The sequence below is a fragment of the Rutidosis leptorrhynchoides genome, chromosome 7 (genome assembly GCF_046630445.1).
Source record: "Rutidosis leptorrhynchoides isolate AG116_Rl617_1_P2 chromosome 7, CSIRO_AGI_Rlap_v1, whole genome shotgun sequence".
In the NCBI taxonomy this organism is placed as follows: Eukaryota; Viridiplantae; Streptophyta; class Magnoliopsida; order Asterales; family Asteraceae; genus Rutidosis; species Rutidosis leptorrhynchoides.
Window position 1 is genome coordinate 364756120 of NC_092339.1, and position 72089 is coordinate 364828208.

Consider the following 72089-nt stretch of genomic DNA (forward strand, 5'->3'; position numbering starts at 1 on the left):
TATATATATATATATATATATATATATATATATATATATATATATATAATATATATCTTACGTATGAATGAAGAAGAAAAAGATGTAAATAATCCGTCGAATTGCATGGCCTTTTATAGGAAGATTACTGTTTTTGTGTGCTCCGCGAGTGCGGTGGGTTTTGCCTTTATAAGCTCCGCGAGTGCGGAGCTGTGAAATCCAGCTCACACAAGTTTGGCTCCTAGCTTGCCGACGGATTTTATTATATAAATATAATATAAATATATAATTTATATAATTAATTATATATTATATTATATTTATATACATAATTAATTTGTAACTTTCGGTCCGTTGCGTCGTACGTTGAAAGCTGGTTCATGTCTCGGTTTCGGATTTTCGAACGTCCTTTCCTTTAATTTAATATCTTGTACTTTGCATTTTGCGTCTTGTACTCTTGTAATTTTGAGACGTTTCTCATCAATAATTTGAACCACTTTGATTGTACTTTGTACTTTTGAGCTTTTTGGTCGTTTGCGTCTTCAATTCGTCGAATCTGTCTTTTGTCTTCACCTTTTAATTTTTAAACAAATATTCCTTGTAAATAGGACAACTGCAACTAAAAGCTTGTCTTTCTTGAGGGATAATGCGATGAAATATATGTTCGTTTTTAGCATTATCAAATATTCCCACACTTGAGCGTTGCTTGTCCTCAAGCAATATAGTCTTGAATAAAAACATACTAGAATCACTTCTTTATTCTTCACACTTTGTACATCAGTGATTTCATTACGGCGGTATGAACAATGATAGTAACGTTGTGGTTTACAGCCCCACATGACTATAACAATTTAGATCCTTTAAGGAAATTGGATCTTTATGAAAACATTTGATCTTTTTGAAAATTCAATCTAGTTTTTACCCAAGATAAGTTTTCCGGAATAACCCTTCACCAGTGTTTGCAAATTGTTTTTGTGGGTTTGGTGGGTTTCAGATTTGAAAATTTTAGCTCAAAACTTATGGTTTTATGTCACCCACTTGCTAACCTTGTATTGGGAAAGTAACACGTCCAGTATACTTGCTCCGTATATTACCTTTCGGTAAACTACCGTCCGGTTGTAAAGGAAAGCGTTGAACAAGCAACTGTTAAGGCAATGTCCCGTGACATGCTTTTGATTATGGTCTATATCGTGTCGGATGCAATTACTATCCTTTGTAGGAGCATTAGTAAAGCTCACCCTATAATTTTTAGGTCTGGCACAAGGTCCTGTCTTCGACCATGCTATTCAACCACCGTTCTTACGGTTGACACCCGATTTAGTTCAGGTGACCTAATGAATTCCAGGTGAATTCCTAGGATTTTACGTTCAATGGTAATGAACGTATTGAAAATGGGTTTTCAGAAAACAAATCGGTTTGTAATTTTGATCAAAATATTTTCTCGTTCAAGCTCGAGTTTAGATATCATCGAATTTCATGAGTTTGTAATTCTCAATCTTTAAGGTCAATCTCAAGGATTGAGTAATATCAGTCTTAAAAGCTGATTTTTGATCTTTAAGGAGATTATCCTTTCTGGGGATCTGATTCATTAGTCTTATCCAGCTAATTTGCACGGCGTCCTCCCCATTTTACGAGATAGATCCTCTCATGGTTAGGAAAAGTCTGACCACTTGGCGACCCTGTTTGATGCTGAGGTCCGTGGATTTCCTGCTGATTTTAGAGATGACTTTTCTAAATTTTTTGTCAACCTACAGCTGGTCTGGACGAAAACTTCATGACCTAAATCATGAAGTGCGTTTCTTTTTCGGAAGACTTTACTTCCTTTTAATGATGGAATTGATTCATCGTGTAGATCCATCTATTCTTTCAAAATAAATTGGGTAAAACTGATTATTATCGTCTAAAACAAAAGTATCTTCAATTATTTATACAAAAATATGTGATATATGTTTTAAATAACTTGGTAAATTTTCCACACTTGGCTTTTATTTTCTTTTATTTGCCTTTTTATTGTCCTCTATTCCATTTTAAATGAATTCTAACATTTTGGTTTGTTTCTCAATTTATGTCCTTTTCGAGGTAACAATAATTTCGGTGTTAACACCTAGTTTTATCGTTCATAAATATGTATAAACATGATTTTGAATTCATTTAATTGAAAATTTTGAAAATTTTACTAGAAATGGGTAGACAGTATATATGTGATGACCCGAAAATTTTTGACTTATTTAAACCAATTCTCTATACGATTTATTATTTTAACACGTTAAACAAAGTCTGTTAGATTGAGTCTCAAAATTTTAGAACTGTTTCATATATACAATTACCTATGACTACTCTCGACGATTCATGAATAATTATATGTATGTATATATATATATACAAGTAAAAACGACTTTCCTACAGTAAAACCCTATTTGCTACAGTAAAAATTACTTTGCTACAGTAAAACACAATTTGCTACAGTAAAACACTATTTGCTACAGTGAAACCGTATTTTGCTACAGTGCTACAGTGAAAACGAGTTTGCTACATTGATTTGCTACAGTAAACACTATTTGCTACAGTAAAACACTATTTGCTACAGTAAAATACTATTTGCTACAGTACACTATTTGCTACAGTAAACACTATTTGATATCGACGAACTAGCAAACAGAAACAGAAAAGGCGGCCATGCGATCGCATGGCAAAAACACTGAAAACTCATGCGATCGCATGAGCTACAGTAAATCGAAAAGTACTATAAAAGGTCAGTTTTGCTCGACGAAATTTTTCATAAATTATATCTGTACGTAAATTTTATAATTATAATTATAATTATAATTTTAATTTTAAGTTTAATAATAATAAAATATATTCGAGGGTATTTTTAATTCGGGTTTCAAACCGTTTTAAAATAAGGAAATATTGTGTATTGTTCGGGGTATTGTTCTTGAATCCAAGACCAACCATACAGTCGTCTACCATCATTACGTCTACGCAATTTGCCTACAATATTGAATCGCAATATTGAACTGTGAGTTATAGTCTCCCTTTTTAAATACTTTAAATATTTTTGGGCTGAGAATACATGCAATTTATTTTAAACGCGATAAGACACAAGTACATACTAAATTTTACACTGAGTTAAACCAAAAATCCCTTAGCTTTGGTAACTAGTAGCTACCAGTACATCGGATATGGACTGGTGGGCGCGAATAATTGTATATGGATCCATAGGGCTTGACATCCCCGTCCGAGCTAGAGCGCTAGCCTTTTAACGGACGTATGTTATTTGAGTTTAAGACACGTTGGTTTGCGTGTATTAAAACGAATGGGGTAATTATCACTATAGCGTTAAGTTTAGTTACCAGGGTGCTCTGTTACGTAGAATCTATTGATAAACTTTTGATAAAATTTTGTGGTCTATCTTTATATATGTTTATGACTCGAGCAATTAAACCTATAACTCACCAACATTCGTGTTGACTTTTTAGCATGTTTTATTCTCAGGTCCTTAGAATGCTTCCGCTGTGATGTGCTTGTTGCCTGCATGGAGTCTCTCATGCTTTGTACAAAGTTTATTGCATTCAAAATAAAACTGCGTTGTGTAATAAATAATTGGACTGTGATGTCAACCTGTAAATTAAAGACTTATGTATTTCGGGGTTTTGCTTATACCTAAGCACTTGCCCACATGTTTATAACTTTCTATGTTTAGAAAGTCACTTATTTTAATGAATGCAATATTTTATCAAAACGTATCATATAGAGGTCAAAACCTCACTGTGGAATCAATGATTAACGTGCCGCGTCAATAGCGATTTTGACGGGTCGTTACAGTTGGTATCCGAGCTTGAGGTCATAGGGAACCAGAAATTACATTAGTGTGTTTAACTGGTAATTGTTAGGATGCATTAGTGAGTCTGGACTATGACCATATCTGTTTTTACTGATTTTTGCTTATTATTAGGTCAAAAACATTATATGTGATATATTTATATGCTAACGTAATTGTTGTTTCAATTATGTGATAGATGACTTCCTCTAATCCTATCATTTTGTACGACTCGGAATCGGACACTGAATCTATTATATCCACAACTGAAAAGGGCGTTCCAATACCTATTAAAGAAGAAATTGTGTTAGCCGGGGAATCTCAACTCCCGGTAAACCCAGAGGAGGTTCCAGCTCCACCCAGCTTTAGTTTTCCGGAGCCACAGTATCGTTGGCATGGACCCATGATCCCTGGAGTAAACGAGGATCGTCTATTTCTAAACAAATATGGACATTGGTCCAGATATACCGCCGATGGGTGGGTTGTGCCGATTACGCCTGGCAGATTTCGGTTCATGACCACCGGTACATATTCTTGCAGTTCGTCATCATATTCTCCTACACATGACTCAGACAGTTCGTCATCAGACGAGATCAGTAAGGAGGAGGATTTCGCTAATGAAATAAAAGAGATCACTAAGGAGAAATTCCAACTTGCTATAGATAATAAAAACAACCACAATAATAAAAAGTCCTTAATTATTAAAAAGGAACATGACCATTCGATCCGTAACCACCCTTATTGTATTAAACCCACTGAGGTAACGGGTACCTCAAAACCCCAACCAAAAATAAAATACACTGCCAGAATGTCTGTCGGACCATGTGCACACAAACAATTGGCAGAGAGAACCAAATGGGAAGAAGTTTCTGATAGTTCTGAATAAACGACCTCGCAACCATAAATCTTCCATGCGCTATTTTATTGCTTATGTGTGCTACTCTATCTTGTTATGTAAAATAAGCATATGTAAAATATCAGTATTGTATGGTATTGTATTATTTTGGTTTATTAATAATAAATGCATGGAATGATTATTTGTATTATTACTACTTCTTATTATTATTATTACATAATAATGTAGTAACTCGCTATAATTTTTTATAGTGGAATATTATTAGGATTTTAGTAGTTAATTCCTTGTACTAGCTATTATGTATGAACTTAACGGGTAGGTAATACCCTAGAAATAATTATAAAATGCTAATAAGAAGAAAAGGCTTTTATAATAATCGGTTCATATTATTAATATGCTACGATTAACTATTGACAACTCATTTTACCTATAATATTCTATATGATTAAATTATATCTGTTGTGTTTATTGAAGAAACATGTCTCAAATGTCGGATGCTGAGTTTGAGCAACTAGTCGAGAAACGTGTGAATGAAAGAATTGCTGCAACCGAAGCAGCAAAAGCAACAGCTGAAGCAGCAGCCAAAGCAGCAGCCGTAAACACAAATTCACGAAACAGATGCTCATACAAAACTTTTCAAGGATGCAAACCACAGACGTTTAGTGGAACTGAGGGACCAGTCGGCCTAACCCGATGGTTTGAAAAGATGGAGTCCGTTTTCAAAATCAGTAATTGTGCGAACGGAGACAAGTCAAAGTATGCTTCGTGCACGTTGCAAGATGGTGCACTTACTTGGTGGAACAATTATGCTAAAGCAGAAGGAATAGATACGGCATATGATATCTCTTGGGAAGAACTGAAAAAGATGCTAATCGAGGAGTACTGTCCTCGAAACGAGATCAGAAAAATGGAATCTGAGTTACGTAATCTGAAGGTTATCGGCGCGAATCTCAATAACTATGAAAAGCGTTTCATGGAACTAGCCTTGTTGTGTCCCGAATTGGTGCCAAATGAGAAACGAAAGATAGAAATGTATATTGACGGTTTATCGATCAATATCAAAGGAAATGTTACATCGTCCAAACCGAATACGATGCAGGAAGCCATGACAATGGCACACCAACTCATGGACCAGATCACAGAGAGTTCGATTAAGGCACCAATTACCGAAGTCAAGACAACTGAAGGAAAGAGGAAATGGGAAGACTATAAGGGCAAAAGTACTCACCTGAAGAAACAAGAAACTTTTAAAGGTAAACAAGATGGGGCAACTGCAAGTCCAAACTATAAGGGACCCCATCCGTTCTGCAAAATATGTTACACACATCATGCAGGTTATTGTCAAGTGGTCTGTGATAAGTGCAACAAGAAAGGACATGTGGCGAAAGATTGTTATGCCACCGTTTCTGAAGTAAAGACAAAACTGACTGATGTCAAGAAATGTTTTGGATGCGGGAAGTCTGGTCACTTTATAAATCAATGCCCTGATAAGGAGAAGAACAAAGAACCCGCACGTGGGAGGGCATTTAATGTTAGTGCCAGTAAAGCACGTGAGGATCCTAATCTTGTCACGGGTACGTTTACCGTTAATAATCAACTAGCTTCTATTATGTTTGATACGGGTGCTGATAGAAGTTATATGTGTAAAGACTTTAGTTTTAAACTAAAATGTGCATCATTACCTCTAGACGATAAATATACTATTGAATTAGCTAATGGTAAACTGATAAAAGCCGATAAAATTTGCCATGGTTGCGAAATGAATCTCGCTGGTGAAACCTTCAAAATTGATTTGATACCCGTAGAACTAGGAAGTTTTGACGTAATTGTTGGCATGGACTGGATGTCCAAAACAAGAGCGGAAGTTGTTTGCGCTGAGAAAGCAATCCGCATCCCTCGTAAGGATGAAACGTCATTAATGATTTATGGGGAGAAGAGCAACTCAAAGCTGAACTTTATCAGCTGTATGAAGGCCCAGAAACTTATAAGAAAAGGTTGTTATGCTATTCTGGCACACGTAAAGAAGATCGATACTGAAGAAAGAAGCATTAATGACATGCCGGTTGTAAGAGAATATCCCGGAGTATTTCCAGAAGAATTACCGGGGCTACCTCCACACAGATGTGTAGAATTCCAGATTGATCTCATACCAGGAGCTGCACCTGTAGCCCGATCTCCATATAGACTTGCACCTTCAGAAATGCAAGAATTACAAGACCAGTTGCAAGAATTATCGGACCGTGGATTTATTCGTCCTAGTTTTTCACCTTGGGGTGCTCCTATTCTGTTCGTCAAGAAGAAGGATGGATCTATGAGAATGTGCATAGATTACCGAGAATTAAATAAATTAACGATCAAGAATCGGTACCCATTACCGAGGATTGATGATTTGTTTGATCAATTGCAAGGATCAAGTGTTTATTCTAAGATTGATCTACGCTCCGGATATCATCAACTGAGAGTGAAGGAAGAAGATGTTCCTAAAACCGCGTTCAGAACCCGTTACGGTCACTATGAGTTTCTAGTCATGCCTTTTGGATTAACTAATGCTCCAGCAGTATTCATGGATCTAATGAATCGCATCTGTAGACCGTATTTAGACAAATTTGTCATTGTTTTTATCGACGACATATTGATTTACTCGAAGAACAAGGAAGAACATGAGCAACACTTAAGACTGGTACTGGAGATACTCAAGAAAGAAGAATTGTACGCAAAATTTTCGAAGTGTGATTTCTGGTTACAAGAAGTACAATTTTTGGGCCATGTTGTCAGTAAACATGGAATTAAAGTTGACCCCGCCAAGATCGAAGCCATTAGTAAATGGGAAACCCCGAAGACTCCAACACAAATTCGCCAATTCTTAGGTCTTGCTGGTTACTACCGAAGATTCATTCAAGATTTCTCTAGGATCGCAAAACCCTTAACTGCATTGACTCAAAAGGGAAAGAAGTATGATTGGTCCACGGAACAGGAATCCTCATTCCAGTTATTAAAGACGAAGTTAACGTCTGCACCCATTTTGTCATTACCGGAAGGAAATGATGATTTCGTGATCTATTGTGATGCTTCACGCCAAGGTTTAGGATGTGTATTAATGCAACGCACAAAAGTCATCGCATATGCCTCACGACAACTAAAAATTCATGAAAAGAACTATACGACGCACGATTTGGAACTTGGAGCAGTAGTTTTTGCACTCAAAATATGGAGACACTATCTATATGGCACCAAGTGTATAGTGTACACCGACCATAAGAGTCTTCAGCATATTTTTGATCAAAAACAACTCAATATGAGGCAACGTCGCTGGGTAGAGTTGTTAAACGATTACGATTGTGAAATTCGTTACCACCCCGGAAAAGCTAATGTTGTAGCTGATGCCCTAAGTCGAAAAGAAAGAGTAAAACCTCTTAGGGTCCGAGCTTTGAATATTACAATTCATACTGATCTCACAAAGCAAATTCAAGCAGCACAGTTAGAAGCTTTAAAAGAAGAAAACGAAAAAGGTGAAATGAGCAAAGGGTTAGAAAAACAACTTGAAGTAAAAGCCGATGAAACCCTGTATTTTGCTGGTAGGATATGGGTACCAAGACATGGTAACCTAAGGCAACTAGTACTAGATGAAGCACACAAAACGAGGTACTCAATTCACCCAGGAAATGGGAAAATGTACCACGATCTCAAGAAGTTCTATTGGTGGCCTAATATGAAGACAGAAATTGCTACTTATGTAAGCAAATGTTTGACGTGTGCAAAGGTTAAAGCTGAGCACCAAAAGCCATCAGGATTACTGCAACAACCAGAAATTCCGCAGTGGAAATGGGAAAGAATAACCATGGATTTCATTACGAAATTGCCAAGGACTGCAAGTAGTCATGATACTATTTGGGTGATAGTTGATCGTCTAACTAAATCAGCTCACTTCCTACCAATAAAGGAGACAGAAAGTATGGAGAAATTAGCACGCCTATATTTGAAGGAAGTAGTTTCTAGGCATGGTGTACCCATCTCCATCATATCTGATCGCGACACCCGATTCACATCACGTTTTTGGCAATCATTACAAAAAGCATTGAGAACTCGATTAGATATGAGCACCGCTTATCACCCACAGACAGATGGTCAAAGTGAAAGAACAATACAAACATTGGAAGACATGTTACGGGCATGCGTGATTGACTTTGGAACCAGTTGGGATCGACACTTACCGTTGGCAGAATTTTCATACAATAACAGCTATCATACGAGCATCAACGCAGCACCATTTGAAGCACTTTACGGTAGAAAGTGCAGATCTCCTATCTGTTGGAGTGAAGTAGGAGAAAGACAACTTACTGGACCAGAAATTATTCACGAAACCACCGAAAATATCATTCAAATACAACAGCGATTGAAAACGGCCATGAGTCGCCAAAAGAGTTATGCTGATGTAAGAAGAAAACCGCTAGAATTTCAAGTGGGCGACAAAGTCATGTTGAAAGTGTCACCCTGGAAAGGCGTTGTACGATTCGGTAAACGAGGAAAGCTAAGTCCTAGGTATGTAGGACCCTTTGAAATCACCGAAAGAATTGGAGCAGTTGCTTATCGATTAAAGCTACCGCAAGAACTTAGTAGTGTTCACGACACATTTCACGTGTCAAATTTGAAGAAATGTTTAGCTGAAGAGGATGTCGTAATTCCTCTTGACGAAATACGAATTAATGATAAACTCCATTTTGTCGAAGAACCTGTTGAAATCATGGACCGTGAGGTCAAACAATTAAAACAAAGCAAAATACCGATAGTTAGAGTTCGTTGGAACGCAAGACGAGGACCCGAGTTTACTTGGGAACGTGAAGATCAAATGAAGCAAAAGTATCCACATTTGTTCACTGATATCGCTCATGAAACAGGTACTACTCAAAATTTCGGGACGAAATTTTCTTTAACGGGGAGGTACTGTGATGACCCGAAAATTTTTGACTTATTTAAACCAATTCTCTATACGATTTATTATTTTAACACGTTAAATAAAGTCTGTTAGATTGAGTCTCAAAATTTTAGAACTGTTTCATATATACAATTATCTATGACTACTCTCGACGATTCATGAACAATTATATGTATGTACATATATATATACAAGTAAAAACGACTTTCCTACAGTAAAACCCTATTTGCTACAGTAAAAATTACTTTGCTACAGTAAAACACAATTTGCTACAGTAAAACACTATTTGCTACATTGAAACCGTATTTTGCTACAGTGCTACAGTGAAAACGAGTTTGCTACATTGATTTGCTACAGTAAAACACTATTTGCTACAGTACACTATTTGCTACAGTAACACTATTTGATGTCGACGAACTAGCAAACAGAAACAGAAAAGGCGGCCATGCGATCGCATGGCAAAAACACTGAAAACTCATGCGATCGCATGAGCTACAGTAAATCGAAAAGTACTATAAAAGGTCAGTTTTGCTCGACGAAATTTTTCATAAATTATATCTGTACGTAAATTTTATAATTATAATTATAATTATAATTTTAATTTTAAGTTTAATAATAATAAAATATATTCGAGGGTATTTTTAATTCGGGTTTCAAACCGTTTTAAAATAAGGAAATATTGTGTATTGTTCGGGGTATTGTTCTTGAATCCAAGACCAACCATACAGTCGTCTACCATCATTACGTCTACGCAATTTGCCTACAATATTGAATCGCAATATTGAACTGTGAGTTATAGTCTCCCTTTTTAAATACTTTAAATATTTTTGGGCTGAGAATACATGCAATTTATTTTAAACGCGATAAGACACAAGTACATACTAAATTCTACACTGAGTTAAACCAAAAATCCCTTAGCTTTGGTAACTAGTAGCTGCCAGTACATAGGATATGGACTGGTGGGCGCGAATAATTGTATATGGATCCATAGGGCTTGACATCCCCGTCCGAGCTAGAGCGCTAGCCTTTTAACGGACGTATGTTATTTGAGTTTAAGACACGTTGGTTTGCGTGTATTAAAACGAATGGGGTAATTATCACTATAGCGTTAAGTTTAGTTACCAGGGTGCTCTGTTACGTAGAATCTATTGATAAACTTTTGATGAAATTTTGTGGTCTATCTTTATATATGTTTATGACTCGAGCAATTAAACCTATAACTCACCAACATTCGTGTTGACTTTTTAGCATGTTTTATTCTCAGGTCCTTAGAATGCTTCCGCTGTGATGTGCTTGTTGCATGCATGGAGTCTCTCATGCTTTGTACAAAGTTTATTGCATTCAAAATAAAACTGCGTTGTGTAATAAATAATTGGACTGTGATGTCAACCTGTAAATTAAAGACTTATGTATTTCGGGGTTTTGCTTATACCTAAGCACTTGCCCACATGTTTATAACTTTCTATGTTTAGAAAGTCACTTATTTTAATGAATGCAATATTTTATCAAAACGTATCATATAGAGGTCAAAACCTCACTGTGGAATCAATGATTAACGTGCCGCGTCAATAGCGATTTTGACGGGTCGTTACAATATAAGACTAGGGTTGTTCTTTATTATCAGAGAGCACTAGATTCTAATACAACTACTGCGTTACTAGTATTTTTAATGGTAACCAAGTGTATAAGTTAAAAATTTTAAAAATCCGAAAGAATTTAACCCTTCCCACACTTAAGATCTTGCAATGCCCTCATTTGCAAGAAATCAGTAACAATTTAAATTATTGAGGGTGATTAGCGTAGAAAAATAATTAAATTTTACCAAAGTTTCCAAACATATTGGCGTTTGTTTTTTTTATAAAAAGGTTATAATTTCTAAAACATAAATTAATAAAATTTTAAAAATTTGTTTCTTTTTAGAAGCGAGGGCGTTTCGGATTGTTGTCCTAGTCTGTCCCTCGACAAAATTTTAAAATTCGTCAATTCAAAGCGCGGTTTTTAAAAGTAAAGAATTTTTTTTTTTTTTGGGTTTTTTAATGTTTTTGGCATACTTTAATTCAATAAGATTAAAAATAATGATAATAAAAGTTCTCGTCCCTCCCTCGAGTAAAGCAATTTCGGTTCAAAGACCTAGTCTTCAACTCACGACGAATTTTAAAAATCATATTTTTAACTTAATGAAATAAAGTAAATTTTTGTTTTTAAATTCACATCAAACTTTAATTAAAAATGCATAAAATTAATAATTCATATTTTTAAAAATTAAAAATTCACACCAAACTTATATTATATTTTTGTTTTTATACATACAAACTTATATTAAAAATATTAATTTTTCAAATATTTACAATTTTAAATATATTAATTTAAAAATTTTACAATATTATTTTAATATTAATTTTAAAAATAAAGTAAAAATAAAATTAAAAATCTTTTTGGTCTTTTATCCCACTTTACTCAATCAAATATTATCAAAAATATACGCCCCTCTTTTCAGTAAAGTAATTTCAGTTTTATAACCTAGTTTAACTCATGACGAATTTTTGAAATATTTTGGGTTGATTGATTAAAGATATTTATACCTTAAGAATAAACGGTAAATTTCGCAGTGATGTAATAAATTTTTGTATGATATCAATAATTTCAGTTGCAAGACCTAATTTTATCGAATACCACTTTAATACTTTATAGCGAAAAAATTAGCGTTTATTATCAAAAGGTTAAAAATAAAAATAAAAACTGTACAAACTTACCTGTGAGATAGTATTCTTGGTGATATGCTCTAGCCCACTCATAAGATAGTCGGACTAATTAGTTTTCCATAGCTACATAGGCGTAACCTCGAGCATTCAACGTTTTTTCTTCTAAACATATGAACGGTCCATCTCTGCATAAAGTAACAAATTCGGTCTTTGAATAGGTTTGATTATTTGAACATTTTCCTTCGTGTGACCATTTTCCGCATTTGTGACATCTTTCAAGGTGTCGTGCTCTTCTTTTCGCTGCGGATTTTGATTTTCCTTTACCAAATTGTAACTTATTATTTTCGCATCTGGATTCTTTTCTTACTCCGTCCAATTTACCTCTGATTAATGATACTATTTCACTTGGAAGGGTGTCATTATTACGTTTAGTGATCAAAGCGTGTAGCATTAGACCATGGTTTAGTTCACAGGAAGTCTTCATCTCGTAAAATCTAAAAAAATAAAAATTCAGAATGGGGGGAGAAGACTAGTTCTTTAGGGTCTACTAGGGAAAGACCATTCGGATTCCATTCTCGAGAACTACACGAAAACAAAAAATCTAACTCTAACAGAAATACATATTATCCTTTAAAGACTTGATTCTCCCCACACTTAGTTAGCTGTGGTCTCGAAATTGTGATTAACTTCGTTGTCGACTTCCATTGGACTATCTATGTAATGTTTAACTCTGTGACCATTAACCTTAAATTCAATTCCATTTGAATTTATTAATTCTATTGTTCCGTATGGAAAAACTCTTTTAACTATAAATGGTCCAGACCATCTTGATTTCAATTTTCCAGAAAATAGCTTGAATCGTGAATTGAAAAGAAGAACTCTGTCTCCTTCTTTAAATTCTTTTGAACTTCTGATTCTTTTATCATGCCATTTCTTCGTTCTTTCCTTATAGATCAACGAATTTTCGTATGCTTCATGTCTTAATTCTTCTAATTCGTTTAGTTGACTTAACCGTAGACGTCCCGCTTCATGTAAATCAAGATTACATATCTTCAAAGCCCAAAATGCTTTGTGTTCAATTTCTACTGGAAGATGACATGCTTTTCCGTAAACTAGTCTAAAAGGTGTGGTTCCAATTGGAGTTTTGTAGGCTGTTCTAAAAGCCCAGAGTGCATCCTCCAATTTCATGGACCATTCCTTCAGATTTGATCCTACGGTTTTCTCTAGAATACGTTTTAAAGCTCGGTTGGTATTTTCAACTTGTCCACTTATTTGTGGATGATAAGCGGTGGAGATTTTATGAGTTACTCCATATCTTTTGAGAACTTTCTCAAGTTGATTATTACAGAAATGAGTTCCCCGATCACTTATTAAAGCTTTCGGTGTTCCAAACCTTGCAAAAAGACGTTTTAAAAAGTTGACTACAACTCGTGCATCGTTAGTTGGGAGAGCTTGTGCTTCCGCCCATTTAGATACATAATCAATGGCAACGAGAATGTATAGATTATTATGAGATTTTTGAAATGGACCCATAAAGTCAATACCCCAAATGTCAAATACTTCACATACTTGAATGACATTTTGTGGCATTTCATCACGTTGACTTATTTTTCCGGCCCTTTGACAAGCATCACAGGATTTGCAAAGAAGGTGTGTGTCTTTGAAAATTGTAGGCCAATAGAATCCAGCATCATAAACTTTTCTTGCTGTGAGCTGAGGCCCATAATGCCCTCCTGTTGGTCTTGTGTGACAATGGTTTAAGATTTGACTGGCTTCATCTCCAAATACACATCGGCGTATTATTCCATCGGGACAACTTTTAAACAAATGTGGATCTTCCCAGAAATATTGTTTTATATCACTAAAGAATTTCTTTCGTTTTTGGTACGACAACCCTTTTTCAAGGAATCCACATACTAAGTAGTTTGCATAGTCTGCAAACCATGAAATTTCATTATAATCTATCTTCAATAGATATTCATCAGGAAAGTTGTCTTGTATGGCTGATTCATTTAGAACTTCTAATTCAGGATTTTCAAGACGAGAAAGATGATCAGCGGAGAGATTTTCTGCTCCCTTTTTGTCTCGGATTTCAATATCGAACTCTTGTAAGAGTAAGATCCAACAGATTAATCTTGGTTTGGCATCTTGTTTCGAAAATAGGTATCTAAGAGCAGAATGGTCGGTATAGACCACCGTTTTAGCTAGAACTAGAACGAGATATGAACGAAATTTGTCAAAAGCAAAGACAATAGAAAGGAGTTCTTTTTCAGTAGTTGTGTAATTTGTTTGTGCTCCTTGTAATGTCTTACTAGCATAATAAATAGGTTGAAATCGTTTTTCAATCCTTTGTTCTAAAACGGCTCCCATTGCAAAATCACTTGCATCGCACATAAGTTCAAACGGTAAATTCCAATTTGGTGTTATCATGATCGGCGCATTAGTGAGTTTTTCTTTAAGAATATTAAAAGATTTGATACATTCATCTGAAAAGATGAATGGAGCATCCTTTTCTAGGAGTTTATTCATAGGAGTGGCAATTTTAGAAAAATCTTTTATGAAACGTCGGTAAAAACCGGCATGCCCTAGAAAATTCTTAACTCCTCTAACATTGGTGGGATGTGGAAGTTTAGCAATTACATCTACTTTAGCTCTATCCACTTCAATTCCTTCCTTTGAAATTTAAGTCCAAGAACAACGCCTTCTTTAACCATGAAATGGCATTTCTCCCAATTAAGAACTAGATTTGATTGTTCACATCTAATAAGCATTCGTTCAAGATTAACTAAACATGATTCAAAAGTATCACCGAAGACTGAAAAGTCATCCATGAAAACTTCCATGCATTCTTCTATCATGTTGTGAAAAATCGCCATCATGCACCTTTGAAAGGTTGCAGGGGCGTTGCAAAGTCCAAATGGTATGCGTTTGTAAGTAAAAGTACCATAAGGGCACGTGAATGTGGTTTTCTCTTGATCCTCGGGTGCTATTGGAATTTGAAAATATCCGGAAAAACCATCAAGAAAACAATAGTAACTATTTCCGGCTAATCTTTCCAACATTTGATCAATAAAAGGTAAGGGAAAGTGATCTTTTCTGGTGGCGTCATTTAATTTTCTATAATCAATACAAACACGCCATCCTGTTACAGTCCCAGTAGGAATAAGCTCATTTTTCTCATTTGTAATGACAGTCATGCCACCCTTTTTAGGCACGCATTGAACTGGGCTTACCCATGGACTATCAGAAATTGGATAAATTAAACCTGCATCTAGCAGTTTAATAATTTCTTTCTTAACAACATCTTGCATATTAGGATTTAGTTTTCTTTGGCATTGCACATACGTTTTATGACCTTCTTCCATAAGGATTTTATGTGTGCAATACGAAGGACTTATTCCTTTAATATCATGAATCTTCCATGCAATGGCTGGTTTATGAGCTTTTAACACAGAAATGAGTTGAGATTTTTCATTTTCAGTAAGAGAAGACGATATTATTACAGGTAATTCAGATTCACCATGTAAATAATCATATTCCAAATGGTTTGGAAGTGGCTTTAACTCTAATGTCGGTGGTTCTTCTATCGATGATTTATATCGATATCTGTCTTCTTCTTTTAGCATTTGAATTTCTTCTGTTGTTGGTTCATATCCATTAGCCATAAGTGTAGCTAACATTTCAGTTTCATCACTTGGTTCAGTACTTTCTCCTAAAGAATATTCTCCTGTTCCTTGTAATTCTGGAAATTCTTCTAACAAATCTGCATGTGTATCTATAGTTTGAATATAATAACATGTATCATCTGCAGATTGCGGTTGTTGCATTGCTCTATCAACTGAAAAGGTAACACTATCATCCTCTATACTTAGGGTCAGTTTCTTACCAAACACGTCTATTATTACTTTAGCCGTGTTTAAGAATTGTCTTTCTAATATGAGAGGTACTCGAGAATCTTCTTCCATGTCCAGAACAACAAAATCTACTGGAAATACTAAAGTACCAACTTTAACTAGCATGTTCTCCATTATCCCTCTAGGATATTTTATTGATCTATCGGCTAGTTGTATGCTTATTCGTGTTGGTTTCAATTCTCCAAGGTCTAGTTTAGCGTATAGTGAATACGGCATTAAATTTATACTAGCACCTAAGTCTGCCAATGCTTCTATTGAACTAAGACTACCCAGAAAACATGGAATTGTGAAACTTCCTGGATCAGATAGTTTTTCTGGTATCTTATTCAACAACACTGCTGAACAATTAGCATTCATAGTAACAGCCGAGAGTTCTTCCATTTTCTTTCTATTTGAGATTAGATCTTTCTGAAATTTAGCATATCTAGGCATTCCTAAAATTACATCAATGAAAGGAAGATTTACATTTATTTGTTTAAACATATCCAAGAATTTGGATTGCTCGGTTTCAAGTCTCTCTTTTTTCATTTTACTCGGGTAAGGAAGTGGTGGTTGGTATGGTTTAACATAAGGTTTAGCCTTAACTGTGTTATCTTCATTAACCTTTTCAACTACCGGTTCTTTTTCCTTATCTTGTTCAGGTTGTGGTTCTTGTGGAGTAGGAATAGCTTCATCAGAAATTACAGGTATTTCAGGTGGTTTAAGTGTCATACCACTTCTTGTGGTAATGGTTTTAGCTGTTTCATTTCGGGGGTTAGCATTTGTATCACTAGGTAGACTTCCCGGTTTTCTTTCACCTATTAACCTTCCTAGGTTGCTCACTTCTTGTTTCAGATTTTGAATAGAAGCTTGTTGATTTCTAAATGCTTGAGCATTTTGTTCATTGTTTTGTTTCTGAGATGTGAAAAATTGAGTTTGAGATTCAACTAGCTTCATCATCATATCTTCTAAATTCGGCTTTTTATCATCGGTTTGTGGTGGTTTGTTTTGAAAATTAGGTCTTTGCTGATTGTAAGTATTATTGGATACTTGTTGATTACTAGGACCTTGTTGGTTGTTGTATGGAACATTACGGTTATAATTCTGATTTTGATTATAAATTGGTCTTGGCGGTTGATAATTATTCTGATAATTATTTCCAGGCCTTTGGTTTATATATGAAACATTCTCTCTTTGTTCCATTGTTAGTTCAATACTGAGACAATCTTTTGTCAAATGTGGTCCTCCACACTGCTCACAACTAATTCGTATTGAGTGTATATCCTTAGTCATCTTTTTCATTCGTCTCTCGACAGCATCTATCTTTGCAGAAATGGAATCTAAGTCATGGCTAGAATCGGCTCTAGCTGCTTTAGATGATCTAACGATATCTTTTTCTTGGTGCCACTCATGTGAGTGGGAAGCAGTGTTATCAATAATTTTATAAGCATCAGCTTCTGTTTTCTTCATAATGGAACCACCAGCTGCTATGTCTATGTCTTTCCTTGTAGTGATGTCGCATCCTTGGTAGAATATTTGTACTATTTGACAAGTGTCTAAACCATGTTGCGGACATCCTCTCAATAACTTTCCAAATCTTGTCCACGCCTCATATAGAGTTTCATTTGGCTTCTGTGCGAACGTAACAAGTGTCTAAACCATGTATCAATCGCCCCTTCAGGTAATGATTCTAACCAATCTTTGGCTTCTCCCTTTAAAGTCCAGGGAAATAACATGAGATATATCTGTTCATCTTCAACTTCTCTTATTTTAAATAGAGTGCAGATCCTATTAAAGGTACGAAGATGTTCATTTGGATCTTCCTTCAGCGCACCACTAAATTGGCATTGATTAGTCACCATATGTAGAATTTGTCCTTTGATTTCATAATCTGGCGCATTAATGTCAGGTTGAGTAATTGCGTGACCTTGGCCAGTGCGTTTAGCTCTCATTCGGTCTTCCATACTTAGAGGTTCCAGATTCTCCATTATCGAATTTGTTGAATCTGAATCACTAGAGGATTCTGATTTAATGGTTGGTTCCTCAACAATCTCCGTTTGAATGATTGGTGGTTCCGGAGGAAAGATTAGTGGTTCAGGATCTATGCATTGTCCCTGAATATTCTCCGGATTCTCAATTGTGAGGTCGGGTTCAAAAAATGGATTATCGAAAATTTGAATTGGAGTACTTGGTCGACTGGATGACGATTCTAAAGAAAAATCAACGGCGAAAATATTTGCTAGATGTCTTGATCGAGTTACAGGTGGTGAACGTACAAAAGGTGGTGAACGTTTTGCTCGGTGCATTCACTGAATATCCTATTAGTTTTTAAAAAGAAAGAAAAATTATATAAGTTATCCAATTAATAGACTTTTATGATTTTGCCCACGTTTCGAATAGCCAAAAGATGCAGCAGAGGGGCAGGATTCGTTTGGTCTCAATATAATTGAGTACTGTTTGGCTCCAATAACCCGGTCCACGTACAAATCCAACTATTACTACGAACCAGAAAATTTTGATGTCTATCAATTTAACCGTTTAAAATAATTTTTCGTTTGAAATTTAAAGAAATATTAGATAAGAAATAGAGAAAATTCTAAGTCCTAAAAACTAGAATGGCGAGAAATAAGAGAGAAAAAGAGCGCGTCGAAAAACGTCGAAAAATAAAAAGGCGAAAAATAATAGGCGTCGAAAAATAAAAATAAGAAAGTAGCGCGTCTAAACTTAAAAAGGCACTAAAAACTAAAAATTAAAAGTTGAGTCTAAAAATATTAAAGCTTAAAAGAAATACTATATCCCAAATGGCAATATCTTAAAAAGGTACTAAAAACTTAGAGCAGCGTCACAAAATTCTAAAGCACCTAAATCTTAGTCTAAAGAAAAAGCACTTAAGGGATTTTACAGCAAAGCCTAAAAATCTAGAAGTAAAAATAACTATGGCAAAAACTATGACTTAAAACTAAATACGAGCGAAAAATACAAAAAAGTACGCTAAAACGAATAAAAAGATACAAAATATAAAAAATAATATACTAAAAGTTGTAAAAAGTACAATTTTTATAAAAATATTATTTTTATATAAAACTATTAATTTTATATATTTAATAAAACTTAATATAACTTAAAAATACAAATTAAATAAAAACTAAAACTAATTAATTTAAAATTAAAACCTAATTAATATTAATATTAATATAATTAAACCCTAATTTCGCATTAAATGAGTACCAGGTTTGACCTGTCAGAGGACCTCCGCGAGTGCGGTATGGTCCAGTTCAAATTCTCCGCGAGTCGCGGAGGGTTCAATTTCAGCTCAGAAGGGTTCGATTTCTATAGGTTCAGTTTTTTTTTTTTTTTTTTAAAAACTTATATTTTTATAAAAAGAACTTGATAAATTTTTTTTTTTTTTAAATATAGCGTTGCGCTTTCGGCGTTTATGTTCCCCGGCAGCGGCGCCAAAAATACTTGATGTTATGCGAGGCGTATATGAAATAGCTTATATTTTACTAGGAAATACTATTAAATATGATACAATTTTACACAAGATATTTATTTATTTATAGAATGGATATACCTAAATCTTGCTACAACACTTAAAGGCAGTGTACCTAATCGTACAGTAGTGTAGTTTTTAGTAAGTCCGGTTCGTTCCACAGGGAAATCTTTTAAACAAAGGTTAACGCTATATTAGTTTAAATTATAAAAATACAAATATATATATAAGTAATATTATTATTATAAAAGGGGGTTTTTACCGTTTAATGACCGGTTTGTCGATTTTTAAAACTTTAGTCGCAGTTAAAACCGAACGTAAAATATTAAATAAATAAAAGACTTAATTTAAAGCGTTAAGTAAATAACGATAATGAAATTGCGATAAATAAAAGTGCGAGAAAATAAAATTGCGATAATTAAAAAGTACGATAATTAAAAGTGCAATTAAATACAATGACAATAAAAGTGCGATAATTAGAAGTGCAATTAAATATGAAATAAAGGAATTATGCTTATTTAAACTTCCGTAATCATGATGTTTGACGTGTTGATTTTAGTTTATTCCCATGGGTTAATTGTTCTTTGTCCTGGATTATTTAATATGTCCGTCTGGTTTTTGTCCACAACAGTCCATCAGTCATAAATATAAAGTGCGAGTGTCCTCGTCAAATTATCCTTATATCCGAAGTGAAATATTCCAACTAATTGGGGACTTAAACTGTAACAAGGTCTTAATACTTTGTTTAATAATTACATCAGGATATCGACTGTGTGTAACCCAAGGTTTTAATACTTTGGTAACAATTATGCCAAGTATCCTTGTACATAATTTCACCCTTGTTTTAATAAGTTTATTAACTATTAATCCATTCATGTGTCCGGTTAAATGAACGATTATTCGTACATATAAATATCCTGCCCATCGTGTCCGATCGAGTGTATGTGGTTATTTATAGGTACGTCCAATTATAAATCTTTATATTAAAATTAACAAACTATCATTTAGTTAAACAAATATAAAGCCCATTAATAGCCCATAGTCTAATTTCCACAAGTGTCGTTCTTTTGTCCAAACCCCAATTATGGTACAAAGCCCAATTACCCAAATTTAAATATTTAGCCCAACATCATGATTACTTCGTTTTAAATAATCATAATAATAACTTAGCTACGAGACATTAAATTAAAAAGGTTGAACATAACTTACAATGATTAAAAAATAGCGTAGCGTTACACGGACAGAATTTCGATTTACACCCTTACAACATTCGCTAACATACCCTTATTATTAGAAATTAAAATTAAAATTAAAATAAAAATATAAATATATATATATATATATATATATATATATATATATATATATATATATATATATATATATATATATATATATCTTACGTATGAATGAAGAAGAAAAAGATGTAAATAATCCGTCGAATTGCGTGGCCTTTTATAGGCAGATTACTGTTTTTGTGTGCTCCGCGAGTGTGGTGGGTTTTGCCTTTATAAGCTCCGCGAGTGCGGAGCTGTGGAATCCAGCTCACACAAGTTTGGCTCCTAGCTTGTCGACGGATTTTATTATATAAATATAATATAAATATATAATTTATATAATTAATTATATATTATATTATATTTATATACATAATTAATTTGTAACTTTCGGTCCGTTTCGTCGTACGTTGAAAGTTGGTTCATGTCTCGGTTCCGGATTTTCGAACGTCCTTTCGTATAATTTAATATCTTGTACTTTGCGTTTTGCGTCTTGTACTCTTGTAATTTTGAGACGTTTCTCATCAATAATTTGAACCACTTTGATTGTACTTTGTACTTTTGAGCTTTTTGGTCGTTTGCGTCTTCAATTCGTCGAATCTGTCTTTTGTCTTCTCCTTTTAATTTTTAAACAAATATTCCTTATAAATAGGACAACTGCAACTAAAAGCTTGTCTTTCTTGAGGGATAATGCGATGAAATATATGTTCATTTTTAGCATTATCAATACCGTCATCGATGGTCTTTGTAGCGACGCGGGGGTAGTGAATACGATAGATGACGCTTTAAAGCTCTTAAAAGAAATGGTTTCTCTTAAAGGTATACGTCCTGATGCGGATACGTACGACTCGTTGATTTACGCCTTTTCTAAGTTAGGTCGATGGGATGAGGTGTGTAAGATGCTAAAAAAATGGAGGAGGATGAAAGTATCTCTTTAGATACGGGAATATTCAATATAATAGTTCATGCCCTTTGCAAACAAGGTAAGTTAAAAGAGGCATTAGTTATTATCCTATTAATGTTTAAAAGTAATAACTATCGTCCTGACATTGTCACACATAATACGATTATTCAAGTGTTATGCTCTCTACGGCTAATGAGCTGTGATGACCCGGAAATTTCTGACCAAATTTAAACTTAATCTTTAACGTTTCCGATACGATAAGCAAAGTCTATGAAGTTGAATCCTAAAATTCTTGAACTATTCAAATACCCTTCGATTGTTCTCAACGATTCGTGAACAAATATATGTAAATAGATACATATATATATACTATAACTTGAAAACGAAACAAAGTGTTATGAAAACGATACTGTGCATTAACCTTATTGGTTTGATTATCTGATTGATATATTTAACTACAGAGTTAAAAGATTATGTCAAACGATTGAATTAAAAGATATTTATTGAGTCCCTTAAAGATTATGATATTATTACGAGTCTCTGTTGTGAGGTCCACGTTGATTTGGGAAATCGTTCATTTTTAACGATATTTGAAATAAATGGTAAAGTGTTTGTTTAAATAACATAATTTAGAGACATACAATAATAAGGAATATTAACTGTTGGAATTAGATATATGAATAACTTGTGATATGTATTTTAAAACGTATATATTAATATTGAAAATATATAAAATATAATATTAAACTGGTCATAAAACGAATTGTTATTATATATATATTAACAAATAGTGTGACAATGATTTATAGAAGTAAATGACCAAAACACTCGCAAGTTTAAGATATACTTTGAGTGGTATAGTTTAGGAATAATTTAAGGCTATATTTTGACAAAGGTACGTGACACGAAACGTAAAATGCAAGTTTTCTAAGCGTACGAAAATGCGTTCGAAAAACCGGAACCGGGACATGAGTTGAGTGATGACGTACGACTTATCGGAACAAAAATTACAAGTCAACTATGCACGTGAATTTAATATAATATATAATTAATTATTTAAATTAAATATGTTATATATATTATATAAAAATATGTCGACAAGCTAAAAGTTAAACAAATATGAGCTGGATCAGAGGGCCATGCGATCGCATGGCCTTGATGCCCAAAAACCATGTGATCGCATGGTGGGCTGGGACAAGTCATGTACTATAAAATGCGAAGCCTGGTGATCGAATTCAATATATATTTCATCAATCTATCTCTTGCTCCGTATTATATTTATATATTATTATTATTATTATTATTATTATAATTATTATTAAGATTAATATTATTATTAATCTTATTATTATTATTATTATTATTAGTATTATTTTTAGTAATATTATTACATAAAATATTACGACGAGGTTATGAGCGTGTCATTTTCAAAATGGGTTTTCAAGCGGGATAGAGCTAAGGAAACTTTGGGTTATAACTATGAAGGTTATGGGTAATATTCATGGGTACTATTCGCAAGTCAAACCTAGTGTTTATCATCTCCGTTGTGTCTACGTATTTTCCTGCAATATTGAATCACAATATTGATACGTTAGCATTCATATCTTATCTTTTATATATTAATTGTGTATCCATGTCTAGTGCTCGAGTATATATGTTTATGCATGCTTGTATACTAAATTTCGTCGTTAAACAGTTTATAATGAATCACGAATTAAATACATATATTACTAGTAAAAGGTATATGATATACATGTTTTTGGAAAGCTAAAGAAAAATCAATAACTTTTCATTTAGATATCGAATAGTTTCGATGAACGGATTAAAAGATATGATCAACTGAATTATGATTGACGTTAATTGAAAATTGCTTTTGAATCTGCAATTAAGATTTAAACAACTTGTTTACGAGATTGATAAAATGGATTTTTAAATATTACCAGCCGAGTAAATGAATTCTTATATAAAGCACGTCTCGTTTTGTTGAACTATTGTCAAAATTGACTTTTTGAAACAACTTTGGATAACTTTTGTATGTCGATCTCGAGCATTAGGATTATGATACACTATGACCAGACCTAGCTTGGTAGACATTTATTGACCAACATATGCTCTCTAGGTTGAGATCTACGGTTATTTGGTATTCCGAGTTTCGATCACATTTCAGTGAACAACTTTATGTACTGCTAAGGTAAGTTTCATTTGCTCCCTTTTTAATTGCTTTTGCAATCTATATTTTTGGGCTGAGAATACATGCACTTTATTTTAAAAACAATGGACACAATTACATACTTAATTCTACACTGAGTTTGAACCAAAAATTCCTTAGCTTTGGTAACTAGTAACTGCCGGTTATAAGAACTGGTGGGCGCGAGTAGTTATATATGGATCCATAGGGCATGACATCCCCGTCAGTTCTAAGTATAGAAACTCTAGCCTGAACTATAAAACAGACGTATGCTATTTGAGTTTAGTACACGTTGGTTGGCGTGTATTATACATGTTGGTTGCATGTATGTTAAAACAGGGGTACTTATTATATAGACGTTAAAGTTTGGTTACCAGGGTGCTCAATCTTGTAGAATATTTTGATAGACGTTTCTGGATGAAACAACTGAAATCTTGTGATCCACCTTTATGTACAGATTATGCAAAACATTAAAACTATGAACTCACCAACCTTTGTGTTGACACTTGTTAGCATGTTTATTCTCAGATTCCCTAGAAGTCTTCCGCTGTTTGCTTATATGTTAGATAAGCTATGTGCATGGAGTCTTACATGGCATATTTTTCAAGGAAATGTTGCATTCACCAAATCATCACCATGTATCTTATTTTGACTGCATTGTCAACGGAAGTACCATTGTAAACTATTATTTACGGTGATTGTCTATATGTAGATATCATCAGATGTCGAAAACCTTTGATTTAAATATTCATTTATGGTGTGCCTTTTCAAAAGAATGCAATGTTTACAAAACGTATCATATAGAGGTCAAATACCTCGCAATGAAATCGATGAATGACGTGTTCGTCCATATGGATTTGGAGCGATCGTCACATGAGCAGAGCGTGGAAACATTTTCGCTTGTTGAAACTAGGAAAGAAGCTTAAACCTGATAGCGTTACGTACAACACATTAATTAACGGGTTTATAAAGAATTCAAAGGAAGACAAGGCTGTCAAAATGTTTAGTATGATCCCTAAAAAACATATCGACAAGGTGACTCACTTCCTTTTAACAGGGCTAATCGCTAAAACTAATCATCATCATTATCGTTCAGAATCAGAATATCGAGATATTAAGTGCAGTTACTTGTATCATTTATATATGCACGGCGATTCGTTTGATCAGGCGCTCGATTTATTTGATTTCATGGATGCGCACGAGCTAAACTCAAATATTGAAGTGTACAATATCCTCATATTTGGTGCTAACAAATGCGGAAGGTTTGATGTTGCAAGGAAACTTTTCCATGAGCCAAGTGTTAAAGGTTTGCAGCCCGATGAGGTGACGTATACTCTGATTATTCGTGGGTTTTTTCGGGAAGGTCTAGCTAAGGATGCGAAAAGGATGTTTGTTGAAATGAAACGGAACGGTTTGTTGCGGGACAACGTTGTTGATGTTGACCAGCTTCCGTTACGCTATTTGGAGGAACATGACTTTTGTCCTCCTTGTCCTCAAGTTGTTGCAACTCTTCCGACGTTAAATGCAACAAAACAGTTTTTAAAGTCAGCAGCTTCAAGTATGCACCCTGTTGGCTGTTCTTGTTAGTAATTATCCATTTTGATTGACTTGGCAGTTTTTCATTATCTAATTGATCAATTGGGTAATTAACGTTTAAATTAATATGCGATATTTTAAACGATCTAATCTACTATATCGATATCGAGTGCGGAAAATCTCGATATAGGGTTTTATACTCAAAACACACAAATATATTTTGATCTTTAGATATAGAACGACTTTAGGGTGTTAAAGATCGACCTAGATGAATGCTAGATGACCAGAGAATTGGTTTAGACGTTTTAGTGCGGCTAGGATCGTTAACCTAATCATGACACCGCAGTTCTCTATATATATACACAGCGTGTGCAACCTTACGGTTGCACCCCTGCAACCGTCCGGTTGCACTGTGTATCCGTACGGATGTATACTGCATCCGTACGGTTGTATTCCAGAGGTGAATATTTGACGTTTACGTATTCCAACTTGATCGCAATGAACCTGGGGACTATAATGCACCAACAACGTTTAAATTAATATGCGATATTTTGTTTGTAGTTTCTATTCGTAGTTTTGATGTGCCTGCCTGCCTGCCTCTGTATCCCACCCAATAACAGGATGCTAATAAATAATACAATACGATGTAATTGTAATGTAACTTTAATAATAAAGTATAAATCATCATATCATATTCAAAAATTTAATTAAAGCCATTGAATCAAATGGAGGTGCTCTAGCTGGTCATGGACTTGTAACTCTGGTAAAGATAAGTGGTTTGGGTAATGGGTCATCCTTTTAGTAAGGGTCAAAATGGGTCTCACTAAGCCTAGGTTGATCCACATATACTTCTTGTTCCTCTTTGTAGAATTAAAAAGCCAAATTAAATTTTGTTAGTTATGAAGACAACAAAATATTACTAACTTTAACAACAAGTCGTCAATGGTTGATCTCGAGTTAAGTGTCTTCTCTGTGCCAGTCGAGTCTGATGTCACAACTGCTAAATAAAACATGGGCCCACCAGTGGTCGATTGCAACTTCCATATGGACGATGGAATTCATCTCCGATTCTTCTGAACAAAATCAGCCCATCATCATCGAATGTTATTACTATGCATGCCAAAGAGTTCGATCACAGGCTTGGCTTGTGTAATGGGACACACAGAATTAGAAGGTTAATAAAGAAAAAACTATCTGCATTATAACCATTAACCAAGGGCGGCCACCAGAACCTTAATTCAGGTAACATTTCCTAGTAAAACTATCTGCAATTTGGACAAGGGACTTTGTAATGTGTTTGATTATTCTAAATTGTTCTCTTCTAATTCGCTAATTCGTGTCTTGTTGTTATAATACATTTGTAGCATATCCTAGTAAATTTAATCATTGACTTTAAAATCATCTCACCAACATTCGCATGAACCCGCCCATTAGTCAAAGAATCTTTCAATAATCGACTTTAAAATCCATCTCACCACTAAGAAAACCAATGACAATAATTAATACAATAGTTTATTTGTTAAGTATGATTAAAGTAATAACACTGTATATGTATATATATACCTCTGGATCCAAAAAAATTAGCAACAATATATGTTAAACTGGAAAACTTTTGTTAGGGGACATCTTTTTTGTTAAGGGAGTTATAAGAACGGGTTGCAACAACTTGAGGAGGACTAGCTCGGCATGGTATTCCGCAAAAACGCACGCTTAACCATTAAACTCATTTTTTTCCAAATAGCATAATGGAATCTGATTGATATCCACGACACGGTCTGACAGAGAACCGATTTGTTTCATTTCAACAAACATCCTTTTCGCATCCTTAAATAGACTTACCTGACAAAAACCACGAATAATCAAAGTACACGTCACCTCATCCGGTTGCAAACCTTTAACAGTTAGCTGGTGGAAAAGTTTCCTAGCAACATCAAACCTTCCACATTTGTTTGCACCAAATATGAGGGTATTGTACACTTGTATATTTGAGTTAAGCAACTCATGTCGGTCATCCATGAAATCGAACAAATCAAGCGCCTTTTCATACGAGCCGCCGTGTATATATAAATGATGTAAATAACTGCACTTGATATCATCTCGATATTCTAATTTTGCTGATCGATAATGATGATGGTTAGTCCTAGTGATTAGCCCTGATAAAAGGAAGTATGTCACCTTGTTGACAAGTTGTTTAGGCATCGTACTAAATACTTTGATAGCCACATCTTCCTTCAAATTCTTTATATACCCGTCTATTAACGTGTTGTAGGTAACGCTATCAGGTTTCACTCCTCTCTTCCTCAATAGCCGAAACATTTGTTTCGCTCTGCTCATTCGTCCTCGAGAACAAAGCCTGTAAATAAGCGAATTGTATGTAACTATGTCAGGACGATACGTCTTATTACTAGCTGTACGCATTAAGATGATAACACCCAACGCCTCTTTTAAATTACCTTGTTTGCAAAGGGCATGAACAATTATATTGAATATTTTCAAATCTAAAGAGACATTCTCATCCTCCTTTCGCTTTACCATCTTACACACCTCATCCCAACGACCCAACTTAGAAAACGCATAAATCAAAGAGTTGTACGTATTCGCATCAGGATGTATACCTTTACGAAAAACCATGTCATTACATAGCTTTATAGCGTCATGTATCGTATTTACTACCCCTGGGTTGCTACAAAGACCATCGATGACGGTATTACACGAAACTATATCCAGTTTACAGCAACCACCTCTTCCGTCCATTATTCTAAGCAAAGCAATGGCGGTAAAGTTATCCCCGACTTTACAAAGCCCTTTAAGCATAGTGTTGTAGGTCACAATATCAGGCTCACAAAGTAAAAGTTGATCTGATTTATCATCATTGTTGTTGTTGTTCATGATGAACATGTTTTTGAACAATCTTTCGGCCTCTTGTGTCTTATCTTCACTGATAAACCCATCTAAGATGGTATTGTATATGGACACATTATTACATACAATGCCCTGCTTAAAGAAAAAACCTAAGACACTGAAACTAAGATTGGTGTGTTGCAATTGACCATTGCACTTGATTAGAATATGGGCAGTGGAAGTGTTAATAAGAACGCCAACAGCAGACATTATTCTGAACAATTTAAGAACAAGGGTCGAAGAAAAAGAGGTTTTTTCGGGGGTAACAAGAAGAAGATCATGTAATAAGATATTAAAATCTTCAACAGGTGGCAGAGGTCGTGTGCGTATCATATCACCAAACCCTTTGATAACATCTAAAATCGGATACTCAGAAGATTTTGAGTGATAATTGAAACATGGTGAAGAATTTGGAACAAGGAAACGAGTCATGGGATTATTAGTACAATTACCTGTTTGAATTGCTTTCACGAAACAACGAATTTTGAAAATTGCCATCTTCCACCCAGAAACAGAGACCCCTTTTTTCAACCAAGGAGTTTAGGTTATGTACGTAAAGCATATTGCCGTAAATTGATACGGAGTATTACTATTATTAATTACACTATTTATTTATTTATTTATTTTTTATTATTATTATTATTATTATTATTATTATTATTATTATTATTATTATTATTATTATTATTATTATTATTATTATTATTATTATAATAAACTTAAAAGTTTTAAAACTTACAAAAAATTAGTGGGAAGCCTAGAGACAATCTGGGCCCCCACACCTCTAGCAATAGCAAAACCTATCCTAGTAAAAATATGAGCAGCAGCACCGGCACCAATATCTTGCGCCATCGAACTCTTCTGAACCCGCTTTAGCAAAGAAACAGCCTCCTTCTCTAATTCCCCAAGGGAAGAAAATGAGAAAGGAATGAAACCATAACCAATCGCCAGACAACTAGATTCGTACTTGACCCGCTTCCGACGAGCCGCATTAATCACAGCACGTCCAGGGACAAAGTCAGAAAGCCCAGACTGTGTCAAAGGAGAAGACCCTGTCAAGTCAACACAAACATCGCGACCACAATCCCAGGAATAAAGTAACACATCTGCAGGTCTGAGGGCCCTGTCGTTCCCTCCAGACAACCCAATGTCAACCTCCTTTCTCGCTGAAATCCCAGATCGATAACAAACATCAACAAGGGAATCCCGGACAATATTATGTCGATGCTTAATACCCACCATACCAGCACAAGACACCGCGTGATCCCCGAAAATATCCCCAGTAAAAACCCTTGAACAGGCAGAACATGCCGTCGAGATAGAGAACAATGGAACACCTAACTGGTAGCACAACACACATCGGTAAGTCTTTGCGTTCATCGTCAGACCCAACCCCAAAATAGGGACTGCCCTTAGCCAAGCAGAGGTGTGATCACTCTGCTGTGATTTCCATAAGGCTGATTGTCGGGGAGATAACGAAAAAGTGGATTCTGCAGAAGCGGTAACCTTTGTGAAATAAACATCTGCCAATTTCTTCATGAGTATTGGGGCAGCGACCTCACTCGGATTACCTAAAATATCAAACCCAACCGTTTTATTAAACAGACCCAATGCATCTTCAAAAGCATGACCAAGACCAACAATACCCGCATGACGTAGGAGCTTGGTCTGCAATCCAGCAGACTGTAATCGAGAAGCCAGAAAAGCATAATGACGAACATCTCCCGCAGAATAAACACCAAGCCCTCCAAATGCAAATGGCAAGGTGGCAAGCCGCCACTGCCAATCACCAAACCCAGGCCCTGAAGCAGTAACAATACGCTCCAAGGAAGATCGAAGGGCTCCATCGAAAGCGTGTTGAGCCGCCTCAAATATACTAGGAGGACAAGTACGCAAGGAAAAGTAGAGTTTAGAAACTCCCGTACATGCCCTAAGCAACAACAACTCACACTGAGGATCATCAAGCTTAGCAACCTTATCCATAAGCGCAATGGACTTGGTCACCCTTTGCATCACCAGTTCACTACTAAAACCAGGATCGGAACTTGCGGGGGCCCCAAGCAACTTAACACCATTTAAAGGCCGAGCAATATTAGGAGGAAAGACACCTACTTGCCTGCTGCGAGGGTCCTCCGTAGGCCAGAAAATTTCTGTTTTTTCAACGTTGAGATGCAGCCCAAAACAAGGCCCATCCTCCATAATCAAATGCAAAACCTTCCCCACCACCAAAGTGTCCCCAATAATAGTACCATCATCCAAATACCACGCCTGAAGACAAACCTCAAAATTATCTCTGATTTTAGAAACCAAGGGTTGTAGGACCAAAGCAAAAAGCAGCGGACCAAGGGAATCACCCTGTTGTACCCCCTGCGAAGACCATAATGTGTGGTTCCCATAATACAATCTGGCTGGATTAGAGTAGCAAAATTCAACCCACCGAGAAATGCTCGGACAAAGGCGGCAAACTTCACGTAACATGACCGTACGATCAACTAGATTGAAGGCATTTTGAAAATCAACTAATAACATAGAGAGGCCAACATCAGAGCCACGATCCTCAATAAGCCGATTCACAGCATGAAGAATAGCCTCACCACCTGAAGAAACACCAACACCAAACTGAAGACCGTCGAAGTAACTTCCCAAAGACTGGCCAACCATAGCAGCGCCAACCTTCGAAACAAGACGTCGCCAAACAGTACCCACAGCTATAGGACGAAGACCACCGTCGGGCTTGACAAGCGGTGTGAGGGGAGCACTAGCAATATACTCTCCTAATTCCATAGGGCACCTTCCAACTAGAAAGAGATTAACGACTCCGGTAATAGAGCCAACCAACTCATCCGAGACTGCCACAGCAGCACCACTCAAGCAATCCATAAGGTGTTGTGCACGTAAACCATCCCTACCACATGAAGTGCCCCGAGGAAAACTTTTAATTTGGCCCAAAACAACAGCAGAAGTCGTAACGAGGTGAAGGTGATCAACCGTCATATCAGGCAAGGAAGGAGCGATAGAAGAAGGGTGCTTAGACAGCAAGTCCGCCAGTGTGGCGTCATTATAAGGAGCAACGCCTGATGAAGAAAGAACACGAGCTGCAGCGGTGTAATGGCCATCACAAATCTTCCTACGACACTGCTTAATATTACGCTCTTCCAAATCAAGGACCTCATCATCAACCACTGAGAACATAGGAGAATCCTCTGCCAAATACTCCCTCACAAGCTGTAAACTCCCACCCGCTGTCCCCCAAGAGCAAATAGCACGGGAAATATTCTCTTCCTGATGCCGACGCTTTATCGAAGACCTAGACTCACGACTACTCCGTGGCCGAAAGGTTTTAAGGGTACAAAGGGGTAACACCAACAAAGAGACCCAACTAGAAATGTCATCAGGCTTAGAGATCACCTTATCAAGAGCACCTTTCAAAATCCGAGAAAACCCCAAACGACACTTGGGAGGGATAGACTTAACCGTGCGAAACCCCTTAGAGAACAACTGATCCCGGAGAGCCACGTCAAAACCATCATTATGATCACGCACCGAACCATCCTCAATACAAAGTCGAGCAGGAGAAGAGGGAGCTAGTAGCTTGGAAAAATTATGAAGCACAAAACGAACAACACCATTTCCCTCATCGGGGGGCGGCACATCCGGGCCCCTACCAGGTTATTATTATTATTATTATTATTATTATTATTTTATTATTTATTATTTGATTTGGACAAAATTGCGCGGATGGTCTATCATGTTTGTATCAAAATGCACGGTTAACCTTTATCTTTTTTTTCGACCTAAATGAACCTGAACTATCACTTTTTGGCATGAATGACCCAACCATTAAACTCCGTTAATTTTTGGACGTTAAGTCCGCTCACATGCCATGCATGTGAGGGCAATTTTGTCCACACACGTAAAAAAACCCAAACACCAATTAGATCTAAACCTAAACACCAATTTGAATTCAAACCCATACATGACTCCACTTTTCTATGAAATCATGAAATTAAACCCATTTCTATTTCAATTAAATCACCAAATAGGTTCCACTGTAACGTAATGTAAGTATATAATTGACCATGAAAATAAACCCATTTTCATGACTATTGTTACATAAAATTATACCCGTACGATGAACCCCTCGACTGATTATGACCTTTAAATTAAAAATCATTTTTGAGAACAAAAATCTTGAGATCTAAAACTATGAAAATGAATTTAATTTCTTATACATGAAAATGAAGATGAAATGATTTTGCTTTTGATTTTGCTTAATATTTTTTATATTTGATGAAGATGAAATAATTTTGCGTTTGATTTTGCTTAATATTTTTGATTTTTATTTTTGATGAAGATGAAATGATTTTTGATTTTTAATTTAAGATGAAGATGAAACGATTAAATTGAAGATGAGGGCAATAAAATATGTTTGGACAAAATTGCCCTCATATGCATGGCATGTGAGCGGATTTAACGTTCAAAAATTAACGGAGTTTAGTGGTTGGGTCATCCATGCCGAAAAGTGATAGTTCAGGGTTATCTAGGTCGAAAAAAAAAGGTTAATCATGCATTTTGATACAAACATGATGGGTCATTCGCGCAATTATGTCTTTGATTTGATTAATTTCCTATCGTAATTATCGCATTTTTGTTTATTTTTATGCAAAAAACGATAACATTAGAACGGATACAAAAATCAAAAAGTACAACTGATATAAAAGAATCCACAACGAGTCCTAGTCAAACTTGACAAACCAAATCAACGGCTCACTAATAGGGTGAATAACTAAGAATATAACAAAAGAAACTTAAATAACGGGTACACTAACAAGATAACAAAATAAACATCAATAAACTCGCGCCCTAACAGTCGTCAACAAAACGGAGATCCAGCCAAAATACGCCAAAACCATTTCAACACAATCGAAAACCGAACACCTGACGGTGTTCGTCGCCTGCGAACGGCGAGAAAGAGGATTCTGGCGAAGAGCTCCGGTGAAAACGAAAGAACAGCGACCAAAGTAACCTTCTCTGACGAGACAAATAGAACACCAGTCACCCTGCAAACAGGACCTGCGAACCACAGAATGCCATGAGAACACACGACATTCGCCGACTATGGTCCGCCGGAGATGAAGAAAGAAGCGGGAAAACCGTCCGATGGAAAAGGAAGAGTGAAGTCGACGGGGATATCAGGAAAGAAAATGACGAGCATTCCGACCACCAGCGAGATTTCGGGGTCGAAGAAGAAGAAGTAGAGAGTGTGACGCGGCTTTAAAAAAAGAGATGATAGAATTAGGGTTTTTAGGTGGGAACTTTTTAAGAGATATGCAATTTTTTACATTTTTGTTTCTTTATAGTATTTTGTTATTTTACTTTAAAACGTAATTTGAAATGTAATTTTTTTATATGTATATATGTATATGTATCTTTATAATTTACTTCCTCCGTCTCAATGGAATGTCTTTTATTTCAACCAATTAAAAGAGGTTGTAGACTTATAGTGGAGAGAAGATATTTTATTGGTGAATAATGGAGTTAGTGGAATTTTAGAAAACTGTGTGTTTTTTGTCTGGTGACTATTAAATTGAGACGGAGGGAGTAACAGTGATGGGTCATGGATGAACATGTACACCCTGGCTTCGTATACGGAGTATCTGTTTTGTTGAAAATTATTAATGTATGTAATTATTAATTCAAGTACCTATAAACATACATTTATCTAGAAACAACTCATACACAAAACGAGTCAAAATATTCAAAGTCGTTTATCCAGCCCTCTGTGGCTCGAATTGCGGTTGGACCGCAGTCTCATTATGCTTAGAACTATAACTTAATGTCTTACTGTTTGCACTGTTTCAATACATTTGTGAAAACTAAAATCATAAGGCCATTCCTATGGAGAGACCAGTGTTGTGGTGTTGTAGGTGAGAATTGTGCTGACGTGACATTGTTGTTAGAAATATGGTTCTTACGATAGTGTTGAAAAATATGATTGTTGTAGCTAGATGAAAAAATAGATTAAAAAAATTAAATTTATAAAAATTAACCAATCAAACTTTGTTTTCATTTGTTATTGTTTTCATTGTTATATTACCACGCCCATAACATTTTGGATTCCACGCCCCCATAAGGGGCGTTGCCATTAGCACGTCAGACATCGGATTGTAAACTCTTTCAAGAACTGTAGTCCTAGGTAGTAATACATATTAATTATAAAATCAGTGTGAACATAAAAATAAATGGATCTTTTTTTTTTTTTTTTTTTGAAAGGCAAGCAACTTTTTTATTAACCTTAAAAATTAGAATTTAGATGTAGAGCATGTGAGATCATGCTTGAAAAACAGAAACTAACAGGAAAGAAAAATACATGGGATTAAACTAAAGAGCAGGGCACACTACCATCCCGATATATAATATATTAGTAGAAGTATTACAACCATAAAACTTAGCCATGATCATCTATCATACTTGGGTTTATAGAAAAAATATAGATAACTGAATTATTCAAACCCATCTACATCTACATAAAAAATAAAAGTCCAGACAATAATTTCAGTGAAGATTCTTCCATACCTGAAAATGTAGACGTTAGTTAACAACATGTTTTATTATTGTTCTCATTCTCCAACCTTTTACATGAGATTATCTAATCACAGCTTTTGATGCTATCTTTAAAAAAAAAGTATGCACAAAAAAATGTTATACTGTAGTAAGATTAGTGAAGTAGTTAATAAGAAATTTGTTAAATGGTTATCATCAAAGTACAAGCATGTTAAAAAAATCTTAAAGATGACTTTTATGACCATATTCAAAAAAATTCAAAATACATCTATAATTATTTTGACGAATGTCAATGTCGACATCGAATACTCTCATTTATCACTTACATACACGTTAGGAGAAAACTCAATTCCCGATGATGTTGAAAGTGTCATCGAAGGTTAGGAAAACCCCTCAGAGACTTTCTCAAATCGCATTAACGTTGACAGTACCATTAATAAACATATTGTACACTTATATATAATTGTTATTGTTATTGTTATTGTTATTGTTATTGTTATTGTTACCATAATACTAAAGGAAGAACGGAATTGTGTCGTTTGACACAAAAGGCCGAACAAACCTGCACCAAAACAACAACAACATATAAAATATGTTCCACCCCCTCATATATAATCAACTTACAAAAACACCCCCCAAAGTCCGGGGGATAAAACGTAAATTCTTTTATTTAATATAGAACATTCCAACAATTCCACCTCAATCTTACACGGGCCTTATCTTCTTATTCGTCTCGAGTTATTTTTCGTCGGCATCACCATTAAACTCAAAATAATTTTACGAACAAAATGAAACTAGCTGCACTCGAAACGGACACTTTTTAAAAACGCTAAACACACCGACATCTAGAACGGGACTTATCTTTCTACTTACCCCCGAACTATTTTCCACCGCCATCACCATCAACCTCTAAATAACTTTACAAGCACAATGCAACTAACTATACGTGAAACGAGCGCTTTTAAAAAAACGCTAGCTATTTCAGGCTATTTTTCATATACATATACATTTCACGCAGCAACGCGTAGGCCATTCTTGCTTCTGTAAACACATAACACTACATTAAATATGAATATGCAACCCGAAAAGCCCGTCGCAACGCGCGGGCTGAAAAATCACTAGTTACATACTAAAAGTCAATATATTTTTTTTTTTAAACCAATTGAATTATATAAAAAAACTCACAGAAGATACAAACATACAAAAGAACAAACCTAAAGGCCAAAGCCTAATACACTAAAAACTAAACCTTAATGTGGAAAACAACTCGAACAGTACCAACAAAAATGATACAGACTCGATGGCTGTAGAGCTAACATCCAATCATATTTACGTTTGAGTAAAAGATACAATTCTGGAGATGTTATCCACGTTTGCCAATCGAATTTTCTGCCTTTCGATATATGTGTGATCCATTCGAACGATTTGATATCAATATCGTTAAGCGCCACCGGAGCATCCAACATTTGTTTTGAAATACCACGACATTCCTATTCCTCATAATCAAGTATGCACACGTCCACTCCACAGCTTGCCGAGCACTAAACCTAAAAATACAAAAACGGTTGAGCTCGAACCAAACCCCCGAGAATGACTAACGGATAACCATCCGCGGAAGCCAAACATCCAGAAACCGAAGCCTTCAATACAAACACCGACAACCCAAGCCTTCAATACAAACACCGACAACCCAACCTGCCAAGACACAAACTCATCAAATACCTGTCGGGAAACCCAAGACACCGCCCCCAAGGCCAGTAAACTGAGGAAATCTCACGAAACCAATAAATCAGTGAGAATCCACCAAATTCGGCACAACTCGTGAACCACCAAGAGTCCTCGATCAGACATAAAACAATCGTTCAAGCGATCGAAAAACCCCGAGCGACCACTCCCGAAAACCTCATTTTTTGAAACCGACAAGAAACGAAAACAACGACGAACCACCCGAAAAGGACACGACGTCGGGGACTATGCAGCGAGTGAGATCAAAGAAGAACAACGGGACCCGCAGTCCAACATTTGCAGGAAGGGAGGTGATATTCACACACTAGTTTTTGATCCATACACACTTTTTACCATAAAACTTACATTTATATCATTAAATTCATGTAGGGAGTTGAACCACTATAATTGTAAGTAAGAACATATTAGTCAATTAAGTGTGTATGAATCAAAAACTGGTGTCACCTCTCGACCGAAGCTCCTAACAAGGCATAACCCGACCAAGAAACTGACCGAAAACTGGCAAAAAACTCCGCCTGCCCATCCAAAACCAGAAAACGCACAAGTGGGAAGCTGAATTATACCACACGGAGACTAGATTCAAACCAAGACAGTCGCCGTTTTTTTAAGAAAATTTAAAAATAAAAGCTATTCAATTGAATTAATATATTAATTATTTATTTTTCGTTCCAGATCTATTTCCTTCACAACCATTTCAATCAATCTACAAACCGTATCTCTCTATTATATTTTCTCTATGCTGTAAAAATACTCACGTTGATGGATGCCGACGTAATTGAGGTGTCGTCTACAAACCTCAATAAACGGTTTGAATTGTTTTTATCGTTCAATTCTTCTTTTTTTATTTCCTAATTTATACTGTATTAAATACTATATATTTCTGTAAATGTTGAATTTTTTGTGAATGTTTTTATCATGTGTCGAATTATGTATGTACTTGAATTCTTGTATGTCTACAGCTGATAGATTATTATTTCTTTTTCGAGTGCTATTTGGCTGAACTCATAAAATCAGAACTGCAATTTTGGAAATGTTAATCTGTTCGTGAATTATCGAGTTGAATTACACAGTTTTGAATTATCAATTATGTAACTTTGAAAGTCATAAACTTGATAGATTTCGAATTGTAAATGTTAATTTTTTTGGTATTTGTGGTTTTCTAGGCTTATGGTATTGTTTCTCTATAAGTTTTTTTTTTTTTTTTTTGAACAGCAATATTTCGCATCGAATCCTCTTATTTGTGACCCACACACGCTAGGTAGGAAACTCCAAGGATTATCCCGCGTTGCTCGGCAACTAATCGCGGGAACTGAGTTGCTTGACAACTAATCGCAGTAAATCGTGGAGAAAACCTCCCCCTCCTCGGATTCGAACCCGGGTTGCTTGGCAAATAATCGCGTGCCAGCCCTACTAAGGCTTTGGATACCATTGAAGCAATGCTTTGTTGGTTTCTCTAATAAGAACTTTTGGGATTCTACAGGGTCGTTGGCATATTCTTCAACAACCCATACGAGCTTATGAGGTGAATCTAATGGGACAACTTATGTACACATGCAACGTAATACAGACCATCATTATCGAAGATATGGTTACAACCTTGCTGAGAATGATTGGGTAGTTGAGCCGGTTCAACATATACAACGAACTTGGATCGAGAGGTGCGACGCTCGTGCAAGAAGAACAAGGGAGTTACGTGATAGAAAAGTGCATGAAGGCTTATGATCTGATTTGGTTGAACATTTATGGGATCTTCAAGACGACTTATGAATGTTATGCGACGACTTATTACGTTATCTAGTTTATTTTATGAATGTTTTGAATAAATGTAATCTAGTTTATTATGAATTTTAATAAATGTAATGTAGTTTATTTTATGAATTTCAATTTAGTATTTTGTTTTTATTATATGAAATTAATTTGAATAAAATATTAAAACTCAATTAAAAAAAATAAAAATAAAAATGGACACTGAAATTGATATTGTGGACACCTCCACCCATGTCACTGTCAGTCAATTTCGGCTTCTATTTTCGAAACTTTAAAATGGACACTGAAATGGACTACGGACACCTTGTGCTCTTATAGGTGATTATATATGTTGGAGGTGCTCTTTTTCTTGTGTTTGCAGCAGTGACTAGTTGAAATTGTGAGTTAGAGCCACCTTTATTTTCTGTTCTTGAATTTTTCTTTTAACTGGTTGCTTCATAATGAGAAAATATTACACATGTAACTTAAGGCGAATATTATTTGAAAATGCATTAACTTTCATAGAATCTTTATTGTATGCATCAAACTTTCAAATCTCCTATTGTATGCATTCAACTATCTAAATTATTCTGTTGTATGTTTTTAACCTGTTATAACAGGTTATCTTCCAGGTCATCTCAATTTCAATTTTAGATATTTACATTATTAGTTTCTTATGTTTGTAAAACTTAATTTCATTGGTCCCTCTGTTAGACAAAACATTTTTATCTTCATTCATTCATCATCATTGATTCATCATCTTCATATTGATTCATCATTGTACCTCAAAATTGAATTTAGCAAGAGGAGAAAGGTGTCTCCAATTGCAAACACAAATCTATACATTCATGGCACTAAGACCACTTGTATGGTTGGGGCGTTTCTTGCTCGTATCACTTGTCTTTTTGTACTTTTTGGATGAGTATGACATGTTTTTTTTTTAGTGGAGTAGTGGTGGTGTTTCTTTTTTTGTGTTACTTTTAGTAAAATACTGAGGTGACATTTTATTTTTCTTTTTCTGTTTTTTCTATTTATTTTATTTTTACTTATGTAATAAAAAATGCAAAAAAATACACATATAATAAATTAAATAAAAACGCATTTAAATTAATACCATTACTACTAAAAATTACATTATTAAAAATCCAAAAAAAATAAAATTACATTTATTAAATTCCTAAAATAACAACGTACACGTCTTGAACTTAATCCTACTCATTCGGAAGGAAAGTTGTAATCCGCCATCTTAAGACGAACATACTTTTTTAGATTTTAAAGACGTACCACGTCTTTCGGGTCTTCCATTGTGGCCGACGATCTCCACAACAAATCAATATGTGTTAGCGCAGTTTGCATACGAACATACTCATTGAAGTTGTCGAGCGACTCCGTCTTTTTTGATGCCACCACTTTCATTTTGTCAATAAACTCGTCGACCCTTGAAGAATTCGAACTGTTCCCACGAGAAGACACTCCCGCGTCCGAATAACCCGTAGTCTTTTGTGCTTTCTTTGCCTTATCGCATCCCATTGGACGCGGCATCGCTACGTTCCCTAACAACTCCCCCTTAAAGTCTTGCGAGAGGCTTATCGAGTCTCCTTGAGTTTCACCAATACCCGAAACATCAACATGATAGTCTTCCGGATGGTTAACAACCGGCTCTTTTGGCACGATCCACTTTGGATGTTGTTTCAATAAAAAAAAGGCCTCCTTCATAGTAAAAGGTTTCGAGTATGCATCGAAATATGATTGCAATGCGTTTGTGTAAACATCTTCGTTATTCGCACCACTACGCCAATTATCCTTTATATCATTAAAAATTAGTAAAAACTCCGTACAATTCTTGTTCACATGTAACATCCCAGGTAACACGTTCCCCGTAGCATGATATTGTCCGCTTTGCCCGTAGGCGCACGGATTTTTCTTGGCGACTAAACACGACGAGCACTTTCCCAGAAGGTCACCCATCCTGGTAGTGCTCTCGCCTGAGCACGCTTAACTGCAGAGTTCTCATGAGATCTGCTGCGCTTGTGGTCCCAAAACGCGTCATGCTAGGAAAGGTCTCCACACCCTTATAAGGCATGCTTCGTTCCCCTCTCCAACCGATGTGAGACGGGTGTAACACGGATGTTACAATCCTCCCCTCTAATGGGACACAGCGTCCTCGCTGTGCACGTTTGGTCCGGGGCCTGGCTCTGATACCATCTGTAACATCCCAGGTAACACGTTCCCCGTAGCATGATATTGTCCGCTTTGCCCGTAGGCGCACGGATTTTTCTTGGCGACCAAACACGACGAGCACTTTCCCAGAAGGTCACCCATCCTGGTAGTGCTCTCGCCTGAGCACGCTTAACTGCAGAGTTCTCATGAGATCTACTGCGCTTGTGGTCCCAAAACGTGTCATGCTAGGAAAGGTACATATCGCCATTTCGAAGATAAAGAATCTTCGTTTCGTGACCATCCATATTCATTTTCATTAAACTTATCCATTACCGTGCCCCAAAAACTTTTAGCATTTTGGGATCGGTCAACAATTGGATTCTCCGAAGTATCACAATAACATTGGGACAACCATACAAGCTCTTTTGGAGAGCACGCTTTTTGTTGATAACATTGGGACAACCATACAAGCTCTTTTGGAGACCACTTTTTTTGTGGTTTTTGCCTCAAACTTCATTCGCCCACCTCTTTCCCTATAAAATTTGTATAAACATTATATTATGCAAAATAATAATTATTTATACTAATTATATATATATATATATATATATATATATATATATATATATATATATATATATATATATATATATATATATATATATATATATATATATATATATATATATATATATATATATATATATAGTAACATAATGTAATATAATATATATATACAAAAACATACATTAACATTAAAATTAATATTAATATATACAAAAAAACATAGAGTAACAATAATAGAAATAATTATATACCTTTACTCTTTTTGGAGTGTTTTTCCTGTAGCCAGTGGTTGCGATTGTGTTTCTTGCATTTGTGTTTGCAACCTTTGTTGTTGTGGTTGGTTCGGAAAGATTTGTTGTGGTTGGTTTGGAAACAATTGTTGCGGTTGGGTTTGATAAATTTGTTGTTGTTGTTGATAAAATATTTGTTGTGCCCATTGTTGTTGTTGTTCATAAGTTAACGGCGGCAACGGTTGAGACAACCCGAACAAATTTTTAGTAATTTTGGCAAAATTTTGTGGACTAGGTGTATGGATAGGTCGGGTTGATGATCCGGGAGTATTTGGATGCCTTAAAGCCAATAGATTTGAGATCGAACGGGTGTTGTTGAGATCATCATCTTCATTTCGTGGAGTGTTTGGAGTGTTAGACAATTTTTTTTTTTTTTTTTTTTTTTTTTTTGTAAAAATAATAAAAGTGTAGAATGTTTGAAGTTTAAGTTGAAGTTTAAGTTGAAGTTGTGTGTTTTTGTGGTTTGGAAAGTAGACATAAATAGATATATGAATTTAAATGTTTAAATGTTTTTTTTCCCAACGTCATTTAGCAACGGATAGATTTTTCAGTCAAACAGCCCCACCAACCAAAATTCGCCACGTGTCAGTCACATACGTGACTTTTCCCGTTTCTTGTAGACTAACGCCGGCCAAACGCGGAAGAGTGCCGCCGCGATACGCCTCCTCCGGCGTCTCTTTGCTGCCACGGGTGCAAGGTGACAGCGTCACCTTTCCCCGATACAAGTCGTCTAATAAAAAACCCTAACTTTGTTATCTTTTTCAAACACAAATAACAATGGTTACCTTTCAGACACAAACACAAACACACCCTCACTTTCTGTTTAATCACTTTCGTGGAAATCTAGGTATCGTTATCACTTCTCTAGTTTGAATAAAAAATAAGCTTTAAAAATAATAAAAGCTGCCAAAATGATTTTAACGGCAAGGATCAACTACAAAGCAAGGAGATTTGGCTCTAAACCTACGTAATGCTCCCAATCTCTGCTGACATCGCCGGAGATATCTCAGTCTTTTGTAATCGTCGCTGCCATCGCCAGTCGTTGCTGCCATCGACGGCCGCCACCTGCAATCTCGGACCGCCGCCGTCACAATTTATGCCGGACTTCGCGACTGGCCGGATTTCGCGAGTAGTTGGATTTCGCAATCGGCCAGAATTTATGGTTTATCGGATATTTCAGATACACCTGCGAACGAAATATACCTGTGATTGTTGTTCAGATTATTCATGGGTTTTTTAAAGATCCCATCTTTAAAAACAAATACACCTAACAACGAAATTGTTTAGATTATTCATGGATTTGTGTTTAATTTTTTACTCAGTCACGAATTTGGTTCAATCTGGAGGTACTTAATGAAAATTAAGATTTTTATTTATGTTTAGGTTTACGGTTGTTTTTGGAGTTGATTTTTTTTTTTTTTATCATTACTTGAAGATGTTGGGGTTTTTGAGAAGTATTTAAGGGTGGAGATGTGGCTTCCTGTCTGTTCTTTGAATTTTTAAAAAGAGAGATGAAGATGATCCATGTTGGTTATGATTTCGTTAGATAAATTGATGTTTATTATGATTTCGTTATGTCGAGGGACTAACTGCGTCAAAAAATTAACTTTTTTAACCTGTTACTTGATGTATAAGTCGTGAGTTGCATATAATAGTACACATACAATAGAAATTTGACGAAAGTTCAATGCATTTTCGAACAATTTTTCCTAACTTAAGATTCAGCGTTTTTAGTTTCATTCGTTAGGCTAATACAAGTGTTCACCTAATTCTAATCACCTGCTATATTATTTACACCTTTGTGTTAAGTGGCATGGGAAAACACGACTTATTGGTTTTCGTGAACGATACTGTAATCGAACAATGGACTTTTGGATGTCGGTTTATGTTTAGGTTACTTAAATGATTCGCTTAAAAAAAAGGTTACTTAAATGATCGTATATGAATATTACATATAATTCTTTGTTTTTAAGTAATGAGATCGTTAATGTTTAATCCAAAATTAAATTGGGTTGTCTACACGACAGATGGAATCTGCTGCGCGATAGGACTATGTCGGTCAATATAAACAATTGTTAGTCGCACGACATACACAATCTGTTGGACGACAGACAGCTGACATTATATAAATAAGGGTTACATGTTTCATTCAAAGGTTAAACACTTATAACAAACTCTAGCCGTGTTCGTTGTGCTCCAAGTCATTCTTAAAGTGTCCAATATGAATAACTTCTAGGCATCGATCTAACCTTAGGTCTAGATTTGACTTATTCGATATTGCGAGTTAGGTTTATTCGATTTAAAGCATTGTCTAGTGATTCCGATTCTAGATAGAGTTATATGATTGTAATTCTAAAGATCTAAAAAGCGTCCTACATTAAATATCGCTAATAGAAACACGCCCGATTTCTTGTATATTCGTGTGATCACTATATGTAGTTTTTACTCTAGCGTGATATAACATTACGAGAATGTCAATCTTGTTTCTTAACATGATAAAAAGGATATAGCATTGTGTTCTTGTTGATACCATTGATACCATTGATAACAATCCAATAACATTCAAAGAGCTAGTGATGCTTATAAATCTAATTTCTAATTGAGTGATTAAAATATTACAGTTAACTGTTTATTTTCTCCTTATTTTGTGAAAGATAAAAAAATATAAATATTGATGGAACTAATCATCAAAGACGAAAATAAATTACTCGATCTAATAAGGTTGCCTACAATTAATCTGTTTATAACATATTTCGGAGTAAATTATACGGAGTAATACACGATTTTATTTTATTAAGGATGTCACTGCATATATATACAAAATCTACCAATAATTAACCCAATTATGTCCCTGTCACTTGTCCATTCAGCTTGTCGAGTAGCCATGACTATTGGCCAAGTACAGTCAAAATATCAATATTCAAAACTCATATTCATTATCTATTATCATCATCATCAAAATACCCTTTTTTTTTTTTTTTTTAGGCGAAAAGTTGAATTGTATTGAGTGCAAAGATCTTATCAAAGCAATGAAGATACGCTACAAGTTACAATGACGGAGACTTGCTCAGTCTAGCTTGAAATTGAACAAATTGAAAAATACATTGCGAGTAATTAAAAACAAAGTAAACTTGGATTGTGCTCCCACACGTGCGATTGATTGCCGTTACAAAGATTGAGATTTGAAGCCCAAAGAAACGTCTTCAACTTGATGTTACGAATTAGCGCGAGCGACAAGTGAACTTACCATTGAAGATGAAGTCGTTACGGGCCAACCAAATCGCCCAAATAGTGGCGGGGCCAATTAACTTCCAATACTTAGAAGCTTTAATTCCCATTCCAAAAAACCAATCAAACGAGAATGCTTCTATTGAACCCGGAAGAACCCAAGAGATATTCCACCAAGAAAATAATTCGGCCCATAATTTAAAAGACCATTTGCAATGTAACAAAAGATGGATGGTAGTTTCGTATTCTTCCCAACACCAAATACACAAATTCGATTGCGAAGCCGGTAAAACATGTCTTTTAATGAGCACATCTTTGACGGGAATACAATTGCGAATTGCAAGCCAATGGAACAACATGACTTTTGTGGGGACGTTATTACCCCATATAAGTTTCGACCAAGTAGTAGTAGTGAACCCGTTAGAATTAATCAAAGTGCAAATAGCGTCGGAAACCGAAAACGCCCCATTAGAAGAGACTGACCATTCGACTTGGTCCTCAACCAAGTCATCAAGCGTAGAATAGTGGCAATCCAATGTTGACGACACCAACTATGAATCAAAGAGAAAAAGTCGAGTCTCCACATTGATACTAAACCACCCGAACGCCCATTTGCTTCCATTTGATTTGAATGACAAATGTAAAAACCTCAAACTTTGAGATTATTTTCGTCCATTGTTTTTTTTTTTTTTTTTTTTTTTTTTTTTTTTTTAAAGGACATTACTTTTCTTTTCTTACTTTCTTTTTTTCCCTTCCTTTTTAATTATTTTATTTTTTTACTGTTTGATTGCTCAACCGTTAACAGCTTTTTATAACGCTTAACTAGCCGCCCGTTAAATGATGAAAAAAAACCCCACGTCCCAGCAGCGAGGCGGGAGTTTCTTTTTTTCTTTTGAAAGGCAAGTAAAACTTTATATTAATCACGAAGAATATGATACAATAAGACTATGGAGATCCACAAAATATATGAGTCTTCCAAGCAGAACACGAAACAAAATTTACGAAACTAACTCTAGTTGCAAAGGGAGCAACCACTACCAACAACTACTCAGCTCGATATATGATCACGATAGATTAAGATAAACACTTGGATTCGTTAACCAAGTGAGCCTATCTAATCTCGAACTTTTAACTCTAGCGGAAATCCAATCGAAGGATTTGACTTGAATCTCACTTAAGATCATTGGAGTGTTCCAACTTTTCCCACTGAAGATCAAGTTATTCCTACTTTTTCAAATAAGGTAAGAACAAACCCAAATTAGCGCTTGCCAAATCTTCTTCCCTATCATTGACATTGAGGAATTCGCATTTGCATTTAGAAGCCGCTGAATAGAAGTTGGTGTGGGAGGCTGCACATTCCACCACTTTAGAACCTTATCCCATAATTCCGTTGTACGTTTGCACGAGAGAATCAAATAATCTACCGACTCTAAATCTTCATCACATGTGGGACAACGAACGTTGTGAAGGTCTATGCCTCTCTTGTCTAACTCGATTCTTACTAGTATCCTTTTCTTCATGAGACACCAACTGAAGATCTCGATTTTTTTTTCGAACGAGGCTGTTTCGTAGAGTTTCATGGGGTGCGTTGAAGTGACTAAGAAGCTGCTCGTCCATTAATGAAGCAAGTTTCTTTACAGTAAACAGGTCGTTCGATGCAAGGACCCACTTCCATTTGTCACGACTATTACGGTTGATTGCAACAGAGGATAACAAATTGGCAAGGGATTCTAGCTCACCGATTGCCCCGCCTGAAGGGGAACACAGCCAATTCCAACACCACGCAGCCCCTTGAGACCCACTAGCAGCTCGCTCGAAGACAGAAACCTCCTGATTCGACTCCAATCTGTATAGCCGGGGGAATAACTTGCACAAGTTGTCTGTTCCTATCCAATGTTCTCGCCAAAAAGAAGTACGTCCACCGGCGCCTATTGTTTTGATGAAATTGTTCTTGAAAGGGACCTGTAAATCGTTAATCGCAATACCTGCAGAGATAATATTGCTCCAAGTGCTAGAAGATGAATTAGGAGTTAATCCATCGTCTAGTAATAAGCCGCCATTTATACCGTAAAGACTGCGAATAATTTTGACCCAAATGGACTCGGTTTCGGTTTTGAACTTCCACCACCATTTTCTTAAAAGTGCAAGGTTTTTACGTTTTAATGACCCAAAGTTTAACCCCCCGTTCCCGAAAGATTTGATAACGTTTTCCCATTTGACCCAAGAGATTTTGTAAACCCTCACCCGACCCGGCCCAAAAGAAAGTTCTCCTCACACGATCGAGAATTTTTATCACACATGGCGGAGCACGAAAGGGCGAAAAGTAGTACATCGGTAGACTACTAAGTACCGACTTGATGGGCACCAATCTTCCCCCAAAAGACAAAGATCTCATTCTCCAACCCGAAAGCCTATAGTTGAATATATCTATAATCGGGCGCCAATCATTAATTTTCTTCATCTTCGAACCAATAGGTAATCAGAGATAAGTGAAGGGGAGTTCTCGACATTGGCAACCGAGATGATTTGCAACAATTTCAACCTCTGAAGGATTAACACCCACGCCATACAAGTAGCTTTTATTAAAGTTCACTTTTAAGCCCGATGCGAGTTCAAAGCAATTAAGAATGTTTCTAAGGTTTAAAGCGTTTGAGCGACTCCAATCACCAAAGAAGATGGTATCATCGGCATATTGAAGATGCCAGATCAATACCTTGTCATTACCGATCTCAACCCCTTTAAATAAACCATTATCAATGACCGCTTTTATCAAAATGTTAAGACCTTCGGCCGCTAAATTGTAGAGAAAAGGAGAAAGAGGATCTCCTTGTCGTACTCCTCTACCAAGCGAAAACTCATTCGTAGGTGCACTATTTACAAGGATGGAGATCGAAGCCGGGCTTAGACATGCCAAAATCCATTTTTTTTCCATTTGTGACCAAACCCCATGCATTTCATGACATCAAGCAAAAAGTTTCAATTTAGGCTATCAAAAGCCTTCTCAAAATCGACCTTAAATATGATTCCTTTTTTTCGATTGGCTTTAAGAAAATCAATGGTTTCATTCTCGACTAACACACCATCAAGAATGTAACTATATTTTAAAATTGTGTTTTGCTCCGAACCCACGAGGGAAAGCATAACCTTCCGGAGACGGTTCGCTAGGATTTTAGCAACTATTTTATAGTAGCTACCAATTAGACTAACTGGTCTATAGTCGCTAAGACCTAAGGCATCCGTCTTTTTAAGCACTAATGTAACGAAAGACGCATTGCACCCTTTTGAAATCTCACCCGTTTCCCAAAACTAAGTAATCGCATTATTAAGATCAACTTTAATAATGCGCCAAAACTTCTTAAAGAATAGAAAATTAAAACCGCCTGGCCCAAGCGCTTTCGTACTTCCACAGTCTTTAATTGCACTCCATATTTTCTCTTCAGTAAATTGGCATTCAAGAGTGTTCGCATCATCGGTGGTCAGAGTAGGGTAGTGTAACTTCGAGTGTTAGTCTCATTGTCACATATTCCTTGAAAAGCTTACTGAAGTGATCGAATACCACTGTTTTAATGTCGAGTGGGTCTTCCACCCACACACCTTGAACAAGTAATCCTTTTATATTCGATTTTTTTTCTTACTACGAATAACCGAATGATAGAATCTCGTGTTCTCATCTCCCTCTATGTTCCAACGCAATCTCGCTTTTTGTTTAAGCATGTTGGATTTAATCTTCTCCTTATCCACCAATTTCTTCCTATAATCTTTCCGCTGTTGCAATTCCACTTTTGATAGCAATTGTGTTTCAGCTTTGACTTCCAAGTGTGAGGCTAATACTTTCAATGCCTCAATTTCGCTATAAAGTTTCCCAAAATTTTCTTCACTCCACAGCTTAAGAGCTGCCATCACGTTTTTCAAACGGTTTCTGAAGTTGCAGTCCTTTCGAGTCCTTATAACAATCTGTTTGGCCCAAGTGTCTTCAATAATCTTTTCAACACCAACCTCATCAAACCATATATCAAATACCCTAAATGGTTTTGGACCAAAATTCTTGTCATCTTCTTTCAAAACAATAGGACAGTGGTCCGAACAAGTTCGCTCTAGAATAGTAGCCGAAAGGTTATTCCATGTGAGTTGGAATTTTTTCGAAACAAGGAACTGGTCTATTTACTAAATTTAGTACCGTCATCCCTAACCCGAGTAAAAGCCCTACCTCCTAGTGGTAAATCAAATAACCCGCAAGAGACAATAAAATTGTTCAACCTTCTCGCTCTACTCTCCACAAACTCACAATTGAAACGTTCTGAGGGATCTCGAACTTCATTAAAATCGCCGCAAAGCACCCATGCTTCATCATTGTTTTCTACTAACTTTGCCAACGTCAACCATTATTGTTGCTTTTTAGTATCATCATGTAGCCCGTACACGTTAACAATGTTTAACGCTTCACCGTTACTTTTCCATTTACCCCTTACCCCGATGGCCCTATCAAGATCAATTGAGTCCTCAGCCTCGAAAGCACTCGTGTCCCAAATAAGAATTTGTCCCCCCCCCCCCCGATTTCCCAACTTTCTCTCTTTGAATGAAATCACAATCCTTAGATCCCCACAGTGATTCAATCCATAGTCTATTAATGGTATTGAGCTGGGTTTCCTGTATCGCGAAAAAGCTTGGTTTCTCCTTCAATAACATCTTTTTTGTTGCACCAAATTTACTTTCAACCCCGACCCAGAGCTTGATATTGTAAGATATGAACTTCATTGACATAAGATCATAACGTAAGGGAAATTAGAACACTTACAGAGATGTAAGTTTCTTTTACCATTTTAACCCTAAACGGCATCCAAAATTGTACACATCCTCTGATCCTATCGAATTGATTGAGCTCGAATTTTCATTCGTAGTCACATGTCTATTTGTAATGCACTGCTAAACCTGCTCATTTTCCTTCTTTCTTCTGCTGTTTATGTATGTCGAATTACTTATCTCACCACAGGAGGTGCATGTCGATCTAATCGGGTGAGGCTCTTGTCTTCCGTTCCTGGCCACATTTTTAATATGTAACATTCTTGAAGATGATTTCCAACGGCGAATATTGGCCAACACAATTTCTTTTATCTCTTTTACATGCTCCAGTTAACCTCGAATTTGTAGTGACCCGAACTTTTCCATGTTTATATATATATATATTAAATGAAATTGTTATTTACATGATTAAGTGTTTCCAACATGTTAAGCAATCAAACTTGTTAAGACTTGATTAATTAAAATAGGTTTCATATAGACAATTGACCACCCAAGTTGACCGGTGATTCACGAACGTTAATACTTGTAAAAACTTTACAATGACATATATATGGTTATATATATAGTTAACATGATTTTTTTATAAGTATGTATCTCATTAGGTATTTTAATAATGAGTTATATACATAAAAATGAGACTATTAATTTAAGAAACTCGAAAACGATATATATAACGATTATCGTTATAACAACGTCTTACTAGGTACATATGAATCATATTAAGATATTGGTACACTTGGTTAATTATGTTAAATGATAATTAAATATATTATTAAGTGTATTAACAATGAAATACATATGTAAAAATAAGACTACTAACTTAATGATTTCGAAACGAGATATATATGCAACGATTATCGTTGTAACAACATTTAACTGTATATATATCATAATAAGATATATTATATATCATAATATCATGATAATATAACAATTTAACATCTCATTTGTTATAATAAACAATGGGTTAACAACATTCAACAAGATCGTTAACCTAAAGGTTTCAAAACAACGTTTACATGTAACGACTAACGATGACTTAACGACTCAGTTAAAATGTATATACATGTAGTGTTTTAATATGTATTCATACACTTTTGAAATACTTCAAGACACTTATCAAAATACATCTACTTAACAAAAATTCTTACAATTACATCCTCGTTCAGTTTCATCAACAATTCTACTCGTATGCACCCGTATTCATACTCGTACAATACACAGCTTTTAGATGTATGTACTATTGGTATATACACTCCAATGATCAGCTCTTAGCAGCCCATGTGAGTCACCTAACACATGTGGGAACCATCTTTTGGCAACTAGCATGAAATATCTCATAAAATTACAAAAATATGAGTAATCATTCATGACTTATTTACATGAAAACAAAATTACATATCCTTTATATCTAATCCATACACCAACGACCAAAAACACCTACAAATACTTTCATTCTTCAATTTTCTTCATATAATTGATCTCTCTCAAGTTCTATCTTCAAGTTCTAAGTGTTCTTCATAAATTCCAAAAGTTCTAGTTTCATAAAATCAAGAATACTTTCAAGATTGCAAGTTTACTTCCAAGTTTTCTAAATCCATTCCAAGTAATCATCCAAGATCAAGAAACCTTTGTTACTTACAGTAGGTTATCTTTCTAATACAAGGTAATAATCATATTCAAACTTTAATTCAATTTCTATAACTATAACAATCTTATTTCGAGTGGAAATCTTACTTGAAATTGTTTTCGTGTCATGATTCTGCTTCAAGAACTTTCATGCCATCCAAGGATCCTTTGAAGCTAGATCTAATTTTCTCATTTCCAGTAGATTTATCCAAGGAACTTGAGGTAGTAATGATGTTCATAACATCATTCGATTCATACATATAAAGCTATCTTATTCGAAGGTTTAAACTTGTAATCACTAGAACATAGTTTAGTTAATTCTAAACTTGTTCGCAAATAAAAGTTAATCCTTATAACTTGACTTTTAAAATCAACTAAACACATGTTCTATATCTATATGATATGCTAACTTAATGATTTAAAACCTTGAAACACGAAAAACACCGTAAAACCGGATTTACGCCGTCGTAGTAACACCGCGGGCTGTTTTGGGTTAGTTAATTAAAAACTATGATAAACTTTGATTTAAAAGTTGTTATTCTGGAAAAATGATTTTTATTATGAACATGAAACTATATCCAAAAATTATGGTTAAACTCAAAGTGGAAGTATGTTTTCTAAAATGGTCATCTAGACGTCGTTCTTTCGACTGAAATGACTACCTTTACAAAAACGACTTGTAACTTATTTTTATGACTATAAACCTATACTTTTTCTATTTAGATTCATAAAATAGAGTTCAATATGAAACCATAGCAATTTGATTCACTCAAAACGGATTTAAAATGAAGAAGTTATGGGTAAAACAAGATTGGATAATTTTTCTCATTTTAGCTACGTGAAAATTGGTAACAAATCTATTCCAACCATAACTTAATCAACTTGTATTGTATATTATCTAATCTTGAGATACCATAGACACGTATACAATGTTTCGACCTATCATGTCGACACATCTATATATATTTCGGAACAACCATAGACACTCTATATGTGAATGTTGGAGTTAGCTATACAGGGTTGAGGTTGATTCCAAAATATATATAGTTTGAGTTGTGATCAATACTGAGATACGTATACACTGGGTCGTGGATTGATTCAAGATAATATTTATCGATTTATTTCTGTACATCTAACTGTGGACAACTAGTTGTAGGTTACTAACGAGGACAGCTGACTTAATAAACTTAAAACATCAAAATATATTAAAAGTGTTGTAAATATATTTTGAACATACTTTGATATATATGTATATATTGTTATAGGTTCGTGAATCAACCAGTGGCCAAGTCTTACTTCCTGATGAAGTAAAAATCTGTGAAAGTGAGTTATAGTCCCACTTTTAAAATCTAATATTTTTGGGATGAGAATACATGCAGGTTTTATAAATGATTTACAAAATAGACACAAGTACGTGAAACTACATTCTATGGTTGAATTATCGAAATCGAATATGCCCCTTTTTATTAAGTCTGGTAATCTAAGAATTAGGGAACAGACACCCTAATTGACGCGAATCCTAAAGATAGATCTATTGGGCCTAACAAACCCCATCCAAAGTACCGGATGCTTTAGTACTTTGAAATTTATATCATATCCGAAGGGTGTCCCGGAATGATGGGGATATTCTTATATATGCAACTTGTTAATGTCGGTTACCAGGTGTTCACCATATGAATAATTTTTATCTCTATGTATGGGATGTATATTGAAATATGAAATCTTGTGGTCTATTGTTACGATTTGATATATATAGGTTAAACCTATAACTCACCAACAATTTTTGTTGACGTTTTAAGCATGTTTATTCTCAGGTGATTATTAAGAGCTTCCGCTGTCGCATACTTAAATAAGGACAAGATTTAGAGTCCATGCTTGTATGATATTGTGTAAAAACTGCATTCAAGAAACTTATTTCGTTGTAACATATTTGTATTGTAAACCATTATGTAATAGTCGTGTGTAAACAGGATATTTTAGATTATCATTATTTGATAATCTACCTAAAGCTTTTTTAAACCTTTATTGATGAAATAAAGGTTATGGTTTGTTTTAAAATGAATGCAGTCTTTGAAAAACGTCTCATATAGAGGTCAAAACCTCGCAACGAAATCAATTAATATGGAACGTTTTTAATCAATAAGAACGGGACATTTCAGTTGGTATCCGAGCGTTGGTCTTAGAGAACCAGAAAATTTGCATTAGTGTGTCTTATCGAGTTTGTTAGGATGCATTAGTAAGTCTGGACTTCGACCGTGTTTTCTTTAAAAATGATTGCTTAACATTTTTGTTGGAAACTATATATTATTAACATGTATATATTATGTGATATATTAATCTCTTAACATGTTTGATATTGTGTGATAGATGTCTACCTCTAGCACAAATCCCATTGACTCACCTAATAATAACGAAGAGTCGAATATATATTGGACTGATTCACAAGTTCCCGAAGAAGAACCGAAAGAAGAATCAGAACCGGAAGAAGAATCAGAATCGGAGGAGGAGGAACCGGAGGAGGAAATAGAACCGGTGGGGGAAATAATAAAACGGTTAAGTAAAAGAAAATCCTCAACCAACCGACCAAGGTTAATTATGGTCAATGGTGTTTCCGCCAAGGAAGCAAAATATTGGGAGGATTACCAATTCTCCGATGAATCGGATTCCGACGAGAATTCCGATGATGTTATAGAAATTACCCCAACTGAATTTAAAAAGGCAAAAGAAAATAATAAGGGAAAGGGCATAAAAATAGAGAAATCTAATTCCAACCCCGATGAACTTTATATGTATCGTCAACCCCCGAAGCCCTTAAGTTGTAACAATGACCCGGGAACCTCTAAACCACCAGGTTTTTCTAAACCGTTGTGGAAAACGACAGCTCGTATTAGGGGAACATCATATATCCCTAGAAACTTGGCAAAATGAACCAAAACCGAAGAAGAAGAAACGAGCGAGTCGGAATAAGATAGTTGTATTCGTGTGGTGTAATATATGTAATATAGTGTGCTTATGCTTTATGATATATGTAAAAATTGCTTGTATTAATAAGTATTTTTTTTATGAATCTAACTCTTGTCTATTTTACAGTATAAAAACACAAAATGGATAGACAACCCAATATTTTAAGAGACCTACCCGGAGACATGATTGATGAAATCTTGTCTAGAGTCGGTCAGAATTCTTCGGCATAACTATTTACAGCGAAATCAGTTTGTAAGACATTCGAAGAACGTTCCAAGAATGTCTTCTTTTATAAGAGACTTTCGTTTGAAAGATGGGGGATATCACATTGGGAAACCCATAAGTTACGATGTGTTTACTTTGACGCATATATTGCGGGGAACCCAAATGCTATTTTACGCAACGGGTTAAGAAATTATTTTGACTCAATGTATCCGAATATAGGACTTCATGATTTAGAAAAAGCGGCTAACATGCAACATAAAGAAGCATGCTATGCTTACGGGTTAGTAATGTTCGCTTCTCATCAAAGTGAGAAAAAGAACACCGGGCTACAACTATTAAACAAAACGTTCCCACAAGTGACGAAGTCGGTAATTGGGGTAAGAAATGAGGTTTTTAGGTTATTATGAGACTGTTGGTCATTACGTAACCCTCGTCCCTTTGAAGACGTTACAACACGCTGTCTTATCAACGGCCATAACGGTTATGTTCCACAAGACCAAGGATGGGAAGTAGTCCTAGTAAAACCAGAATGCATGACTTATTTCTGGACGTATGAATTACGTGTCTTCATTGCCTTTGCTGAAAGACTTGTGTACTAGCTAGAATTATCTTCACAACTATCTTGTATCAAAGTTATTGTGTGCTATATTTCATGCTTTATGTAAAATAAGCGGTATTGTAAGTTTGTAAAATATTGTATAAAAGTTTGAACGCGAAATATTATTATAATCAGTTTTTCATATAGAATTGTAGTAGTTGAATTGTATATTAGCTACTAAGTATGAACTTAACGGGTAGGTACTACCCGAATTTAAACTTATAAAACGCTAATATGAAGAAAAAGCTTTTATAAATGAGTTCATATTATGCTACGAAATACTATTAACTACTCTTAATATTCTGTATGATTAACTTGTTCCATTTGACTATTTTGAAGGAAATGGCACCGACTACTCGACACACCGTGAATATGAATGAAGAGGAATTCCGTACTTTTCTAGCTTCAAACATAGCCGCAGTACAGGCTGCGCTACATACCAACAATAACCTTGGATTTAGCAGTACAGGAAATCGAGTAGGATGCACCTACAAAGAATTCACTGCCTGCAAACCTTTGGAATTTGATGGAACCGAAGGACCGATCGGATTGAAACGGTGGACTGAGAAGGTCGAATCGGTGTTTTCCATAAGTAAGTGTACTGAAGAGGACAAAGTGAAGTACGCTACGCATACCTTCACAGGTTCTGCGTTAACATGGTGGAATACCTATCGGATGCGTACGCACTACCGTGATCAGCATTCAAGCACTTGATGAACGAGAAGTACCGTCCCAGAACCGAGGTCAATAAGCTCAAGACAGAACTTAGAGGGTTACGAACCCAATGATTTGATATTACCACGTACGAAAGACGATTCACAGAATTGTGCCTATTGTGTCCGGGAGCGTTCGAAGATGAGGAAGAGAAGATCGACGCATTTATGAAAGGATTACCGGAAAGAATCCAAGAAGATATAAGTTCACACGAGCCCGCCTCCATACAACAGGCATGTAGAATGGCTCACAAACTAGTGAACCAGATTGAGGAAAGAATTAAAGAACAGACGGCTGAAGAGGCCAATGTGAAGCAAGTCAAAAGAAAGTGGGAGGAAAACGGTGATAAGAATCACCAATACAACAACAACAGCAATTATAATAATAATCGCAACAATTATCCCAACAATCGCAACATCAATCGCAACTACAACAAACGGCCCAACAACAACAACAACAACAACAACAACAACAACAACAACAACAGCAACTACAACAATTATCCCAACAACAATAACAACCACAACAACAACAACAATCAGAAGCAGCTATGCCAAAGGTGTGAAAAGAATCACTCGGGGTTCTGCACCAAATTTTGCAACAAGTGTAAAAGAAATGGTCATAGCGCGGCGAAGTGTGAGGTCTACGGACCAGGGGTTAATAGAACGAAAGGAACAAATGGTGTCGAAACGAGTAATGGCGGAGCAAGTAGTGTCGGAGCCAGTTATGCCAATGTAGTTTGTTATAAATGTGGAAAACCGGGCCACATTATTAGAAATTGCCCGAACCAGGAGAACACGAATGGACAAGGCCGCGGAAGAGTTTTCAATATTGATGCGGCAGAGGCACAGGAAGACCCGGAGCTTGTTACGGGTACGTTTATTATTGACAATAAATCTGCTTACGTTTTATTTGATTCGGGTGCGGATAGAAGCTATATGAGTAGAGATTTTTGTGCTAAATTAAGTTGTCCATTGGCGCCGTGGGATAGTAAATTTTTACTCGAATTAGCAAACGGTAAATTAATTTCAGCAGATAATATATGCCAGAATCGAGAAATTAAACTGGGTAGCGAAATATTTAAGATTGATTTGATACCAGTAGATTTAGGGAGTTTTGATGTAATAGTTGGCATGGACTGGCTGAAGAAGGTGAAAGCAGAGATCGTATGTTATAAAAATGCAATTCGCATTGTACGAGAAGAAGGAGAACCTTTAATGGTGTACGGAGAAAAGGGCAACACGAAGCTACATCTTATTAGTAATTTGAAGGCACAAAAACTAATAAGAAAAGGTTGCTATGCTGTTCTAGCACACGTCGAGAAAGTACAAACTGAAGAAAAGAGCATCAATGATGTTCCCGTCGCAAAAGAATTTCCCGATGTATTTCCGAAAGAATTACCGGGACTACCTCCACATCGATCTGTTGAATTTCAAATAGATCTTGTACCAGGAGCTGCACCAATAGCTCGTGCTCCGTATAGACTCGCACTCAGTGAGATGAAAGAACTGCAAAGCCAACTGCAAGAACTATTAGAACGTGGTTTCATCCGACCAAGCACATCACCATGGGGAGCTCCTGTTTTGTTTGTCAAGAAGAAGGATGGTACATTTAGGTTGTGTATTGACTACAGAGAGTTGAACAAACTTACCATCAAAAACCGTTATCCACTGCCGAGAATTGACGACTTATTTGATCAACTACAAGGCTCGTCGGTTTATTCCAAGATCGATTTACGTTCTGGATATCATCAAATGCGAGTAAAGGAGGATGATATTCCAAAAACTGCTTTTAGGACGCGTTATGGTCATTACGAGTTTATGGTTATGCCGTTTGGATTGACTAACGCACCAGCTGTGTTCATGGACCTTATGAACCGAGTGTGTGGGCCATATCTTGACAAGTTTGTCATTGTTTTCATCAATGACATACTTATTTACTCAAAGAATGATCAAGAGCACGAAGAACATTTGAGAAAAGTGCTAGAAGTATTGAGGAAAGAAAAACTGTATGCTAAGTTTTCAAAGTGTGCATTTTGGTTGGAAGAAGTTCAATTCCTCGGTCACATAGTGAACAAAGAAGGTATCCAGGTGGACCCGGCAAATATCGAAACCGTTGAAAAGTGGGAAACCCCAAAAACTCCGAAGCATATACGTCAATTTTTAGGATTGGCTGGTTACTACAGAAGATTCATCCAAGATTTCTCCAAAATAGCAAAACCCTTGACTGCATTAACGCATAAAGGGAAGAATTTGAATGGAAGGATGAACCAGAGAAGGCATTTCAGTTATTGAAGAAAAAGCTAACTACAGCACCTATATTGTCATTGCCTGAAGGGAATGATGATTTTGTGATTTATTGTGACGCATCAAAGCAAGGTCTCGGTTGTGTATTAATGCAACGGACGAAGGTGATTGCTTATGCGTCTAGACAATTGAAGATTCACGAGCAAAATTATACGACGCATGATTTGGAATTAGGCGCGGTTGTTTTTGCATTAAAGACTTGGAGGCACTACTTATATGGGGTCAAAAGTATTATATATACCGACCACAAAAGTCTTCAACACATATTTAATTAGAAACAACTGAATATGAGGCAGCGTAGGTGGATTGAATTGTTGAATGATTACGACTTTGAGATTCGTTACCACCCGGGGAAGGCAAATGTGGTAGCCGACGCCTTGAGCAGAAAGGACAGAGAACTCATTCGAGTAAAATCTATGAATATAATGATTCACACTAATCTTACTACTCAAATAAAGGAGGCGCAACAAGGAGTTTTAAAAGAGGGGAATTTAAAGGATGAAATACCCAAAGGATCGGAGAAGCATCTTAATATTCGGGAAGACGGAACCCGGTATAGGGCTGAAAGAATTTGGGTACCAAAATTTGGAGATATGAGAGAAATGGTACTTAGAGAAGCTCATAAAACCAGATACTCAATACATCCTGGAACGGGGAAGATGTACAAGGATCTTAAGAAACATTTTTGGTGGCCGGGTATGAAAGCCGATGTTGCTAAATACGTAGGAGAATGTTTGACGTGTTCTAAGGTCAAAGCTGAGCATCAGAAACCATCAGGTCTACTTCAACAACCCGAAATCCCGGAATGGAAATGGGAAAACATTACCATGGATTTCATCACTAAATTGCCAAGGACTGCAAGTGGTTTTGATACTATTTGGGTAATAGTTGATCGTCTCACCAAATCAGCACACTTCCTGCCAATAAGAGAAGATGACAAGATGGAGAAGTTAGCACGACTGTATTTGAAGGAAGTCGTCTCCAGACATGGAATACCAATCTCTATTATCTCTGATAGGGATGGCAGATTTATTTCAAGATTCTGGCAGACATTACAGCAAGCATTGGGAACTCGTCTAGATATGAGTACTGCCTATCATCCACAAACTGATGGGCAGAGCGAAAGGATGATACAAACACTTGAAGACATGCTACGAGCTTGTGTTATTGATTTCGGAAATAGTTGGGATCGACATCTACCGTTAGCAGAATTTTCCTACAACAACAGCTACCATTCAAGCATTGAGATGGCGCCGTTTGAAGCACTTTATGGTAGAAAGTGCAGGTCTCCGATTTGTTGGAGTGAAGTGGGTGATAGACAGATTACGGGTCCGGAGATAATACAAGAAACTACCGAGAAAATCATCCAAATTCAACAAAGATTGAAAACCGCCCAGAGTCGACAAAAGAGCTACGCGGACAGTAAAAGAAAAGATATAGAGTTTGAAATTGGAGAAATGGTCATGCTTAAGGTTTCACCTTGGAAAGGCGTTGTTCGATTTGGTAAACGGGGGAAACTAAATCCAAGGTACATTGAACCATTCAAGATTATAGATCGTGTCGGACCAGTAGCTTACCAACTGGAGCTACCTCAACAACTCGCGGCTGTACATAACACTTTCCATGTCTCAAATTTGAAGAAATGTTTTGCTAAAGAAGATCTCACTATTCCGTTGGACGAAATCCAAATCAATGAAAAACTTCAATTCATTGAAGAACCCGTCGAAATAATGGATCGTGAGGTTAAGAGACTTAAAAAAACAAGATACCGATTGTTAAGGTTCGATGGAATGCTCGTAGAGGACCCAAGTTCACCTGGGAGCATGAAGATCAGATGAAGAAGAAATACCCGCATTTATTTCCAGAAGATACGTCAACACCTCCAACTGCTTAAAATTTCGGGACGAAATTTATTTAACGGGTAGGTACTGTAGTGACCCGAACTTTTCCATGTTTATATATATATTAAATGAAATTGTTATTTACATGATTAAGTGTTTCCAACATGTTAAGCAATCAAACTTGTTAAGACTTGATTAATTGAAATAGGTTTCATATAGACAATTGACCACCCAAGTTGACCGGTGATTCACGAACGTTAATACTTGTAAAAACTTTACGATGACATATATATGGTTATATATATAGTTAACATGATTTTATTATAAGTATGTATCTCATTAGGTATTTTAACAATGAGTTATATACATAAAAATGAGACTATTAATTTAAGAAACTCGAAAACGATATATATAACGATTATCGTTATAACAACGTCTTACTAGGTACATATGAATCATATTAAGATATTGGTACACTTGGTTAATTATGTTAAATGATAATTAAATATATTATTAAGTGTATTAACAATGAAATACATATGTAAAAATAAGACTACTAACTTAATGATTTCGAAACGAGACATATATGTAACGATTATCGTTGTAACGACATTTAACTGTATATATATCATACTAAGATATATTATATATCATAATATCATGATAATATAATAATTTAACATCTCATTTGTTATAATAAACAATGGGTTAACAACATTCAACAAGATCGTTAACCTAAAGGTTTCAAAACAACGTTTACATGTAACGACTAATGATGACTTAACGACTCAGTTAAAATGTATATACATGTAGTGTTTTAATATGTATTCATACACTTTTGAAAGACTTCAATACACTTATCAAAATACTTCTACTTAACAAAAATGCTTACAATTACATCCTCGTTCAGTTTCATCAACAATTCTACTCGTATGCACCCGTATTCGTACTCGTACAATACACAGCTTTTAGATGTATGTACTATTGGTATATACACTCCAATGATCAGCTCTTAGCAGCCCATGTGAGTCACCTAACACATGTGGGAACCATCATTTGGCAACTAGCATGAAATATCTCATAAAATTACAAAAATATGAGTAATCATTCATGACTTATTTACATGAAAACAAAATTACATATCCTTTATATCTAATCCATACACCAACGACCAAAAACACCTACAAACACTTTCATTCTTCAATTTTCTTCATCTAATTGATCTCTCTAAAGTTCTATCTTCAATTTCTAAGTGTTCTTCATAAATGCCAAAAGTTCTAGTTTCATAAAATCAAGAATACTTCCAAGATTGCAAGTTTACTTCCAAGTTTTCTAAATCCATTCCAAGTAATCATCCAAGATCAAGAAACCTTTGTTACTTACAGTAGGTTATCTTTCTAATACAAGGTAATAATCATATTCAAACTTTAATTCAATTTCTATAACTATAACAATCTTATTTCGAGTGGAAATCTTACTTGAAATTGTTTTCGTGTCATGATTCTGCTTCAAGAACTTTCAAGCCATCCAAGGATCCTTTGAAGCTAGATCTATTTTTCTCATTTCCAGTAGGTTTATCCAAGGAACTTGAGGTAGTAATGATGTTCATAACATCATTCAATTCATACATATAAAGCTATCTTATTCGAAGGTTTAAACTTGTAATCACTAGAACATAGTTTAGTTAATTCTAAACTTGTTCGCAAATAAAAGTTAATCCTTCTAACTTGACTTTTAAAATCAACTAAACACATGTTATATATCTATATGATATGCTAACTTAATGATTTAAAACCTTGAAACACGAAAAACACCGTAAAACCGGATTTACGCCGTCGTAGTAACACCGCGGGCTGTTTTGGGTTAGTTAATTAAAAACTATGATAAACTTTGATTTAAAAGTTGTTATTCTGGGAAAATGATTTTTATTATGAACATGAAACTATATCCAAAAATTATGGTTAAACTCAAAGTGGAAGTATGTTTTCTAAAATGGTCATCTAGACGTCGTTCTTTCGACTGAAATGACTACCTTTACAAAAATGACTTGTAACTTATTTTTCCGACTATAAACCTATACTTTTTCTGTTTAGATTCATAAAATAGAGTTCAATATGAAACCATAGCAATTTGATTCACTCAAAACGGATTTAAAATGAAGAAGTTATGGGTAAAACAAGATTGGATAATTTTTCTCATTTTAGCTACGTGAAAATTGGTAACAAATCTATTCCAACCATAACTTAATCAACTTGTATTGTATATTATGTAATCTTGAGATACCATAGACACGTATACAATGTTTCGACCTATCATGTCGACACATCTATATATATTTCGGAACAACCATAGACACTCTATATGTGAATGTTGGAGTTAGCTATACAGGGTTGAGGTTGATTCCAAAATATATATAGTTTGAGTTGTGATCAATACTGAGATACGTATACACTGGGTCGTGAATTGATTCAAGATAATATGTATCCATTTATTTCTGTACATCTAACTGTGGACAACTAGTTGTAGGTTACTAACGAGGACAGCTGACTTAATAAACTTAAAACATCAAAATATATTAAAAGTGTTGTAAATATATTTTGAACATACTTTGATATATATGTATATATTGTTATAGGTTCGTGAATCAACCAGTGGCCAAGTCTTACTTCCCGACGAAGTAAAAATCTGTGAAAGTGAGTTATAGTCCCACTTTTAAAATCTAATATTTTTGGGATGAGAATACATGCAGGTTTTATAAATGATTTACAAAATAGACACAAGTACGTGAAACTACATTCTATGGTTGAATTATCGAAATCGAATATGCCCCTTTTTATTAAGTCTGGTAATCTAAGAATTAGGGAACAGACACCCTAATTGACGTGAATCCTAAAGATAGATCTATTGGGCCTAACAAACCCCATCCAAAGTACCGGATGCTTTAGTACTTTGAAATTTATATCATATCCGAAGGGTGTCCCGGAATGATGGGGATATTCTTATATATGCAACTTGTTAATGTCGGTTACCAGGTGTTCACCATATGAATGATTTTTATCTCTATGTATGGGATGTATATTGAAATATGAAATCTTGTGGTCTATTGTTACGATTTGATATATATAGGTTAAACCTATAACTCACCAACAATTTTTGTTGACGTTTTAAGCATGTTTATTCTCAGGTGATTATTAAGAGCTTCCGCTGTCACATACTTAAATAAGGACAAGATTTGGAGTCCATGCTTGTATGATATTGTGTAAAAACTGCATTCAAGAAACTTATTTCGTTGTAACATATTTGTATTGTAAACCATTATGTAATAGTCGTGTGTAAACAGGATATTTTAGATTATCATTATTTGATAATCTACGTAAAGCTTTTTTAAACCTTTATTGATGAAATAAAGGTTATGGTTTGTTTTAAAATGAATGCAGTCTTTGAAAAACGTCTCATATAGAGGTCAAAACCTCGCAACGAAATCAATTAATATGGAACGTTTTTAATCAATAAGAACGGGACATTTCAGAATTTTCCTAGACCTGTATTGAATTGAAGCTTATCTATCATTTGTACCTTTCTTCTTTTGATTCGTGCACCACCCCTCCCTATATGCATCTCGAGCTTAATTAGTTTGATTATCAACATCATTAAAGATTGGGTTGGGCTCCTCAAAAATACTATCCTTTACTGAAATTGAGCATGGTGAACTTGGGCCTGTTGGACATACCATCGGTTGGGCCGCTACATTAATGTTTTTTGAAAGTGGGCTTTGTGGTCTAGTAGGATTATTGTCCAATGACCTAGTTTCCTTAGGCAAGAAGTTCAAGTTTTGATCTGGGATTTATTGCATGTGTGGTGATTATCTAGCTCAATATTTGGGGATCTACAATCATCATTAATGCGGCTATTAGGCTTCGCTACATTCTCTGTCATCCCATCTGTAGCAACCCGACAAAATCGTCATTGATGGCGCCGCTAACTTAGGTCCCGTTACGTGGTCATAGTCCCTATATGAGACTCGTTTGACCAAAATTATGTCGCATTCATTTGAAAAGTACTAGACTTACAAAGTTTAGTTTACCAAACGGATCGACAACAAGTTTAAGTTTACAAAAGTATAATGTATAAATGAAATAAACCTGCGACATAATATAAGTTGTAAGTCACGGTTGCTATAAATAGCGTAAGTATGTAAACAATATGTTTGAATCCAAAGGTGCTATCACTAGCGTATGCATGTATGTATGCTTGACTCCAAGCAAGAAATCAGAGTGTATGCATGTATGCTTGACCCAAGCAAGTATGAGTGTACGCGGAAGCATGTATCAAATAGCCATGTATGAACCTGAGAAACATATAGAAAACTGTCAACGAAAAACGTTGGTGAAATCATAGGTATTTGTAATAAATGTTGTTTTTGAACCACAATATTTAGTATTCCCATAACGTTGATTATCAAAATCGTTTGCATTCCAAAAGTATTGTTCGCGAGCACCCAATTATCAAGACTTAACGTATCCTTCCATAGAACCCCATCACAATAGTGTTAGAACATACACTGTTTCTCAAAAATATATTTCATCCGTAGACGGTAGCGAACTGTCCGAAATGAGGGTTTGTCAAACCCGTATGGCCACACAATATAAGTTCTCGCTTACACCCTGCAAGTGTAACTAATGATAATCGAATTGAGGATTTTTGTTCTAACTCGCTGTGGAATGTTTGGTTCATCGTACTTGTGTTCAAAGTATAAAAGTAAGTAGTACAAAATGTAACAAAGTATATGTTTCTCAGCCTACAATTTAAAAGTATAAAAAGTTGTTGAAAAGGTGGGACTATGATCTCACCTCGAGTGCACGAGTATAAATGTACTTCACAAGTAAACGTGTGCATGAAAGTTGCTTAGCCTTGACCTAAACAAGTAAGTTGTATCAATTAACCGGTTACGACACAAGGTCGATCGAAATGTGTTCAATTAGTCCTATGGCTCGTTACGACTCGATTAATATAGTATGTGAATCAAGTTGTCAAGTTTCATGCAAGAATCAAGTATAAAAGAAAGATTAGAACGATTGCATAAGTATTTGATTAAGTTTGACTAAAAGTCAAACTTGGTCAAAGTTAACGGGGTCGGGTCAGGTATCTGACAATTTTTCTAAGTCATATAATCATATATGAGCATGTTGGCCAAGTTTCATGTTAATAGGAGGTGCGTAGCATCGTTAGAATTAAACGGTGAATGACCAAGTGAAACAGAATCTGGCAGTTCATCTGGACGGTGTCCAAAGAGTCTGGACGGCGTCCAAAGAGTCTGGACGGCGTCCAAAGAGTCTGGACGGCATCCAGATGTGAAGGTCTGGACGGCATCCAAGAGTCTGGACGGCGTCCAGATCAGTATACTGACTCTGTTTTGCTGAAACACACAAGTGCACGAACCAAAACTAAAACTAACACAATTTGTGAACCGAAAACACTTAGAACACGTATCTTATATCGTTGGAAAGGTATTTTGACAAGGAATACAACTAATCACATATCATCAATCGAGTTCATCATTTACAACAAAAAAACCTCGTCAAATGATCGTTAAATGTTCATAATCAAAGTCTCAAGTTTGCAAAATGAATTTGGCAACCAATTTACATGTATGATATGCCGTTTCGAAGGTAATCAAGCATACAATCCAACCAAACACTTACCAACAATGGCATTCAAATCATCAAAAGTCCATTTTAAGAGTTATCAAACCCTAACCAAAACTCAAAAAATCAATATTCATGTGTTTGAAGTTTTCTTAATCAACCTATACATCAAAACGAAGCTGGTGATACTAGTAACACAATTAAAACATGAACTTTACAATTTAACAACATTTAATCACCCAAAACTCAAGATTAAGCACACCCATTTTAAATGTTCAAACTAGTTACTCAAAACAACAAATCGAGCAAACAAAACATGTATTCATGTTATACTTGAGCCATATACACTAATTAACACCATTTCATGTATATAAAACGAATTTAGAGAAATCTAGTGTTTTTAAAAAGTTACCTAAACTTGATGAAATTGGTACCAAAATGTAGAGGATGAAGAGAGGATCACAAAAATGTATTTTGTTTTGATGTTTGCTTCTTGATTCGGATTTGGATGATGAATTAATGGAGAAAATGAAAATGGTGTTCTTGAGTTTGAGAGGATAAGGGATGAAGAAGTGGAAGTATCAAATGAATGGGTGGTGGGAAGTGGGTTGACTAGTTGACCTAGTCAAGTAGTTTGCCCACTTGGCAACTTCGGTCCCTCGAGTTTAAAGCGGGTGCGGGAATTAACCAAACGAGTATTTTAAAAAAACGCTCGAGTAAACTAGTGATGTTATAATTAAATAACAGGAATATTAAGAACGTTAGTCAACGGAAAATACGATTTTAAATAACGAAAGGTATTATTTAAAAAAAAGACGGTGTTAAAAATAAATTTAATGGAAAAACACGGGATGTTACATTACCTATACCTTAAAAGAAATTTCGTCCCGAAATTTAGTTGGAAGTAGTAGTTGTCGTTTCTTCCTCGAAATCTTGCGTTTCCAACTCTACGAATGAGTGAAGGTACTTCCTTGGGCATTTCAACGAACTTTGACAGTAGAAATTTTACGTCGTTTTAAAGTTTGGTTTTCACGATTCACAATTTCAACCGGTTCTCCTAGGAAGTGAAGTTTGTCATCGATAGTAAGCTCATCGAAAGGAATATCAAGTTCTTGTTCGACAAGACACTTCTTTAAGTTTGATACGTAGAATGTAGGATGAACGGAGACTCGAATGAGTTGGAAAATCTAAACGGCTAATAACGGGTTTAAAACGCAACCGAATTTTAAAAGGTTTTGTGTATCGTGGATTTAGCTTTCTACGTTTCCTGAAACGGATTGCACCTTTTCAAGGTGTGACTTTTAACGTTACGCGATTACCCACTTGGAATTCGAGAGGTCTACGTCTAACATCGGCATAGCTCTTTTGGCGACTACGAGTCGTGTTGGGTCTTTCTTGAATATGGATAAATTTTCTTGGTCGCTCGTGTATAATCTCGGGTCTGGTGAATTAATCATCGTTTACTTGGTTCTACAAAAGGAGAATGACGTCTCCGGTCATATAAGATTTCAAAAGGTGTGACGTTAAGACTTGAATGATAACTATTGTAGTAAGAGAATTCGGCTAAAGGCAATTACTTTTCTCAAGTAAAATTGAAGTTGATAACACAAATTCGTATTATGGTTCCCAAGGTTCGAATAGTACATTTGCTTTGTTCGTCGGTTCGTGGATGGCACGCGGTACTTATGTCTAAACGTGGTCCCGAGACTTTTTGAAAGGCACTCCAAAATATAGAAGTGAAACGAGGATCTCAATCTGAAACGAAGTATATCTCCTTAAGATGTATTTGAACAAGTTTTTGTTTCTCAATAAATTCGCGCCGTGGAAGATGTATCGGTTTCCGAAAACGTTTGTTAGAGCAAGTTTCTTATCGGGTTCTGAAAACGTTCGTTAGGACTATTCACCCTCGAGGCGAATACTAGTATAATGTGAAGAGTCTCTCTCTCCACTGAGAATTTAGATAAAAGGTTTCCGTATACAGAAGTACGAGTGTAATGCGAGAGAAATTTCCGCCTCGATGTGAGCATAACAAGTATTTTATAGTTCGTCGATAAAACTGTGCAAAAATGAGATAGTATACACGTATAACATACGTCTGATGTTGAAAGAATTTGCCATTCATTTGGAAGCATAAATATGGTTCGACAATAATCGAAGATGTGTCCCGGGTATGGTTGTTATCAGTACTCTCGGAGTTTTCGGATGTTCAAACAAGAAAAATGAAGTCATGTACACGGCACATGGTGGTGATTAGGTTTATCGAGTCCAATCACCATCACGAGTCATTAGAACTTTGGTATGACTTACCGTAATATAACCACATTGATCGAGTGTCGTTATATTACGCTAACTCATACCTCCATTCCCACATCACTCCATAGATCCAAGTTCGTATAATCGTGAAGATTTAAAATGAACAAAGTGTAACGACGTCTCTAACGTGACTCGTATTGAATCGAAAGAATTAGTGCAACTCTAAAGAAGCGTTCCCCGAGGGAAGTGTATAAATGATTGTTCACGTCAATGCGGTTCAAGTCAAACAATAATGTATTCCGGTATAAGAAATGAAACGAATCATGATAACGAATAGTACGCAACCGTAGTGATAAATAGTGATGACGATACTCACCTAGAGTAGTGATGGTAGTAACAAGAAGTGGTAGATAGTAAGGAACACCGGTGTGACACCGATAGTAAGTTGAAATGGTGGCGAATAACAGTCTGGGAGACAGAGTTCCCGAACAAGTATGACTAATGAAGTCGTCGTCGTCCTTACGCGTAGATTATAGATTCATATGATGAAAACTTGGTACCATTAAGAAGTTTGCCTAAGAATGATTCAAGCATAATGCACAAGTAGTCAAGTAAGTGCTATCTATAGCAAATGTATGTCAGAATGCAATGGCTAACTATCTAGTTGTAGTCTAGATTCACTAATGCGTCCTAACAACTCTGCCAGACACACTAATGCGCATCCTAGATCCTTACAACCAATGCTCTGATACCATCTGTAGCGACCCGACAAAATCGTCATTGACGGCGCCGCTAACTTAGGTCCCGTTACGTGATCGTAGTCCCTATATGAGACTTGTTTGACCAAAATTATGTCGCATTCATTTGAAAAGTACTAGACTTACAAAGTTTAGTTTACCAAACGGATCGACAACAAGTTTAAGTTTACAAAAGTATAATGTATAAATGAAATAAACCTGCGACATAATATATGTTGAAAGTCACGGTTGCTATAAATAGCGTAAGTATATAAACAATATGTTTGAATCCAAAGGTGCTATCACTAGCGTATGCATGTATGTATGCTTGACTCCAAGCAAGAAATCAGAGTGTATGCATGTATGCTTGACCCAAGCAAGTATGAGTGTACGCGGAAGCATGTATCAAATAGCCATGTATGAACCTAAGAAACATATAGAAAACTATCAACGAAAAACATTGGTGAAATCATAGGTATTTGTAATAAACGTTGTTTTTGAACCACAAGATTTAGTATTCCCATAACGTTGATTATCAAAATCGTTTGCATTCCAAAAGTATTGTTCGCGAGCACCCAATTATCAAGACTTAACGTATCCTTCCATAGAACCCCATCATAATAGTGTTAGAACATACATTGTTTCTCAAAAATATATTTCATCCGTAAACGGTAGCGAACCATCCGAAATGAGGGTTTGTCAAACCCGTATGGCCACACAATATAAGTTCTCGCTTTCACCCTGCAAGTGTAACTAATGATAATCGAATTGAGAATTTTTGTTCTAACTCGCTGTGGAATGTTTGTTTCATCGTACTTGTGTTCAAAGTATAAAAATAAGTAGTACAAAATGTAACAAAGTATATGTTTCTCATCCCACAATTTAAAAGTATAAAAAGTTGTTGAAAAGGTGGGACTATGATCTCACCTCGAGTGCACGAGTATAAATGTACTTCACAAGTAAACGTATGCATGAAAGTTACTTAGCCTTGACCTAAACAAGTAAGTTGTATCAATTAACCGGTTACGACACAAGGTCGGTCGAAATGTGTTCAATTAGTCCTATGGCTCGTTACGACTCGATTAATATAGTATGTGAATCAAGTTGTCAAGTTTCATGCAAGAATCAAGTATAAAAGAAAGATTAGAACGATTGCATAAGTATTTGGTTAAGTTTGACTAAAATTCAAACTTAGTCAAAGTCAACAGGGTCGGGTCGGGTATCTGAAAATTTTTCTAAGTCATATAATCATATATGAGCATGTTGGCCAAGTTTCATGTTAATAGGAGGTGCGTAGCATAGTTAGAATTAAACGGTGAACGACCAAGTGAACCAGAATCTGGCAGTTCATCTGGACTGCGTCCAAAGAGTCTGGACGGCGTCCAGATGTGAAGGTCTGGACAGCGTCCAAGAGTCTGGATGGCGTCCAGATCAGTATACTGACCTTGTTTTGCTGAAACACACAAGTGCATGAACCAAAACTCAAACTAACACAATTTGTGAACCGAAAACACTTAGAACATGTATCTTATATCGTTGGAAAGGTATTTTGACAAGGAATACAACTAACCACATATCATCAATCGAGTTCATCATTTACAATAACAAAAACCTCGTCAAATGATCGTTAAATGTTCATAATCAAAGTCTCAAGTTCGCAAAATGCATTTCATGATTCGGGCAACCAATTTACATGTATGATATGCCGTTTCGAAGGTAATCAAGCATACAATCCAACCAAACACTTAAAAACAATATTTCATGGCATTCAAATCATCAAAAGTCCATTTTAAGAGTTATCAAACCCTAACCAAAACTCACAAAATCAATATTCATGTGTTTGAAGTTTTCTTAATCAACCTATACATCAAAACGAAGCTAGTGATACTAGTAACAAAATTAAAACATGAACTTTACAATTTAACAACATTTAATCACCCAAAACTCAAGATTAAGCACACCCATTTCAAATGTTCAAACTAGTTACTCAAAACAACAAATCGAGCAAACAAAACATGTATTAATGTTATACTTGAGCCATAGACACTAATTAACACCATTTCAAGTATATAAAATGAATTTATAGAAATCTAGTGTTTTTAGAAAGTTACCCAAACTTGATGAAATTGGTACCAAAATGTAGAGGATGAAGAGAGGATCACGAAAATGTATTTTGTTTTGATGTTTGCTTCTTGATTCGGATTTGGATGATGAATTAATGGAGAAGATGAAAATGGTGTTCTTGAGTTTGAGAGGATAAGGGATGAGGAGGTGGAAGTATCAAATGAATGGGTGGTGGGAAGTGGGTTGACTAGTTGACCTAGTCAACTAGTTTGCCCACTTGGCAACTTCGGTCCCTCGAGTTTAAAGCGGGTGCGGGAATTAACCAAACGAGTATTTTAAAAAAAAAAACGCTCGAGTAAACTAGTGATGTTATAATTAAATAACAGGAATATTAAGAACGTTAGTCAACAGAAAATACGATTTTAAATAACGAAAGGTATTATTTAAAAAAAAAGACGGTGTTAAAAATAAATTTAACGGAAAAACGCGGGATGTTACACCATCATCATCATTGAGGTTCCCGAGAAGATTTCCCAACCCCAAGAAACCAGACTCTTCGTCTTCGCACGTTTGCTGTTTCTGGTTCCGGTGATGATTGCCGGAGTTATGCTTTTCACCGGAAAAATTAACTTCTTCATCGTTAACCTGCCTCTCATAATCTGGGTTTTTACGATCAAAATAAAAAAAATCTTCATCCTTCGATATGTTATATGTATCGTCTACATAATCATCATCAGAGTTTGAGTTATCCAAATTGTCACAAAATGCTTTTCTGACCTTGTGAATTCAATCTGCACAACCCTTGTGAGGTCTTCACTAATAGAGGCATGACACCATCCTTGATCATCATTGAGTTTAACACAACCATCATAGTGGACAACGTTGTTGCGGATATGTAATAAAACTTTTCCACACTTTAAGTCTTGATTCCCATCCTCAATCGAGCAGTTTTCCATCTTTAAGATGTTACCCACATTAGTTTCTCTAGGCATCTGTAAGATTTATCTAGGATCTTAACGAATTTACACCACATGAAAATCATATGGTTCATGTTATGAGCAATGCTTTCTGCTGCGTGATTGGATTCACAGACAATAAGTACATCCATACCACCTAAATACTTGAGCTGAAAGTTAGTCATTCCCTGAGCTTTGCAGAGTACTTCAAATTGGAACATTAGATCTAGACTCCGGACTACACAAATAATCGATTTACCCACCAGATTGCTATTTTTTTCTCTGACCTGAATGGTTCTTTCATCCCTGTAGATTTTGCCATCTGTATGTTTTACTCTTTCTTCTCCACGTCCAGTTGTTGGGGGTTGCTGTGGTTGTTCAACTTTACAGTTTCTCAGTTTAAATCGGAGAACTTCACTATTTCTCTTGTTTAATGAATCCCTCAAGTCAGCAGCGTTACCACCATAATTTTTAGTAACATCATTGAACCTACGTTCATCACGAAAATTGTTGATGAAGCTTCCTATATTTTCACTCACCCTTTTTTTTGCTGGATGGTCGCCATTTGATCGTC

General features: G+C 35.6%; 2 protein-coding genes across 2 annotated transcripts; both read right to left on the minus strand.

The window, feature by feature from the left end:
* Positions 1-27160: 27160 nt before the first annotated feature.
* On the minus strand, positions 27161-29018 carry LOC139858662 (pentatricopeptide repeat-containing protein At3g49170, chloroplastic-like). Its single transcript, XM_071847497.1, has 2 exons — positions 28035-29018; positions 27161-27934 (listed from the first exon to the last, which is right to left on the minus strand). The coding sequence occupies exons 1-2, from the start codon at positions 28978-28980 to the stop codon at positions 27912-27914; spliced, it is 969 nt and encodes a 322-aa protein (XP_071703598.1). The 5' UTR covers positions 28981-29018; the 3' UTR covers positions 27161-27911.
* LOC139860475 (pentatricopeptide repeat-containing protein At3g16610-like) lies at positions 27292-27897 on the minus strand. The gene has a single exon (XM_071849227.1). The coding sequence runs from the start codon at positions 27895-27897 to the stop codon at positions 27292-27294; it is 606 nt and encodes a 201-aa protein (XP_071705328.1).
* Positions 29019-72089: the final 43071 nt, after the last annotated feature.

What these genes read in the sequence shown, in the direction of transcription:
- LOC139858662 (XM_071847497.1), bottom strand. Translation starts at nt 28,980, where the DNA reads ATGGCAATTTTCAAAATTCGTTGTTTCGTGAAAGCAATTCAAACAGGT. An exon ending in TCATGCCCTTTGCAAACAAG is followed by an intron (nt 27,935 to 28,034) that starts GTAATTTAAAAG and finishes GCTTATTTACAG; the next exon opens with GCTTTGTTCTCGAGGACGAA.
- LOC139860475 (XM_071849227.1), bottom strand. Translation starts at nt 27,897, where the DNA reads ATGTTTCGGCTATTGAGGAAGAGAGGAGTGAAACCTGATAGCGTTACC.